We start from the raw sequence: 51440 nt of genomic DNA, 5'->3' as shown, positions 1-51440 counted from the left end.
CAAGGACAAAACATCACCAGATGAAAAAAAGGGACACAGAAGAGTGAGGTAAGTGACTACTCACAGACTCCAGTAGGTTTTCAACAGGGCTTAAAAATTAGGGAACATTATATGTGTATACCTAAAAGTTGTTTTTTCTTCCTTATCACTTTCTTTCCCTTTTTATTATAATATCTATTATACATTTTAGATCTTATTACTTTCAGTTTTTATTATTATTTATTTTTTACACTAGAGGGACAATGTGGTATTTGTAAATGTGAGTCCAATTTATTTCACTTAGGATAATCTCAAATTGCCTTCATTTACCTATAAAAGCATCAAGATCATCCTTTTTTGCAGCTGAGTAATATATCATTGTATGAAAATACCATGTCTTTTTCAATTCTGTGGTTGGTGGACATTTTGTTTGTTTGATATGAAGTTGTGAGTCCTGAACTTAATTTAATTTAAAAAATCAGCAAAGTCTGGGCATTGAGTTTGGGACAGGGGTGTATCTTTTTGGGAAAAATTGAGTGATGCATGTGGGCAATTGTGTGTCGCAGTTCTTGCCTACCATGCCTGGTAATGTAAAATGCTACTGCATCTCGTAGATGGCTTCTGGCCTGGGTGGTTGCTCCGCTAATAATATATGTTATAATATATATTAAAGCAAGGGTTGTTCTCCCATAAAAAATGACAATGATGTTTTCCACGTTATGTGCCACCACAATCCTTCTCCTTTTCCTTTTCACTGCATTCAGGCCACAAGCAAATGGGGCTGTACCACCCACACCCAGACTGGGTCTCTCCTCTTCAGTGAATCCCATCACCCACCCTCAGAACTATGCTAAGAAAATCCATGGCCAATCAAGTGTCACACAGCCAGGACCCAGCCACCTCCCCAAAGCCCCACCTTATGAGTGTATTAGGCGATGGGGAGGAGATCCAGATACAAACCACCACACATCCCTCACCTCCACAAAGATTAGCAAATGCAACTTTTTAAAGTTTTTTTTTCAATTTTTAAAGAATTCATCTGTGTTTTCTGAGTGCTATAATGGAAATTTTACTATGACAAGTCACCTCAACAACATGTGGGAAGCAGGAGAGGGTTCTCCATCATGGGAATGGTCATTTGTGTGCATCAGCATGTTGAAAAAACAGTGAGCTCTCATTCTACAAACTGCCAAAAAAAAAAAAAAAACAAACAAAAAAAAAAACTTCCCAAAGGAGTATTTTGCTCTCCAGTACTGTGGAGGAAAGAGCCTGAGAGGTTGCAGGTGGATGCCCAAAACTTACTGCTTCTGTAGTCTGACCATACCAGTGAAGATGGAGACCTCACTTGATTAAAAACCAAAACTTTCTAAAAACATTCAAGGACATTTCAGTAGACTAAAACCCATCATGTGAAGGAAAGTGGGAGAGAGTGAGGACGGGGCTGAGAGAAGGCTTGTCTCTGAGAACTTGGTTTGACAGTTTTGCAGGGAGCTCCTTTCTGTAGAGGGTCACAAACTCCAAGCTCTATTCACCTTAAGAACTTGTAGCCAGTATTTGTCAAAATGAAACCACACATGCCAAACACCCTACTGCCAAGAGGGCAGAAGCTCTGACCTTCTGCCAATGAAATCACCAGGAATTCCTTTGGAGTGAGGGTTACAGCCCTTGAGCTCCCAGATAGTTTGAAACCTTTAACACGCCTTCAGGATTTTCCCTGGTTTCCTCTCTGTACTTTTCGGATCACCAATCACAATATTCCAAAAGGTTTAGTGGTGTGGCCTTCCCCGTTCGGACAGCAGAATGTGCTTCCTTCATCCATCCAAGATCCCTCTGTAAACTGAAGACCTCCTTTTCTTTGATATCCAGCTCAGTATCAGGCTTTTTCACTTACAAAACCTTTTCCTCTTCTCTGTTCAAGGGAGTCTCACTCTGAAACATTTCTAATATTCATCCTTCTCAGGGACAATTCAAAATTAAGACATCTACATCAAATACACCTGTGTGGTCCTCATGGCTCTCAGATACTGAGGATGATGGTCAAGACACTCATCATCCCTAAGCCTCCCTTTTCTCCTTTGATAAATGGAAATTATTCTAACACAGAAAATTAATTTTTAATATTGGGAGAATAGCACATAGAATTATACCTGTGGCCTTGAATAGATTTGTTGTTGCATGTTTTTCTTTGTAATATGCTGTGATCTTATTTGACAACCCTGTGAGTTCCACTTGGTGGTGCTAAATAATTTCTTGTTGAATTAAGATACCTAGTGAGTAATTTCACAGCAAGAAGTCAGAAGAATTGCACCAAAAGATGAGAATGAATCAAAGTAACTATGCTAACACCTCCCACCCCCATTTGGATTGGTTCAAGCCCAGTTTTGTAGGCGGCAGAATTTCCTAGGGAATCACATGCAGCAGAAGCAGATACCACTTGGTCCTAGAATGAATGATCCCTTCCCTGGCACAAATAAGCAGAAATACAGTATGACAAATCCTAAATAGTCTCTTTCTCTATTCATGTTTTTTTCTTTTTTTTAACTGAGTAGAAAATAATAATTAGAATTATGATCTGGAGTAATAGCATCACTCTTTTAGTTTCAGGAAGTCTTTATCTCTTAGAAATAAATGAGAAACTTCTAAGAGCTAATTTCTATGGGTTTTATTGAGCTATGTTTCTCTATATCCAATATTGTAACAAAAAGTTTCAAAATATTTATTTTAGAAGTAGAAGTGGACCGTCATGGTCCTGCATACCTATAATCCTAGGACTCAGAAGGCTGAGACAGAAAGATCTCTGCAAGTTTGTGGCCAGCCTATACTGCAAAGTAAGACTCTATCTCCTAAAATAAACAAACTAAATGTAAAAAAAAGCAAAATATAAAATACAATAAAACAGTATAAAATAATATATAATACATAAATATATTAATATAAAATAATATACTGTGAAAAGCAATTACTTTATAAGCATGCTAAAAATTTAGTGAGAATAGTTGCTTTTGTTTGCTTTGAAAATCTGTTAATTAAAGTTTTTGGTTTTATAGAAGACAAGTGTATTTTCCTACTTGTATTCGTATTTAATTGTTTGCGATATGTTATTTTGATTAAAATATGTAAACAAAGGTTGCCTCCACAGTTAAATGAAAAACAGGAGACCCAAAGACTGTTGCATGCTGAGCATGGTAATGTATGATTTTTAAACAAGCACATTGAAGGCTCACACACAGGACTGTACCTTAGAGTCCAGCCTGGACACTGTAGTGCTTCAGTGAAAACCTGCTTAAAATAAAAATAAAAATATATTGCTATAGATACAGATATAGATATAGATATACATAGACCAAGTTGTATTTCAGTCAAAGGTATCATGGTTCATTGAATACCAGTACCAAAATTATTACTTACAAATTAAAATTTAAAACATAATAATGTAACTTTCCTATTCTCAGTTTAAAATTCTTTGGTAGGTCTTACTATCCGAACAGATCTTTTACCAAGATAATTAAAAGAATAATTCCTTGATCATTTGTAAAATATTTGTTCACCTGAATTTTGCAGAACTTCAAAATGGTTATGCCTTCAATTTACAATATGTAAAGCTCACATTTGTTTGTTTTCAATAACATCATCTGACATACCTAACTGCTGAGAAGCTGCATAACTAGTTGTGAAAGATAAGAATTTCCAATTTTTGCATTAAAGTTCAGAATTTTATCATTGGCCATGTGTTTTATCATTATTTCCCTGACACGGCAGGCTTGATGAATTCATTTGAGGATATACCCCAGCCTGAATCAACACAGTTTGTCTATCAGTTATTTTTCTAAGTAATGATGTATCATAAAACAAGAATTCAGCTCATTTTGTTAAAAACAAACACATGAGTGCTTTACACTGCAGTCTACAGAGGATTGTATCATGTGCAATTCAATGACAAACATAAAAATAAAAGACGTATAAGCAAGTGTTGAGATTTAATAAAATACTTCTTTCTGCTTCATAAGATTGTTTTTAAACTTAATGGGCATTCTGATTTAATTGTAAGTTTATAGCAAAGAAGAACATACTGATTGGTATATTGTTAATAGTGTAAAATTGACATGAGGCCAGAAGCTAAGGAAGGCAGTTTACTAAAAATTATATTAAAGATACACAGATATGGGGAATCTTTTCCTCCCAGAATGTACCCCTCTTGTTTGAATTTCTTCTTGAGTATAACAGTCATCTATTCAGGGAAATCTTGTTTTGAGAGTTACATACAAAAGCACAAAGCCTGTGCCTTCTGGTATTTCCCTTTAAACTGGATCTTTCTTAAAAAGGGCCAACAAGCTAAGAACCAGAATGAATTAATTAAACCAGAGATGAATTCATTAAAACTCTTAAACAAATTTCTGAAGACTGAATCTGTCAGCTCCGAATCTCTTTTTCAATCAAAATATTGAAACAACTCACAACATTTAGCTTACTGATTTAAGTAATAAAGTTTTTCTTGTCTCCTTACAATTTTTAAAATTTGTTAACAGGTGACAGAACTGATGATCTTATCAAAGAGCTAAATACAACACCAAAGATCACTTTGCTCAAGAACTAAGCACCCCAGATGAGGGTTCCCTTTGGAAAGTCTTTTAAACTCAGTCTTTGGGAACTAACTGTCAGTTTACATCGGAGTCTGGTTCAAGGGAAAAGTTCATTGAGCCAAATCATCTAAAAATGCAAAAAGCTAACTTGTTTTTACATGATAGAAATTGGGCAGATTCCAAAGCTGTACTTACCTTGAAAATTGGGAAGAATAGTTAAGAAGACATATTCAAATGAAATGGTGAGAGAGTAATCTAAATAAATTCCTTTTAACACATACTGGGTTGTACAACTCTGGAATCATTTGCTTTACTTCTCTTTGTCTTCATCTCTCTCCTAATACACACTCTCTCTATTGCAGAATTGCTCTAAGCATAAATAAAGCAATAATGCGCAATTCCATTTGCCAAAAGACACCCAGCTTTCTAAGGTAACCTTCTAAAAATGGATATAAATAGAAACACCATAACCTACTTTCTCTCAGTTTATTGAAAAGTAAGGTTTGGGTTAATAATGTTGGTACATTCATGCCTGTATCTTATTCTCTGAGTAATAACTCTGAAGATAATAGTATGCAGTGTATTAATTATTGTTACTCTCCTATTAGTCTGTTTTGCAACTGTTTTCTTTTTCTTGCTTATCACTTTCAAGTGAATAAAAGATGTAATATCTGAGGAAGTTCACTTTTGAGAATTCAGAATAAATTAAATATTTCTCCTATTAAATTCAGGCCAAAACTCTGGAACCTATATCTGAAACAAAGATGAAAAGGCTTTAAAATGTATGAAAGGCAAACCTCTTAGAAATCTGAAGAATCAAAAGAAAACACAGCAATGAGTTCCTAGTATTTTCTTTTTATTTACTTTTTGTGTTTTAGCTCCAGAGCTGAAGAAAATGGCAGCAGGAGAATATCAATAAACATGGACCATAATAAAATCTCGCTTCTTCTGAATGGAGCACTGGGAAAAGAGTAACCACAACTCTTCCACTTTACTGAAATGCCATGAGAGTTGTGGAGACATCTAGACACAAGCCATAGCAGTTGATAGTGGATTATTTACCTATTATTTTGACTGTTTCTCATATCTTTTTGGGGGGTGGTGGTATGGGTTTTACCAGGGATCGAACTCACAACCTCATGCTTGTGAGGCAGGTGTTTGTGCTTTTAAGCTAAATCCTGAGCCTCTCATAACTGTTTTTTTTTTTAAAGCAGTCACCTAGTGAACAACAATCTAGTGTTATTTAACACATTACTATTCTAAATGTGAATATGTTGTACAGAGATGCTAAATAATTGTTTTAAACATTGCAATGAAGAAATTTGGAGCAGTATACACACACCAATCTTTTGATTCTTTATCCCCCTTTTTCTGTGAGAAATTTAGAAATTGCTGGCTTCATCACCATTTTGCTCAGCAGGATTCTCAGGTAGACATTTCCAGTCAGTGTTTAGAGGTTAAAACTCTAGTGTACATGCCACAAGTTAAAAGGTAGTTTGAAGTTATCACAAGGATGACAATGCGGGGAATTACTATGTCTTTGAAAATTTTCAGATAAATAAACGTGGACATTTGGACATACACTCCATGGATAATTACTGTTAGAGGTGTGGGAATAAAGAGAGAAGAACACAAACAATAAAATTCCCTTAAGAGATCAAGGTATTAGTGAAATGGAGGATGCACAATCTCTAAAGAGAAGAGAAAACCCCAGTGAAGAACTGAGTCTCTAAGGAATTAAGACAGATCGCAATTTAAGGAGTAAACACAATCCCTTCTTTTCCTCCTTATGTCAAGGTCTGTCCTCCAAAAAGACTTTCTTCCTCCTACTTGAAATCTCCTTTCTCTATTTCCATTCTTGTTGCTATTAATCTTGGCTCATGTTTATGACATATAATGTTTGCATTCATTGAGACTTCAGGTTCCTACACCTGTAATATGCTTATTCTCTTTCTTTCTCCTTTACTTCTGCCTTGATCCTCTAGCCCTATTCCCATTGGCCTGAAATCTTCCCTTCTGTCTCCACTTATCTATTTTTATTGTGCTCTCTTCTCCAAAGAGCTAAAGACATTGTACTAGAGGTTCATGTATACAAATATATAGAGTGGCACAAGTCATCATAGCTAAATCCTGGAAGCAGCTGTGTATCCAAAACAGATAATTTGATAAAGAAATAAAGATGATTGGATAAAAGAAACTGTGAAGTAGTACTTGGTTGTAAAGAAGAACAAATTAAAGACATTTGTGAGAAAATGAATGTAGTTTGAAAATACAATTTTGAGTGAAATAAATCAGTCACCCAAGTTTACACACTATATAGTATCTCTCATTTGAGTAAGACAAAGCACAGAGTCCACACATTTCTAAAATGGTTCTTATTCTCCAACGAACACTTCCTTCATGAGAGTTGGCATCAATGAATAATTGATCCTAGTTTTTTTAAAAAAAAATGAATGTAATTTACATAATTATAAAAAGCATAATGTGTAAAGTAATAGAGTGTGTCAATAGACAGCTGGGGATAAAACGGCAGAATGCAATGTCATCTGCAACACCTCCAAACATTTGTTTTGTGGTTGGTACAGTTTTAACCTTTATTCACTATGTTTCTGTACACATAACCTCCTGGTTTTGCTCTCTCCTATTTCCTGCCAGTTCTCTGTGCTTGGAAGCACTTTCTGTTTGCCTAAGCGTGGGCAGGGGTTCTGTTGTCTGGTTTCCATTTTAGTGATTTTTTTCCTTGATGATTTCTCCTATTTGACATGTAATACACTGTATCGTATTTTTAAATGTTTTTCTCAATCTGAATAAATTACCAATATGAATTGATTCCATTTCCTCAAAAACAAGCATTCTTTTTTACATAGAGCACCTGAGAATACCTATTAAAATCAAACAATTAATATTTCAGTTCCACATCTTCTCTTCTGGGTAAAAAAGGCAAAAAAGAACTCAACAAGACTCCTAGAGAAGTGGAGAAGAATCAAGCAGACTGTGGAGAAGAGGGGGAAGGGGATAAATAATTACATAATGCATGTTATAAGCAAGCATGGATGTGCCATAAACATTTATTGCTTATAAGAGATACACACTAATAAAGTATAAAATAAAAGATAAAGTATAAAATAAGCCCACAATCTTTCATTATTCTAAATTGGGCAGATATATCTTCACTGAGAATGGTGGTGTGTTTTAACTGTACATACCCTGCTTATTATCAGTTCTTCTCCTGAACCACATGTCTTTTTGTCCTTAACAGTTTCCCTTCTATGTTCATGTTATCTTTCCCTGGGAAAGATAACAAGGGAAATGTGACACTTGTCTTGCTATGTCTGGCTGACTTTGTTTAACATGGTCATTTGAAGTTCTAACAGATTTCCTGTAAATGACTTGGTTTTGTTCTTCTTTATGATTTAGTAATACTACACCGTGTTTACGAACCATATTTGCTTTACTTTTCATCCAGTAATGGGCCCCTAAGCAGTTTCTATATCTTGGCCAAGGTGAACAGTGCTGAGATAAACGCGAGTATGCAGGTATCCCTACATAGCAATGCCGACTCGAAACCCTTTGGGTAGGGTTTACCCAGGAATGCTGCAGCTGCTTCTTCTGGTGGCTCTAATTGTAGTCTATTTTTACCTTCTGTACTTGTCTCATAGTTGGCAGTGGTAATTTCCATTCCCATAAATAGTCTACAAGGGTTCTTTTTTCTCTATGTTACTACCAGCATTCGATATGCTTTCTTTCTTGATAAGAACTGTTCTGACTGGGTAACACGAAATCTCCATATAGTTTTGAATTATATGTTCATACTGGTTAAAAATATTGATTAGTTTTTCACAAATTTATTGGCTATTGATACTTCTTTAAATGTATACTCAATTCATTTATTTTTGTATTATGTTTGGTTTTTGTTTGTTTGTTTGTTTTAGATTTTTTGGGTTCTTTATATATTTTGGACATTAGTCCTTTGTCCACAGGTTTTATATCTAAGAAATTGTTACCTTCCAGAAGACCACACATATTTTCCTTATGTTTCTTCTAGAAGTTTTGTTACTGTGTACTTTTTGAATTATGATTTATTTGGATGAATTTATCTTACACTATAAGATAAATATCCATACCATTTTTGAAGCTGCCCTTTAACATTTAGTTGTTCCTGTATTGTTTAAAAGATATTTTTTTCAGGGCTGGATGTTTAGCTCAGCGGCATAAGCGCCTGCCTTGCAAGCAGGCAGTTGTGAGTTCGATCCCTGGTACCGATAAAAAGGAAAAAGACAAAAAAAAAAAAAAAGAAAAGAATAAAAGATATTTTTTCAGGAATTATCCTATCATGTATGTATATACATATACATGTGTATGTATTTTATATATGTGACTTAGAGAGAACATGGTCAAATATGCATATATCAATATATATGAGAGTTATATATATCTGAAATGTATTTAAATGCAGTCAACATATCCCCATGAACATTTTTGTTTATTATATATTTCAGTAATATGAATTCTTTGTAATACTGTCTTAATATGATGGTATTGACATTTTATTTCTTTTGGCTAGATTTAAAAACAAAGTGTGATAGAATCTCAAGACAGTACTCTACAAAGGACTCAACAGAACAATTTGACTAGAATGGATCAATCCAACTAATGAGTGACATTTATTGATACAAAAATGTCCTCAATACTGGGCATAGAAATTCAGCAGGAAGCTACAGGAATTTTAAAAGGATTTTTAAATATAACATACTTTCCCTCAGACTTGCTTTTTTGTTCCTGTCCATTTAAAATTTAAAGAACATCTTATTCATTAACTCACTGGGAAGAGGGTGACACAGACTTCACAAATTCATATTTTGTTCATTTTTTATCAAAGTGTTTCGTATTAGTATGTTTGCAGCATATAATGGTTACATTTATCGTGGGAAATCTGTATCTGTACATAGCACATTTTAAGTATTTTTTGCCCCTGCTTCTCCCATTCATCAACCTTCTGTCCAGTTCTTAATTAACTTCTGATTTTTAGTTTTTGCTTTCTTGAGACAGTGTCTCATGCAGCTCAGGGTGTGCTTAACTCATTCTGGAGCATAGGTTAGCCTCAAACTTGCTGCGACCCTCCTGCCTCAGTTTCCAGAGGCTACAACTAGAGGAATGCACCACCAGGCCCTGTTTAATCTTCCCATTTGAAAAAGCCCTATTTCCAGCATTTAGTTTCTTTTTAGAATTTTTTTTTCATTCCTTTCCTCCTAGCCTTCATCTCTTGTTCCCTAACAATCATTTAAAGCAATCCTAGAGCCAGCTGACAGGCCTCACACCTGTCACCCCAACTCTGGGAACATAGACAGGAGCATTGCTAATTCAAGCTCAACCTGAGCAAGCTAGAGAGTTAGTGACCCTGTTGAAAACAAACAAAAGAACTCTAAAACTACTAGGGTTGTAACTCATTGCAAATGGCCTGAATTTACAGTACAACAATCAACAATAAACAGAGATAACTGAATGATCACAAATGGCATTAGAACTATGAATCCAGTTTTAAATGAGGCCATCTTTGGTCCTTCTTAGTAACTTCCCCTCAGATTGTCAGGAGAGGGAAACACCCTCCAATGTGCATATACATGTAGAGAATGAAATACATGGCTAAAGACAGAGAAGCAAAAATCTGAAACAAAATTTCTATCATTGTAATACAACTGGTCTAATTTTCATTCGATCCTTGAATCCCACCTTTCAATGAGTGAATTGGTTTTTATGCCATTTCTTTTGTCTGAAATCATATTGTCTCTGAGCAAATTAAAAATCCATAGATAATTGTTCAAAGTGTCTCCAGTAGCAAGAGTCTTTCTTCAGGTTCTTATATGTCTCAGGAATATCAAACTAATGGAACTGAACCTTATCACTCACTTTGAGGTGCCTCAAAAATAAATCAGAAACTTCTGGAATCAACCACAAGTTCACCTTCCAGTCTATGAAGCTATGTAATCATCATGAATAATATTTGACAAAAGCTCATATGTACTGTGGAGCCACAAGATCCCCATGAAGCTCACTGTGACCACACTATTGGTCATCCTGTAGCTGGGAGGGCCGTGCTAACCTTACTGATCTTGAGATGCTGGGACAGGACTTCACAGGAACCCTACTGGGTTGCAACAACTACTACTGATCAAACATGGTGAAGGAAACAGTGAATTTCCTGGATAGACTGATGCCATGACTGGTGAGAAAAGTCATAGGTTTTATTCCAAAAAAGGAAAATCACTGCTGACCATGGGTTACTCAGACAGTCATTTGATATTTAGAATTTCTATTGTATACATAATAAATGCATTTTCTTAGAAGTATCTAGAAACCATCACATAACCAAGGATCCGACAATTTATCCCGCCTTCAGGTATGTGGCTTTGAATTTGTAAGCCATTATTTTGTATGAGTCTGAAGAATGATATATGACCCAACTCCACCAATTTATAGAGCACTTTCTTTCTTAGAATATAAAGTATTTTTACAAACAATCAATTTATCTATAATCTTTTTTATTAAGAGGAAAAAAGAAAAACAAAAAAGTGTAGAAATAATACAGAATTTCAAAAAAGCAATCACTTTAGCAATACACTTCCTGAATTATTTTAAAATATATGCCCACAGTTCTTTATTCGATATTTTTCTGTATAGATGTCAGTGCTACATTATACTTGAATTTATAAAGGAATTATAGGATTAAAAATAACTATTTGGATATACACTGAAGACTAAATATATAAAAATTCACACACACACACACACACACACACACAAGAATCTTAATAAAAAAGAATCTTGGATGGTAACATATAACTTTAAGCTAATTAACTCTATTCATGTGTTGTCATGAATTCTCCCGACTGTATTGCCAACACAGTGATATCAGCAGCCATGATCCAGTCAGAACAGTCATAAGCTATGACAAATGTATCATGACTAACAATCAGGCCAACAATTGTGAGATGACATTAAATATTAGGTGAATACTCTGATGGATTAAGTAATGGTCAACTTGTAACACACCTGAACTGAGTCAGCATGGTTCTTGGTGTGAGGACTGTTGTCAAGAGCATAATTAGAAAACTGGTAAGGAAGATGGTATGCTGTTGATTTTCCTGGAGAAGCCAGTCATGCTGGTTTTCCTGACATGAACTCAGCTATTTCCATCTTTGAGGAGCATGTGTCCTGTCTGTAGCTGAAGATGACTGTGGTATTCTTTGGGGGTGCACTAGTCCTTTCTTAAGTGTCTCTCCCTGGCTCCAGTGGGGGTAGCTCAGCCTAGTGATGGAGCCTTCATCCCACCAGTGCAAACTTTCCAGCTTCCACCACTAACCTTTGCGCCTTTCCAGTGAAGGTCCTTGATGTGGGATTCTATGAGACACTGTCATGGATTCTATGTCTTCAGGTGGACTCCTGCAGGACATTGCCATGGGATCCAGAATGTCAGCTGCAGTTTTTGGGTCTCTAGTGCATGGACAGTTCTCTCTCATTCTTCTGTATTTGAGTCTTTGGGTGAATATCATAAAATATTCCTAAAAAGTATATGCCCTATATTAAATCTATTTCCCTGTAAAACCAGACAATGGTAAATATTGAGTTCAGGGAAGTTACAAGAAATATGTATCTTATAATTAATCTGTTACAATTTTTAGAGAAATTAATTAAATAAACATTTAAAAATCTGTATTATTTCACTTAAAGTACACCACAGAAATTTTGGTATTTGATATCTAAAGCCAATATGGAAAGAATATATACACAGAATTTTAGAGTCTAAAATCAAAATCAAACACATGGTCCCAGTTTCAGGAGTCATTCCACATTTATGAAGTCAAGATCAAGGGGACACTCACATTCTTATGTACCTGTGCAGTTGAGATTCTACAGTCTCGTCTTTTCTAGGCATACAAAATTAGGACCACAAACACAATCTTTCTTGCAAGATACGGTATTATGATTTCATCTGAGGCCTGCTGAAGCATAGGTTTCATTACAAATTGCTTGTGTAACCCTTAACCTATTTCAATGAGCAGACGAAATGAAAATAAACCTTCAAAATAAAGGAGAGAAAAGAACGCTCTGGCTTCCAGGGATAACATTTCAGTGTTGTTTGTTGTTTTAATGTCATTCATTCTTTTCCCCTCTAAAGCCCTGATACTTACACTTGTTTCCTAATTCTTTTCCTATTAACCAAACTAATCCAATTCTCATCCTTTTGCTACACCACAAATACTGACTTCTTCTGTGTCCTTTGTCATCACGATCATTACTTCCTCTTAAACTCTGTGCTAACTCTTTGCTCCGCCTCACTTCTCAGTGCAGCAGACTTCCTAACATTGGTTAGGTCTCAGCTCCCATCCCAACCATCTCAAGGAAGTCCATTATCATCTGTTATGAAATACAGTTACTCTCTGTATCATCGCCTTAAAGTAAGACTGCATACATTTTGGATGTGTGCATTTGTGCTTTATTGTTTGTTCGTTATTTCTTTCTTCCACCTATCCACCTAAACTCTATCCCTACCTAAGTGTAGAGAATTAAGACTTTGAGGTAGCAGACATGTATTTTGTCTTCACCACCATTACAATTTTACACAGAAAAGAGACCTTGAATATTTTAATGTCTAAAACAGAATTCTCAGCCTACATTTGATGACCAGGTAAATCACACCATTTGTGTTATGCAAAACTCTAGGACAAAATGAGAGTGAAAATGTAAAGAACTAGCTACTGAACTGAAGGTGTTGAATTAAGATTGTAGAGTGTGCTTAAAGAACCCATCAAATTCCAGTGTGCGTAGCTGTTTAACATTTATAGCAAGCTGCTTACAAAGAAGACATAGCCCAACCTTACACCCACATTCTTGGCTGAAGTCTAAAAGCTGCCTGTAGCGCAGCTTCCCTTTGTCCTGTCTGCTATAAATATTTTACTTTCCTTACCTTAGGAACTGTAATCAGAGAAAAATCCTCAGCCTCTTTTTACATTACACATTAGAGACTAAAGTATGAACAAAAGTTAGAGTATCCGTGTCGTTGAAAAGCAAAGTACTCTCTGAAAACTAATGTTATTTAAACATTCAACAGAAACTTACCAAGTAAAAATTAAATTACCAAACTAAAGTGCAAGAAAATACAATGGCACAGTAATTTCAGATATGAATTCTTTTAAGTTTCACAATAACCATTTCTAGATTTATTATCGTGTACCACATTTGCACTTAACCTTACTAACCAGGAGAATGACATACTAAACAATCACATTACTTCTATTTAAAACAATAAATATGATCTTACCTGTATTACTTGGCCTAATGAAATGATTTATGTAACTCTTCAATTTTCTATATTTTAAATAATTTTCATATTTTGTTTACTTGCCATTTTCACCATAGTTTTATATTACATCAGTGCTAATTAATACGATAAAGATTGCAAAAATGGTTTCTATTTATGTACTAGTCCTTTTCTTCAAAATCTTTTTCAGTGCAATATGGACATCCTTGTTCCTCAAACTATAGATGAAAGGATTCATCATTGGGCCCATAACGGTATAAAAAACAGAGGATATTTTATCTTGATCCAGAGCCTCAGCAGGAGAAGGCATAAGGTACATGAACGCTGATGCTCCAAAGAAAAGAGAAACAGCGATGATGTGAGAGCTGCAGGTGTGGAAGGCTTTGGACCTGCCTTTTCTAGAATGGATACAGATAATATTGGAGAGAATCAAAGTATAAGAAATAAAGATGGTAAGACTGGGGCCTATGACATTGACACCCACCACAATGAACACCACTGCCTCATTGGTGGAGGTACTCGAGCAGGACAGCCTCAGGAGAGGAGGGATGTCACACACGTAATGATTGATGACATTGCTGTCACAGAAAGTGAGTCTCAGCATACACACTAGGTGGGCCAAGGCACCCACAAAGCCCATTGCATACACACCCACTGTCATCATGAAGCAGACCCTATGAGATACAATGGCCTTGTAAAGCAGGGGCATACAGATGGCCACATACCTGTCATAGGCCATGGATGTCAAAATATAACACTCATCTATTGCAAAGAAAGCAAAGAAAAAGAGCTGAGCCATGCACTCAGCATAAGGGATGATGTTTTGATTCACAAAACTCATCAGCATTCTCGGAGTTATGACTGAGGAGTAGCAGAGATCGATGAAGGAGAGGTGGAAGAGAAAGTAGTACATGGGAGTGTGCAGGTGAGGATTCAGACCTATGAGAACCATCAAGCCCAGGTTCCCCAGCATGGAGACCACATAGATTCCCAAGAAGAGGAAGAAGAGAGGCAGCTGGAGCTCTGGCTGTTGTGTTAAACCCAGAAGAACAAACTCAGTCACTGAAGAGCCATTGTGTGAAGCCATTCTTCCCTGCACCATTTCTGTGAAAACAAGAGAAGAAGCACAGAGTGACACTAAAATTAGGAAACTCCCTAACCAAATGCATTGTTATGAGAGCTGATTCAGGGAATTGGAGGGTGAGCTCGAGCCCATCCTTCCCTATGCCCTCGTTTTCTGCACTGTAGAACTAGACAGAAGGAGTGAGTAAAGATGAATATTAGGTAGAATATAGGAGGCGAATTCTGGAAGGAGGGATTTCAAGAAGCAGGAACAATGTTGGCCCTAGACCACCTCTGCCTCCATGGTCCTTCTTACACCCCAGTCAGTGACGATCTCAGCAGACAAGATTGAGGCAGTTCACAGGTTCACTGAACACAGCAGATGAATTCTGCAAGAAGAATATGAGAAGACATAAAATTGAGCACTCACCCTTTGGTGCCACAGCTTCAGTGGAAGGCTTCATTCTCCTCCTCTCTTTTCAGAGAGCTAAGTGGCTTTAATGAGTGTTACATGGTGCATAATAAAGGTATTTCATTTGTCATGATTGCTGTTGCTCAGGACATATTTTGACTGGGAGAGCCAGAACACAGCCCTGAGTTCCCCAGGCTTGAGAAGCCATGAGTTATTGATCATGATTTCTGGGGATGGATTTGCTCAAAACATCCTCTCTAGTGAAAGGCGTGGTAAGTAGCATGTACCAATCACAAAAGAGCCACCTTCTAGCAAGACCAAAGGGGTTTTTATGAGTGAAGAAAACCTAGGAACCTCATTCTATATTGGAAGACTTACATTTCCAGGTATTTTCTCAAGAGATCGGCTAAAAGAAATTACCTGTGCTGTGTTCACCAGCTAATTAATGATTCAATATTGGAAGCCTTATGTTTCCTGTTTTTTTCTCAAGGGATCAGCTAAAAGAAATTACCTGTGCTGTATTCGCCAGCTAACTAATGATTAAATATTGGAAGACTTACATTTCTTGGAAATTTTTCAAGAGATTAGCTGAAAGAAATTAGCTGTGCTGTATTGGCCAGCTAACTAATGACAATGACATTGTTTAATCAAAGCTATACCACTTTACATATATTGTGATTAACTCCCAAATAAGAACATCTCCAAACGGAAAATAAACCTTGTCTTCCATTCATAATGGACCATTGCTATTAATTATCACTAGCTTATATATGAAACAATTGTTTGTTTGATCTGTGTCTTCTCTCTGGATATGTACACTTAATTTGAATGTAAGCTCCATGACACCAGGTGTTTGTATATTTTCTTCATTAATTTTCCTGTATCTGCAAGAGCAATAAATGACTGCAAAAAAGTAAAACTATACCCATACCTATCACCGTGTACTAAATTAAAATCTAAATGGATCAAAGATCTGAATATTAAAACAGAAACACTAAATCTATTGGAAGATTGGGTAAAAACCTTGAAGACATAATGATAATTAGAGAATTAATGAACAGGAATCAAACCTCATGGGAACTACTTCCCAGAATCAATAACTGGGATCAGGGGTTATTAAAAAATTTCTGCATGTCCCAGGGAAATCTCCAGCTTAGTGAAAAGAAAACACACAAGCTGGGAAAAATCTTAACTAACTGTCTCTCAAACAAAGGACTTCTGTCTAAAACACACAAAGAATTTTAAAAAAATTCAGACCCCCAAAATTCAAAGATCCAATCCAAAAATGGGCATCTGAGATGCATATACACTTCTCAGATGAAGAAATACAAATGGCAAATAAATATATGAAAAAACATTCATCATCATTACTCATTAGAGAAATGCAAATTAAAACCACACTGAAATTCCATCTCACTCCTCAAAGAATGGCCAGGATCAAGAAGACTACCAATAAAAAATGCTAGAGAGGCTGTGGGCAAAAAGAACTCTCCTGCACTACTGGTGGGAGTATAGACTGGTGCAACAATTGTGGAGGTCAGTCTGGAGATGTCTCAAAACCTGGGATTGGAATTCCCATTTGTCGCAGCTATAGCACTTCTAAGCCTATTCCCAGAAGAAGTGAAAACATCATACCACAGTGATATATGTGCACCCATGTTTATAGCAGCACAATTTATAATAGTCAAATCTTGGAAACTATCCAATTGTCCATGAACTGAGGAAAGGATAAAAAATTGTGGCGTTTTTATACAATGGAGTACTACTCAGCTATAAATAATGATCACATTGAGATATTTATAAATAAATGGACGCAGCTTGAGATCATACTCATAAGTGAAATAAATCAAATTCACATGTATAAATACCGAGTAATTCTCTAGTGTAAGAAATGGTAAAAATATATAAAAGTATGTGGTAACCATGATTCCCCATTATATTGTTTTGATGCCTTATAATGTTGTCATTCATTAGTTGGAATGTTTTTATTCTGGATTGTTTGATTTTATTGTCTTTGATGGTATGAACAGTTATTTTGAAGAAAACAAGACATTATAATCGCTATTGCTAATTTAACATCAGCTTTTTTGAAGTCCCTTCAAGCTTTTGTTCTTTTGTCTCCACTGGTTTTGTGTCGTGAGTGTCTTAGAGCACTCTGAACTCCGGGAAAGGTAAACACGCACACACGCCTGATCAGGACACGGGGGGTACAGTGCTCGGAAAGGAAGACAGGACACGGCACTTTTACTGTCTGCACCGCGTTACACTGCACTGCACGCACAATCTTTATTTTAGGATTCATATATAGTAAACCCGATCAGTTCACAGAGCCCAGATAATTAAGTAGTGAAAAGGCATTCTTTGTGGCAAGCTACAACGTGACAGACTACAATGTTTATTCTAAAACTATCTAAGTGAAGTAAATAATCACAACCAGTTCTCATAACTTCTCTAGCCCAGGAAGAAATTCATTAGCTCAAGAATGTTGTTAATTTGTCTGCTGTTAGTGTCACAAAGGGTGGCCAGCCACTTCCTCAAGACTTCTGCAAAACAAAGCCAGCTCACAGTATGGATTCCAGAGGGTGAGGGGTCTCACTGAGAACAGGCATTCCTATTCTACCTCCTTCTCGCATACCAGGGCGGCTATTGTAAATTGCAGGTTAGAGGGGGTTGGGCCTACAAAGTGACACCTCATCCCCCACACTTCCTTCCTTTTTATTTTTTAACAACAATTTCCATAAGATCAGGTTATTAATAGTATTTTGTCTTATGTAGTAAAAATACACAAGAACTATGGCAATGAGAACTATAATTAAACTAAGTCCCATGCCACTTAAAGTGTGGGTTATGCTCTGCCAGATTCCTTTGGAATCTAATCCTTTCAAAGATTGAGCAAGCAATTGCGCGAATTGTGCCAGGGATTCATCATCATTTTGCTTTGCAAAATCCTTGTCAATTTGATTATGTAAAGATTCTATTTTCTCCTGGGCAGAGATGTTTCCATTTAGATACATTCTAATCACTTCCCATTCATGTTCTGTTTGATTATAAGGTCGTTGGGTTATACAGAAAGTAGTTGAATTCCAATCACATTTTAAAAACACTTGATGCTGAAGAGCCAATATTTTTCTACCCATCCATTTAACTGTTTGTTTAAGGAGGTCTATTTGTTGTCGTAGTTTGGCATTTATTTGCCACTGAGTTAACCAAAGTTCATGAGAATTTTTATGCCATAATTCTACAACATGTTTTTTTTGCAAAGAGGTTTGTAAAGCTATTTTTGAGACTGCTGCTAGGGAGGCTACAGTTATCAGACTTAACAGTACAGCAACCACTATTCCAATAAATCTTTTTGTATGTTTTAACAGATGTTTAAAAAATTTAGTAGTAACAGAAATTACTGGGTCTTGAGACCATGGTCGAGTTAAATTTACAGGCAACCAAATATGAGTTTTTTGTTGTAACAGCATAACTGTATAAGGCTTGGTGAAATTTAGTGTGCTATTTAAGCATGTAAACAATTGACAATTTAAACAAGTACAAGAAAAATGTGTAAAATTAAAAGTTCCCACTAAAAAGACATAAGGCAGAGGTGCACAAACAGTAATATTATACATTTTAAACCTAGTAAAATTATAAGTAGTAGATACAGATCGACTAGTCCCTGAATAGGAAACATTGTACAAGGTTACAGGTTGCATAGCGGCTGGAATCTTCCAAATATGATTTTGAAGGTGATGAGGGTATTCTTCGGCTGCAACAGCAGGGTTAGCGATTCCACCATCTCCCCACCACAAAAGAGACGTCTTCTGAGGAAATATAGGAGCTCCGTTAGTTATTTTCTTTGGATCTGGAAGACTATACACAACAGAGAGATTACATCTTGTCTCATTCCATTTAGCACATCCATTAACGAATTTTCCAAATGGTCCCCAAATAATATACCCATCAATATTTTTAGCAAATTTTCCCATACATAGTTGCCAAATTATGGGATTATAAGAAATATTTTTATAAGTGAATTCAGGGCATACAGGAAATGTATTTGTGTCAGGTGCTGTTAAATTTCTCCAGGTAACATTAAAGGTTTGAGCAGCCAAGGCTTGAAGCCTTGTCCTTTTGTTGCCTGCTTTTATTCCATGTTGAATCCAATACTGCCATCCCAGAGGGATGCAAGGCGGTTCCCCAATGCAAATAGGCCTTTGATTACCATAATAAGTAAAATTGAATAATGTCCCATCATCTTGATTGTGGGGGGTTAAATCAGCCCACGGTGCTGACAAAATTTCTCTAGGTGTGGTATAAAGTAAAATATCACTAGTTCCCCATTTTACAGGTTCTAATAAAGGGGGATTTGGAATATATGCCCAGTACGAATGTGGAGGTATCTCAGTCCCCGATGCAACGGTGAGCAAGGCACATAAAGCTAAAAACAAGTTTTCAGGGTTTAAAGGCTTTCCTGCTTGAAGGACAAGCCGTTGCCCTTCTATGGTCAATTTCTTTAATTGTCCCCATGTAGGGAGGGGATTTAAATTTGGTAGCTGTGAGCGACGGGATTTTCTTAGCTGTAATCTGGCCATGGCTGCGATAGGAACAAGCTCAGCATCTTCAGCCTCTAGCTGGTTTCGTGCTCGCTTCTGAAGGCACGGTTCCGGTTCCTTGGGGAGTTGTCTCCGGGGCTGGCGAACAGGGTCTGGAGGCGCGGATCCTGATCCATCGTCCAGGGACCCACTGCTGAATTCCATTTTCTGTGGAGATATAACCAAAACCTTTCCCCTTATAGAGCAGTGTGCCCTTCTCCCATTCAGCCTCTGGAGCTGTTTTAGTCCAAATAGGTTCATTAATCACATAAGGCTGTTGTTGCTGTTCGAAATGTCTTTCAGCTCTTGTTAATATTTCACCTTGTGGTAAATTGAGAAAATTTAAAATAAACAATGCTTGATGCAGTAATGTTTTTGGACTGTTTTGCAATTTAAACAGTATTGGTATCTGAATATCCTCCTGACTCCTCCTTTTTAATTTTTTAATTTGCAACTTAAGAGTGCCATGTGCTCTTTCAACAATAGCTTGACCCTGGGGGTTATATTTAATCCCTGTAATATGAATAATATTATGGAGATCACAAAATTGTTTAAATGTTCTGCTAGTATAAGCAGGTCCATTATCTGTTTTGATTTTAGAAGGAATTCCCATAACTGTAAAAGTCTCTAATAAATGTACAATAACATTTTTAGTGGATTCTCCCTGTTGAGCAGTAGCCCATAGAAATGAAGAATAGATATCAATAACTACATGTACATAAGAAAGCCGACCAAAAGAAGGTATATGTGTAATATCTATTTGCCATAACTCATTAGGTTGAGTTCCTCGAGGGTTGACACCTGCGGGAATAATTCTTAAATGTAATGGTCTACAAATAGGGCAGGCTTTTATAATCTGTTTAGCTTTTGTAAAAGGTATCTTATATTTAAGATGCAAATGTCCTGCATTCGCATGATTAAATTGATGTTCTTCAATGGGTGTGGTGAACATAACTAAGGAATCCACTGTATTGTTACCTGATACTAATGGTCCGGGTAACTGAGAATGAGAACGTAAATGAGTAATAAAATAAGAATGATTTCTTTTTTGAACATGTATTTGTAAATTTTGAAATAAAGACAATAAGGCAGGCTTATTAGAATATAACACAGCTGAATAGATATTTGTCACTACTCCAACAGAATAGGCTGAATCGGCTATTATATTAATAGGTTGGTTATGAAAATCTAAAAACACTTGCAATATAGCAAAAAGTTTATTTTGTTGTACAGAGTTAAAATTTGTCTGACGTACCCAGTAAGATTTTTGAGTCCAATATGTAGCTTTATTTTTAGATCCATCTGTAAATATAGTCAAAGCTTGTGGAATTGGCTGTACAGCTAATAAGGTATTAACCACAAATTGTTGACGTCTAAAAAAATCCCATAATTTACTTTTAGGAAAATGATATGAAAAAGTTCCCATGAAATCTGCTAAAGCAATTTGTAAGGTTTCAGTAATTGACAACAAATATTCCCATTGTTCCTTAGTTAAAGGGATAACTATATTGTTTGTATCTTCTCCTATCAAAGTTATAGAACGAGCTCTACCATTCATAATTAAAGCTGCAACCATGTCAATCTAAGGCATAACATTTTTAGATTGCTTAGTTTTAGTGAATACCCATTCTACTGGCATAGCATTTTGACCTAAAGCTGCAGAGGGATATTGAAAAGTATTAATAATATATAAAGTTAGAGGCAATTTAGGATCAATCCTAATTAAAAATGCATCTTTAATTTGTTGTTCTACAAACTGTAATTCTTGCTCTGCTTTTGTTGTTAAAGAACGAGGGCTGGATGGATCTGAAGAGCCCTGTAGAGTAGCAAACAAATGTTGTAATGCATGGGTAGGAATACCTAGTGTGGGACGAAGCCAATTAATATCCCCTAATATTTTTTGAAAATCATTTAAAGTGGATAACTTATCTCTCCTAATAGACATTTTTTGTGGAATCACCTTTTGTCTAGTAAGAATATATCCCAAATAATGACTAACTTCTTTCTTTTGAATTTTATCTTGTGCTATTACCAATTAAAACATTTTAAAGACTGTTCCTTTTTAGATTGTCAATTAGTCCACGTGTTTGCCATGATTTTAGCAAACAGTTGCATTCTCCTAGATTCTGAATTTAAATCTTTACATTGTTTTATAAAACTGTCAATCGTTCCAGTATCTTTTATTGGAATTAAAGCCCTTTTGCATTCATCATTAGCATTTTCAAAAGCTAACATTTTTAAGAGATGCTCTTGTAAGTCTTGTCCCACTACTGTTTTTTCTATAACATTTTGAAGTCTTGCAACGAACTCAACATACGGTTCATTGGCTCCTTGCAGAACTTTAGCCCAAGATCCATATTTTGATCCTTTAGGCCGTATTTTATCCCAAGCTTCTAAAGCAATACTTTTTAATTGAGCATGAATCTCTCTTGGAGCTCCTGCCTGATGCTCAACAGTATCAAAGAAACCTGTACCAGAGAGCATGGGATAAGAAATGAGTCTAATATTAGGATCTCGATCGTCAGCATTTTGCCTTGTCTTTTCTGCACAACCTTCCATAAACCACATGTGCCACTGTAAATATTCTGGCTCTTTTAAAAGAATTTTGGCCAAGGCTTTCCAATCATAAGGAGCAAGATTACCATACTGATCTGCTACCGATGTTATTAATTCTCTAGTGTAATGAGCCTGAGGGCCATAAAGGGTTACAGCCTTTTTTAATTTTGCTAAATCATCCATATTAAATGCTTCCCATCTAGGGGGAACTGCCTCTCCATCTATTGGCTGCGGCCTGATTACAGGGAAAGCAAAGGCAGGCTTTTCCTCATCAGAATCCCCTAATTTTGGTAGATCAGCCAAAGCTAGCTTGGCTTTACTCCAATTAGGGTTAGATGGAGGAGGTGCAGAGGGAGCTATAGGCGGCTTCTGCTTAACAGAGAGTTGTTTCACCTCTTGTGTTAAATGCTGTATAGCCTGTAAAATTGGGCGATTGTCATAATTTGATATTGCTGCGGCAGCTAAAGCTGAGTCGGCTGTAGCGGATTTTACTTTCAGTTTGGACGCCTTTTCACTACTTAAAGCGATAGCGTCATTTTGAACTACATTCTGCTCCTCCTCTGTGAGGGGCAATTCCTGAATAACTGGCTTAATTTCTAGTTGAAGATTTTCTACAATATGTTCATCTTCCATAGCTTTTAATAAAGAGTACACAACCGACCAAATAGCCCAAAAACGTAAAGGAATCTTTTCCTCCTGTTGCATAGCCCTTTCTATACTAACCCTTGCCTTCCTCCATACTTCTACATCCAAAGTTCCTTCATCTGGAAACCAAGGATTATATTCTTTAATTGTATCAATACACATATCCAAGTCAGCTGACCTGAGCGATATGCCATATATAGATAATAAATGTTTAAGAATTTTTAAGAAAGGAGAGGAAGCAGATTGTCCCATTTCCCCGTAATAAAATTATACTTACCTTCCTAAGCGACCTTCGGAGTCCCTGAATTCGGGCGCCACTTGTCGTGAGTGTCTTAGAGCACTCTGAACTCCGGGAAAGGTAAACACGCACACACGCCTGATCGGGACACGGGGGGTACAGTGCTCGGAAAGGAAGACAGGACACGGCACTTTTACTGTCTGCACCGCGTTACACTGCACTGCACGCACAATCTTTATTTTAGGATTCATATATAGTAAACCCGATCAGTTCACAGAGCCCAGATAATTAAGTAGTGAAAAGGCATTCTTTGTGGCAAGCTACAACGTGACAGACTACAATGTTTATTCTAAAACTATCTAAGTGAAGTAAATAATCACAACCAGTTCTCATAACTTCTCTAGCCCAGGAAGAAATTCATTAGCTCAAGAATGTTGTTAATTTGTCTGCTGTTAGTGTCACAAAGGGTGGCCAGCCACTTCCTCAAGACTTCTGCAAAACAAAGCCAGCTCACAGTATGGATTCCAGAGGGTGAGGGGTCTCACTGAGAACAGGCATTCCTATTCTACCTCCTTCTCGCATACCAGGGCGGCTATTGTAAATTGCAGGTTAGAGGGGGTTGGGCCTACAAAGTGACACCTCATCCCCCACAGTTTTGTCATGTTTTATCTTACTGGATTTTATTATATGTGAAAGTATAAACAAACTTTTTATAGACAAGGAGATAATATAGAAACCATTGTTTGTTTTCTGTTAGTGGGTTCTAAATACTCTGTGTTACTTCCATTCTCTTGATTGGTTTTACATTGTCTTTTTATGTTTGATGCTAGAGTATATCAACATATACTGAAATATTTCAAGGAAAGAGTCACTATGGTAACTACTGTTATGTCGGGTTGTCTTGTGGTGAAACACTATGTTGCTTAAAATTTCCCTGTTCTGATCTGTGTTGTTTTATGTCCTCTTTTATCTTTATCTCCTTTTTTAAATAAAATAAGCAACAAATAACATGTGGAGCAGGTGCTCAATGATGTTATAAAGGAGAATGAATGAAGAGCATTTTCTCATTTTTTTTCTATGACATATACTAGAAAGTACAAACTCCCTGTATTCCACTGGTGAAAGCTTACTGTGACAATACTTCTATTTTTAGGTAAAAAAATATGGAACAAAAGAACTTAGTAAAACAGGCAGGGGCCACTGCTATACTCTCAGATGCAGTCTGAGGGCAAGCTGTGTGAGAATTACTGACCTCCTTTGAAAAAATAACTATACAGTGTAAGTTTCTCCATCGTTAAAATCACTGGGAACTTGCGCATCCTCTAGGATATGTCTAGTGTCTCTCATCAAAGGACAGCAGCATAGACACGGCCCAGAGACAGGCTTGCATTAGTGCAATGTAAGAAGTACACAAATGTCCAGGTCTGCCCCTGTGGGAGAATATTGGAAGCCACACAAGGTTTTTTATTCTTTATTTTGGAAAGAATAGAAACTTCTGTGAATTAATATTGGTGTGGTGAGTGGTTCTGAGAAAGTCATATGCAGAAATTCTATCCAGGGGAGATTCAGGAAAATGTATCAGAAAGCAGATAGAATTAGGTCATAAAATGTCTCAGATTACTGCCTTGTGTGCTTCAGAGAAAACTCAGGAAAACTAAAAATATTAGTTTAATTTATATATTCCGTTTCAAATAAGCATCTAAGCCAATAGGAAGATGTGTACATAATGCTAAGCGGAGCTCAGGAGAAAGGACAGAGGATGGAAAATCATTCAAAGATCATTTCCATGGATATTTAACCAATAGGGCTGGAAAACTTCAAGAGAGAAGATACAGGAAAAATAAAAAGCCAAGGAAAATGGTTTTAAAAACCTTAAATTATAGATTTGATACTTGAGCTAATAAAAATTCCTGCAACCACTAAAATTAGTTCCAATTTCCACTTTCAAATTTCCCCAAATTACTAAGGAACCAAAAGTGCCTGAAGATAAATGTGAAACGTGTCCCCCAAGACCAAATTCCTCAGTCATGGTAATGGTGAAGACTGTGGTGATCAATACTTGTGTTCTCTATGAAATATGGAGTATTTTGCTTAGGGGATGCAAGAGCATGAAGTGCTCTCCCGAAGGTCCCATTATATTGAATCACACTGAAAGAGCAATTTATGTCAAGTCCCAAGCCAACGCTCAGGATGAAGGTCATTTTCACATTCCATCCTTCCAGTATTCACAGGAAAAATATAGAATAGACATACAAGGACTCCAAGCTGTCCTCACCTTGCAAATCTTCTCCTATTCTTCCTTGTTTTCTTCTCATGATGATCCCATTGCCGCAATTCATTTATAACCAAGCAAGTGAAATGAGCATGATTCTCATCAACTGTACAACAGCATCTTTTCTCATTCTGAATATTTAGGTCCAGTGAGTTTGACTTTGTCGATGACAGAGAAAATTTAACTCAAAAAGCTGTATTAGCAATATTAGCAAGGATGCAGAAAATAAAAACAGACACATAACTAAATGAAATTTCAACCTGAAAGGTTATGTCACACTGAACTAATCTGCGACAAATACCCAGAAACTCTAGCTCATGTGTTTTTAAATTTGAATGTATGTGATTGAGATAAAATGAGAAAATTCAAACTCCAAGTGCCAGAAAATGAAAAGAAACAGAAAATGCAATTCCATATACCTGGCCTGGTGACTGGGATCCCAACTACCACTTGTGATCAGCTGCTGAGTAAATCTAAGGCGGCTCCCAGGTGACTGCACCTTGAGAAGGGTCGGACCAGCGTCTGCAGGTTACTGAGTTACTTAACAGGTGTGCAGTTGTAGTAAGGTAGAGAGATCAATATGGTCTGGTCTTAATAAAGATGCCTGGGCTTCAGAAAATCTAAAAGAGCCAAGAAACCCCTATCAAATGAACTAGAAGTGGGAGACGAAGCACGTGGAAAAGGAAGGGAATTGAAACTCAGCTAAGTGTCAGATGACCTCAGCAGCAGCTACCTATGCAGGCCTTGGCTTCTAGGTCTTAAAATTAATGGAGACCTGCTGGTTTTAGTATGAATGAATATTTATAAAAACATGCTTTTTAGTGAAGAAAGAAGATGTAAAAGCACAGGCCCGGCATGCACACATTATATAAACATGTTATGTAACATTTTTAGCATACAGAACTGGACAGATTATTATTATGGACAGGCATGGAGAGCAGAAGTTTAAAAGTGCACTCAGCACTGCACACCAAATAACAGCATTTGTCTCCAGCTCTGAGGTGGGATAAGGGAAGGAGCCAGGTGAGGGAGAAAGAGAAAAGGAAAGGGAGGAAAGAAGAAAATACAAAAGATCTTATTCTGAGCTTTGTTATTTTTGATACAGAGCCTCTCTGTGCTGTCCAGTTTGGTACCAAACTCTTTGACCCAGTGATCCTCCTGCTTCAGCCTCCTCTATAGCTGAAACTACAAGTGTATGCCATTGAATTTCTTAATCTAATTTTAATATTTAATTTATTTTCATTTCTATCCAGTAAGTACTATGCTCCTAAGGATTAAAGATGGTTAACTACAAGAAATTGGGAGCACTCAAGATTTCAGAATAAAGCTGGACAGAAATGCATACCTTAAATGTAAGGCAAAGAAATTAGACACCCCCTTCACTTTTTTTCCCCTAATCTGGGTAGATTTCAAACACTCCCAGTGAAGACCAACTTGAGATGGTACATAATAGGCAATAATTAATATTAACAAACTGACCCAAAATAAATTGAGAGTCTGTCCTAGGCCGACCTCACTTCTGGTGAGATCCACGGGTGGTCTAAGGACAGATGAATCTTCAGGCCTCCACCAGAGCTGACACTAGCATTGTGTGGAGTTCTGGTGCAGCAAAGCAGGACAACATGGTGGCTGATGAGTGGACTTGTGCAAACTCCGTCTAGCTAGGTAGTCCAATTAGTAGATAAGCACCAGTTAACCGTGATCTGTTCCTCTGTGCTTTCCCAAAAATGCAGTGTCCCTCAATTTCTGAACCTTGACGGAAACAGCAGGTCACCTCCACTGCTCTCTGCAGCGACCAGCACACCCCCAATCAAGCAGTGCACCTAATAAGACGCAAAGGCATTGTGCCTCCAGGTCTCAGCTTGTCTTTTAGGTGTGACCACTATGGTTCCCTTGTAACTTAAATACACCTCTTGTCTGTGTTTTACTCTGTCATTATTCCCTTAACTGCAGACCAGTGGTCCTGGGCCAGTACATGGATAACTGGTGCCCATCATGGGGCATCATAGTCTGGTAGGGGAGGCCACTGTGAGTGACCACTGCTTGAGAGCAGAGACAAGGACAAAACATCACAATATGAACAACAGGGACAGCAGAAGAGTGACATAAGTGACTACTCACAGACTCTAGTAGGTTTTCAACAGGGCTTAAAAATTAGGCAACATTATATGTGTATACCTACAAGTTGTTCTTTTGTTTCAAACACTTTCTTTTCCTTTTATAATTACAATATATATTATAATTTTTGATCTTATTACTCTTTCAGTTTTTTATTATTATTTATTTTTTACCCTAGAGGGACCATATGGTATTTACAAATGTGTGTCTGATTTATTTCACTTGTGAAGGTAATCTCAATTTGCCTCCATTTACCTATAAAAGCCTCAAGATTATTCCTTTTTATAGCTGAATAATATTCTGTTGTATAAAAATACCACATTTTTTCATCCTTTCTGTGGTTGATCGGCATTTTGGTTTTTGATGTTACTTTGTGAGTCTTGAAGTTAATTTAATTAAAAAAATTATTGAAATCTGGGCATTGAGTTTGGGACAGTGGTTTATCTTTCTGGAAGAGGGTGGGTGATGGATGTGAGCAATTGTGTGTGGCAATTCTATCCTCTCATGGCTGGTAATGTAAAATGCTACCTTTGGTCCTGCGTCTCGTAGGTGGATTCTGGCCTGGGCAGTTGCCCTTCCAATAACGTGTGTTAAAGCAAGGGTTGTTCTCCCATCCGAAATGAAGCTGATGTTTTCCCTGTTATGACTCACCATGATCTTTCTTCTTTCCCTTTTCACTGCATTCAGGCCACAAGCATACTGGGCGGTGCCCCCACTGGGTCTCCCCTCTTCAGTGAATCCATCATCCACCCTCAGAACTATGCTAAGCAAATCACTGGGCCAATCCAGTGTCACACAGCCAGGACCAAGGCAAGTCCAAAAAGCCCCACCCATGAGTGCCTGAGACTTTGGGGAGGTGATCCAGATACAAACCAGGACACTTCCACAAAGATTAGCAGATGAAACTTCTTATCTAGCTTTTTAGTTTTTAAATAATTCATTTGGGTTTTTTAAGAGTGCTATAATAGAAACTTTACTATGACAAGTTAGCTCAACAACATGTGGGAAACAGGACAGGTTTCCATCATGGGAAAGTCATTTGTGCACACCGGCATGTTGGAAAAACAGTTACCTCTCACTGCACAATCTGCCAGAACTTCCCAAAGAGTATGCACTCTCCAGGACTGTAGAGAAGACAGCCTGAGAGGATGCAGTTGAATGATCAGCACTTACTGCTTCTCAATTCTGTCAGTATCAGTGAAGCTGGAGACCTCACTTGGTTAAAAACCAAATTTTCTGCAAACGTTCAAGGACATTTCAGTAGACTAAAGCCCATCATGTGAAGGAAGGTGGGAGAGAGTGAGGACGGGGCTGAGAGAAGACTTGTCTCTGAGAACTTGATTTGACAGTTAGCAGGGAGCTCCTTTCTATAGAGGATCACAGTCTCCAGATTCTGCTTCATATTAAGAAGTCATGTCCAGTATTTGTCAAAATAGAACCCCAAACAAAAAAAAAAAACACCCTACTGCCAATTTGGCAGAAAATCTGACTTTCTGCCAATGAAATCACCAGGAATTCCTTTGGAGTTAGAGTTACAGACCTTGAGCTCCCAATTAGCCCAAACCATCAACATGCCTTCAGGGTTTTCCCTGGATTCCTCTCTGCACCTTTCTGATCTCAAATCACAATATTCCAAAAGGCTTACAGGTGTGGCCTTTCCCCATGCAGACAGCACAATGTGCTTCCTGCACGCATCTAAGATCCCTCTGTAAACTGAAGATCTCATTTTACTTAATGTCCAGCTCAATGTCAGGAGTTCTCTCTTATAAAATCTTTTCCTCCCCTCTGTTCAAGGGAGTCTCACTCTGTGAAACATTTTTTAATATTCATCCTTCTCAGGTACAATTCAGAATCAAGACATCTACATTAAATACACCTGTGTGCTCCTCCCAGCTCTACAGTTACTGAGGATGATGCTCAAGACACACATCTTCTCTAAGCCTCCCTGTTATCCTTTGATAAATGGAAAGTATTCTAACACAGAATATTAATTTTTTTAATATCAGGAGAACAGCACTTAGAATCATACCTGTGACTAGAATAGATTTGTTGTTGCACGTTTTTCTTTGCAATATACTGTGATCCTATTTGAAACCCTGTCAGATCCACTTGATGGTGCTAAATAACTTCTTGTTGAATTAAGATTCTTAGTGAGTAATTTCACAGCACGAAGCCAGAAAAATCATACCAGAAAATGAAAATGAGTCAAAGTATCTATGGTAACACCCTCCCCGTATTTGGTTTGGTTCAAGCCCAGTTTTGTAGGCCTCCAGGCAGAATTTTCAAGGGACTCACATCCAGCAGAAGCAGATACCACTTGGCCCTAGAATGAATGATCCCTTCCCTGGCACAAGTAATTAGAAATATGGCATTGACAAATCCAAAATAGCTTCTTGTTCTATTTATGATTTTTTTTATTGAGTAGAAAAAAAGAATGAGAATGATGGTCTGAAGTAGTAGCATCACTCTTTTAGATTCAGGATCACTTTATGTCTTAGAAATAAATGAGAAACTTCTAAGAGCTAGTTTCTATGGGTCTAATTGAGCTACATTTCTGTCTCTCCAAAATTGTAACAAAAAGTTTTAAAATATTTATTTTAGAAGTAGCAGTGGACAGTCATGGTCCTGCATACCTGTAATCCTAGGACTCAGAAGGCTGAGACAGAAAGATCTCTGCAAGTTTGGGGCCAGCCTGTACTGCAAAATAAGACACTATTTCCAAAAATCAACAAACTATAAGGAAAAAAGCAAAGAATAAAATATAATAAAAGAGTGTTAAATAATATATAATATATAAATATATTATTATAAAATAATATATTGTGAAAAATTATTTTTATAAGGCATGCTAAAAATTTAGTGAGAAGAGTTGCTTTTGTTTGCTTTGTAAATGCGTCAATTAAATTTTCTGCTTTTATAGAAGCCAAGTGTATTTTCTACCTGGATTTGTATTTCATTGTTTGTGATATGTTATTTTGATTAAAATATGTGCACAAAAGTTGCCTCCATATTTAAATGGAAAACAAGAGACCCAAAGACTGTTGCAAGCTGGGTGTGGTAATGCATGAGTTTTAAACAGGCACCCTGAAGGCTCTGGCACAACACTGTATTTTGGAGTCCAGCCTGGACACTGTGGTAATTCACTGAGAACCTGTTAAAAATAACAATAATATATATATATATATATATATAGATGTAAGCATACCTAGTCCAGGATGTAGTTCAGTGCAAAGGCATCATGGTTTATTCAATCCCCAATGCCAAAAAACAAAATTACCTACAAATTAGATCTGAAATATAGCCATGAAACTTTCCTACTCTCACTTTAAAAATCCATTGGTATGTCTTACTATCTGAGCAGATCTTTCACCAAGATGATCAAAAAATAATTCATTGATTATTTGTAAAATATTGGTTCACTTGAATTTTGCAGAACTTCAAAATGGTTGTGCCTTTAATTTACAATGTATAAAGCTCCCATTTGTTAATGTTGCCAATAAGATCATGTGAAAAATTTAACCACTGAGAGGCTGCATAGCTAGTGGTGAAAGAAAAGAATTTCCAATTTTTGCATGAAAGTTCAAAATTTTATCATTGTCCATGTTTTCTGTCAATTATTTCCCTGACATGACAGGCTTCATGAATTCATTTGAGAAAATAACCCAGCCTGAATCACCACAGTTTTTCTATCATTTATTTTTCCAAGTAGTGAGGTAGCATAACAAAGAGGCTTGTTAAGGTCACTCTGCAAAAAAACAACCACATGAGTGCTTTACACTGCAGTCTGCACAGGATTTTATCATGCGCAATTCCACAGCAACACATAATAATATAAGATGTAAAAGCAAGTGTTGAGATTTAATAAAATACCTGATTCTGCTTCATAAGATCATTCTTAAAACTACTGGGCATTCTGATTTAATTATGAGTTCATAGCAAAGAAGAATACACTGATTGGTATATTGTTAACAGTGTTGAGTTGATGTGAGGCCTGAGGCTAAGGAAGGCAGTTTATTGAAAAATTATATTAAAGACACAGATATGGGGAATCTTTTCCTCCCAGAATGGACCCAGTGCAGATCTTTTCCCCTCCTGCTTGAATTTCTTATTAAGAGTACAACAGCAGTTTCTTTAGGGAAAGCTTATTCTTCCTGTTGTATAAAAAGCATGGTTATTGAGCCTGCACTTTCTGATATTTCCCTTTAAATTTGGTCATTTTTAGAAAGGGTCAGCAAGCTAGGAAACAGAATTCCCACTCATCCTTGAGACCAATTCATTAAAACACTTAAACAAATTTCAGAAGACTGGATCTTTCAGCTCTGAAGCTCTTTTTCAATCATAATATTGAAAACAACTTACAACTTTTAACCTACTGACTAAAGAAATAAAATTTTTCTTCTTTCCTCACAATTTTTTAAATTTTTTAACAGGTGCTTTATCATATAACATTAACGGAACTGATGATCTTATCAAAGAACTAAACACAACACCAAAGATCACTCTGTTCAAGAAGCACTAAGACTCCCAGCTGACAGTTCCCTTTGGCGTGTCTTATAGCCCTCAGTCTTTGGGAACTCATTGTCAGTATACATGGGAATCAGGGTGAAGAGAAAAGTGCATTAATGAGATCATTTAAAGGAATGTTAAAAGCTAACTATCTTTTACAAGACAGGATTGGGCAGATTCCAAAGCTGTTCTTACCTTGAAAATTGGTAAGACTGGTGAAGAAGACACTGTCAAATGAAGTGGTGAGGGAGTAATCTAAATAAATTCATTCTAACACATGTTGGGTTGTACAACTCTGGAATCATTTGCTTAAATTCTCTTTGTCTTCATCTCCCTCCTGAAAGACACTCTCCTCATTGCAGAGTTGCTGTAAGCATAAATAAAGCAATACACATGCAATTCCATTTGCCAAAAGATATCCTGCCTTCTAAAGTAACCCACTAAAAATAGATATAAATAGAAACAATATCACCTACTCTCTCTCAGTTCATTGATAAGAAAGCTTTGCAGTAATATTGTTTGGACATTTCATGCCTGTATCTTGTACTCTGAGTAACTGTGAAGATAATAATATGCAATGTATTGGTTATTATTACTCTCCTATTAGTCTGATTGTAAAGTGTTGTTTATTATTTCTATTTTTTTCTTTCAAATGAAAGAAGAAGCAATATGCAAGGAAATTCACCTCTGAAAATACAGAGTAAATTAAATATTTCTCCTATTACGTACAACAAAAACCCCTGGAACCTATATATAAAACAAAGAAGAATAGGCACTAAAATGTATAAAATGCAAATCTCTTAGGAATCTGAAGAAACAAAAGAAGATATGGCAGTGAGAGCCTCATATTTTCTTTTTACCTTTTGTGTTCCTGATCTAGAGTTGAAGAAAATGGCAACAGGAGAATATCAGTAAACAGTGACAATAAGAAAACTCGGTTCTTCTGGACAGAGAACCGGGAAAAGAGCAATCAAACTCTTCCTCTCTACTGAAGTTCCCTGAGACTTTGTGGCAGCATCTAGACACAAGCCATAGCAGTTGATAGTGGACTATTTACGTATTATTTTGACTCTTTCTCACATGTTTTTTTGGGGGTGTGGAAGTTGTCCCAAGGATTGAACTCAGGACCTTGCGCTTTCCAGGCAGGCACTTGTGCTGCTGAGATAAATCCCCCAGCCCCTCATAAAATGAAATCATCCAGTGAACAACAATCCAGTGTTATTTAAGCCATCACTGTTCTATGAATGTGAATATATAGTACAGAGATACTAAGCAATTTTTCCAAATGCTGCAATGAGGAAATTTGGAGCAGAATTCACACACAAATCTTTTTTTTTTTTTCCTGTGAGAAATTTGCAAATCACTGACTTTATCACCATTTTCCTCAGCAGGATTCTCAGGTAAACATTGCCAGTAAGTGTTTAGAGGTTAAAACTCTAGTGTACATGCCACACGTTAAAAGGTACTTTGGAGTTATCACAGGGATGACAATGCAGTGAATTAATATGGCCCTGGAAATTTTTCAGATAAACAAACATGGGCATTAGGACATACACTCCAGGGATAATTACTGTTAGAGATGGGGGAATAAAGGGAGAAGAACACAAATAATAAAATTCCCTTAAGAGATCAAGGTTTTTGGGAAATGGAGGATGCACAATCCCTAAAGAGAAGAGAAAACCCGAGTGAAGAACTGAGTCTCTAAAGACTTAAGACAGACCATGGTTAAGGAGTAAACACAATCCCTTTATTTTCTTCCTATGTCGAGGTCTCCCGAGCTCAGAAGCATCTTCCTTGCTTGTAGCCAATTGTATTATGTCATCAAACTCATGTTAAACCTTCTGGCTTTGTGTGCAGTAGAAAATATGATAAGAAAAGCTTTTTGTTTTTCTCCAAGACTGATGTTTTATTGGAGAAATACTTCTCATTATTAATTATTGCCATCCTTTCAGGAATATTTCCAGGAAATATGAAAAATTAGTCTGTCCCTCATCCTCCTGAAATTGAAGCAAACAAAGCCTGAGAACCTGATTTGTCCTTTGCATGCCACAGGGATTAAAATCACGAAAGAAAGATTAAACTTTCCTCTCTTAAGGAGGGTAAGTTTTGAAATCTATTGATATTAATGCCTTCCATTTTAACACCTCCCTCAGAAATTACTAGCACTTATACTTAGATGTATATAAATTACAGTGCTGACATAAAGATTATAAAACGATCTGGACAAAGAGTATGATTAACACATCCACTGTTTCTACTTTCACGCTGTGTATGTCTGCTCTGTATGCATATGCACATAGTAACAGGAGATCTAAGACTTTCTCATCTAACTGTAATTATCCTTTGTAATACTGTTAACTATTGTAAACATGTTGCAAAATAGATCTTCAAAGCTTTATTATCTTGAATAATTAAGTAAGTTTAGTCTTTGGTCAACCTCTCCAGATTTTTTCCTCCACTAGCCAATGGCACAAACATCCTACTCTTTGTTTATTTAAATGTAGCTATATTATATTTTTACATGTAGGTAAGAGTCAGAATATTTCTGCCGGTGTCTTGTTTTGTATGCTTAGCATAATAAGGTCATACTTTGAGATAAAGTCCCAGGCTTTAAAATATGTTATTTTTTGATTATCCACAACCTAAGACTCAAGCTAAACTAGTAGAAGAATGTCTTTGAGGGTAACAAAGAGTCTTCAGAGGATTAGTGGACCTAGGGGTGCAGTAATTTTATGAATAACTTCTTTGTTCATAACCATATCTCTCATTTTTCAAGAAGTTTCCCTGTGACTGGGGACAGTAAATAAATGATTTCTAGAGTCTGATTCTTTTGTTTTAGAGTAGAAACTGTTCATGATTCCAACCTCATCAGAACCTAACTGGCTTTAAAGATCAACATGAAGAGGAAAGGCCTCTGCCTCCAATTCTTTTTGTAAAGGAAGGTTTCAGGCAAGGAAAGAAATGATAATATGAGAGGAAGGCAGTTATATACTTATATGACCTAGCACTTTTCTCCCTCCTTGCTTGATTTCTCTGCAATCATGTTTCCTTGTAGCAGTGCTGGCCTCAGCTCCCTGGCTAAGTTGATAATGCCCTTCACTATGATTACATGTTTAGGCTCTAAGAAGAAGACAGTGTTGCTCCTCTCATGGTGACATTAAAGGTGAGTCATTTATATGTAGGTTTGTTATTTCCAGACATTCTTCACACATCCTTGGACAAGTTAGATGATGTCTGATGGAACCTGCTTTTGCTCTGCTTGCAGGCTGTCTCAGTGAAGAATGGCTCCAGCAAATGGCTCTTTGGTGAGAGAATTTGTTCTGATGGGATTGACAGAGGAGTCTGATCTCCAACTTCCCCTCTTCTTCCTATTCCTAGTGATGTACATGGTAACTGTGTTGGGGAACTTGGGCTTGATAACTCTAATTGGGCTGAACTCTCATCTGCACATGCCCATGTACTTTTTCCTCTTCAACTTGGCCTTTATTGATCTCTGTTATTCTTCTGTGTTTACACCTAAAATGTTAATGAACTTCTTATCAGAAAAGAATGTTATCTCTTACAGAGGGTGCATGGCTCAGTTGTACTTTTTCAGTTTCTTTGCCATTTCTGAATGTTACATGCTGACCTCAATGGCCTATGACCGCTATACGGCCATCTGTAACCCACTTCTGTATAACACGGCCATGTCCCCCAGAGTGTGTCTCAGCCTTATGCTTGGCTCCTACCTGATGGCATTTTCTGGTGCCATGGCCCACACGGGATGCATGGTGAGGCTGACCTTCTGTGACGCAAATGCCATCAATCACTATCTCTGTGATATTTTCCCTCTGCTTGAGCTCTCCTGCACCAGCACCTACATCAATGAATTAGAGGTTTTCATTGTGGTGGGGATCAATATCATTGTGCCCAGTGTCACCATCTTCATTTCTTATGGTTTCATCCTCTGTAACATCTTTCAGCTAAGCTCCACCGGGGGCAGGTCCAAAGCCTTCAGCACCTGCAGCTCCCACATAGTTGCTGTTTCTCTGTTCTTTGGTTCAGGTGCATTCATGTATCTCAAACCATCCTCTGCTGGGTCTATGGATGAGGGAAAAATCTCTTCTGTTTTCTACACTATTGTGGTTCCTATGATGAACCCTTTAATCTATAGTTTAAGGAATAAAGATGTTAAAATTGCCCTGATAAAAACCTTGAGGAAGGGAAAGTTTTGATCAAATTCCATATGTCTGTGAATTTGTGAATGTATTATTCTTACTTAAAATAATTTACTGGCAGCTTTCTTATATTTCATTTTTATCTTAAGGAGGAAATTTGAACCTTGCTTTATTTTCTAAATTTTTACAGTAGGTTTTATTTTTTCTCTTGCCAGTTCCACAATTTCTCCTCTACAATTATTCCTGTTTACAAATCATGTTAGGACAATAATTTTCTTCCTTTCCTTTTTTCATTGTCACTATGATATTTACCTCAAAAATAATGGATGTTTCTTCATATGAATTAATAAAGGAAACCTGGGTGGACATTGCATCATTGGTGCAGGACTGTTCCTATGCAACTTACAACAAAGCAGGAACCAGGTGATTTGTCTCCACTCTGTGCTTCCCATCCTCCTAATGGGATGTTTTCCTAATGGGATGTTTCACAGACATAAATATCACTGCAAAATCTATCCAATGCATACTGCATAATCTATCCAATGCTATCCATATTACAGCTATTAACACAATAAAGTTTTTACTCATTAACTTTGTGTGTATTCCATACAGTTGAAATCACAAACACTAGATTGTCAGCACGTGGATTTTTTATAGGTGGGATACCTACATTGGAAGAGGTCAATAAAGTACTCAGCAGTGCTACAGCTATTTAAACAAAAAGCATGAATTAGACCACTAGTCCTCCAATTTCAAGCCTGCCAGTTTTTCTGGAATACTTTCTATTTCATGTTCTCAGACTATTTAATTAAATATGAAATATAAGGAAGTGACTATGCTTTGAAAGTTGATGCTGTTCTAGGAGAATGCACAACATTGTCTAAGGGTTATTGTTACATTATTATCATTGTTGTTGTTGATAAAAAAATTAATGTGATAGATCTTTTTGTTGTGAAAGAGAATACCTTCCAGCTTAGGGTAGCTGAGAGGTGAGTGCCTCAAATTTGGAACAGAGTAGTCTGGGAAAAAGTTAGAACTGACTTTCAAAGTCTTTTACTTGAGAGATTACTGACTTGAAAGAGAACAGAATGCAGACTGGATTGTTAAAGAACGGACAGTTAGAAAGATATTTCTGTGTGGATAATGTCAATGATAATTTCAACAGCATTTTATTCTGAGTGTGCTTTGTAGAGTGCTGTAATTTATAAAGTCATTTATGGAATTTTGATAAATCTTTTGAATACAAGAGTAAATGAGTAGGAACATGGAGGCTATTATTCTGTCTTCTATGGAAGAAGCTAGCAATAAAAAGTCATAATTTTTCTGGTTCTGATACAAGTTTGCGTTATTTTATTTTAAAGAAAGTTCATTTTAGAGGGCAGGAGGATCCGGGAATAATTAAATCACATCTGGCTTTCATATGTTATTTCCGTATGGAGTTTAAGACTTTAAGCAGAGTGGTAGATGATTTTCCTCATGAGAAAACAACAAAAAGTGACTACTCTAAAATTCTTAGTCTGATGTCACAAGTGATAATTTAAATATTTTCCAATGAACTGTAAAAATACATGCTATTTTCACATTTTTCTGTTTTCTATTCCATATTTGGGTATTTTTATATTCAGAATATATGCTTTATTGACTTGTTTATATTTAAATGCACAGGACTGCTAAATTCTTATTTTAAGAAAGTTACCATTTCTTCCCTGAGGACTCAAAAATCAACACTGTGATTATTCTCAGCAAATTATTCTTATATATAACAGCTGAACTTCATTTTTCTATAAGAGGTTTGTCATCACTTATGATTAGCACGAGTGTCAGTTGGTGCCTTTGCAGGCATCGCAGAGCTGGGTTACTCCTCGTGCATGTCATTACTACTCATGTGGTCAGGTCAGCACCAAACAGGAATCCTGATCTTTCATCTGAAGAATCTCAAAATACAAAGGACGCCTATTTTATTTTCATAAAAGGTAGATTTCTTTTAAAATTAAGTCATTTTAAATGCACTTTTTAAAAAGTTGAAGGCAGTAGAGCTTTAAAAATAAATAGCTGACTTAGCCACTAAGCTAAGCTCTAGTTATCTGTTTGGATATCTTCAAAAGGAAGCTAAGTGTGGCTGTTTACATACACTGCATAGAATTATCCACATGTTTTCATTGTTATTGTTTATTAGGTGAAAGGCACTAAAGAAATAATGTAGGACATATAAAAGATTTGGGGTTGTCATAGCTGACAGGTAAATTGGGAGTCATGGGATTTGCCTGAGTGTACTCTTAAAGAATATTTCTGTTTTAATGTGACAGCTTGGAATTCTGAGGGGAAAAAGTTCTTCTTAGTAAAGATCTGAAAAAAAAGGTTCTGGGATATTCTAGTTGTAGTTCCATGTGGAAAATTCAAGTGAAAATCATTGGTGAAACATCACCACACACCTGCTGGCATGGTCATTATCAAAAAGACAGAGACATTTTAGCAAAGGTATACAGGAAAGGAAGCTTTGTATGCTCTTGGTTGAAAATATAGATCACTGCAACCATTATTAAAAAACTAGATGAAGTTAATTAAATTTAATTCAGAATTAACACGTGACCAAGAATCTTAACTTCTTCCACAGAAACTGATGTTAATTCCTCTTAGGTGCCTGCCCTCTCATATTCATTAGTCACAGTCAGATACGTAGTCAGTTGAGTGTCCTTTGGCAAGTGAATGGATAAAGCAGTGTGTTGGTATACAGGCACACACTGGAATATTTCTCAGCCTTTCAAAGAAACTCCTATGCTTGTGACAACATACGAGCTAAATCTGGAGGAATATACATGAGGGATAATAAGTACAGCACAGGAAGAGAAATAATTCATAATCTCATTTATATATGAAATCTTTGAATTGTTAAGCACACAGACACAGTGTATAATGATATCTTTGGTGGTGATGAAGATCGTTGTAGGGAACTGCAGATCTAAAAGTAGATACAGGGTTCAAACTTGTGGTTATGTTTAGGATGACTAATTCTATGGCTGTCATGTATATTTTCTATGGTTTAAATCTAGAATGTCCCCAAAATGCTCATGTGTTCAGCGAGTTTGTTTCTTTAAGGTGATTGGGTGATGCAGGTGCTATGCTTGCTAATGAATTAATCCATTCATGAAACTAAGCCAGGTGTGGTGTCAGGAAGGAGGTGACCCTAGATGGAAGATGTGGAAGAGACAGGTCACTGGAGGGTGACTTGGAAGGGTATCTTGTATATTCTCTAGCACTCCTCCCTCACTGTCTGCTCTCTGGCTGCTGTGCTTTAAAAGTTTTCCCCATCAGACCTTTCTGAATCACCGAAAAAGCAAAAACTAAACTATTCTATTTTTAAATTGTGAGTGTTGGATATTTTGGTACCGTGATGAGGAAGTGGCTAACACGTTAATATTAGCTTTATGCTTAATAATTTTTCAAAAATACCACTACAAAAGAAAATTAGATGCTTTCACATATGCAGAAAAAGTAAATGTGTGAAGAGAAGAATACATTAATTTGCTTTACTGTGATAATCAGTTCACTGTCTATGTTTATCAAAAGTTTATAAAATATATGTGTATTCATATATATAGTATGAAGAGAGAATCCTCCCTTTAAAATATGAATTATTATAATCACATGGACAGATATTCATAAATACTATTGAAATTAGGTAACAGTAAGTTGAAAATCAGAGGTCTTAGTATAGATTTATTTAAACAAATCCCAAATTAGCAGTGTCTACTTTTTACCAACAAATGTTTCTCATGGTCATTTTTAAATTTCAGCTTATTGAGCTACTCAGCTTTGACTTAGAAGTGTAGGCAATATTTTAATGTGTGCTATTAAGGCCAATCAGTATCCACATTTAAAATCTTCTAATAAAGATAGGCTTTCCTGAGATACACAATTGTGTCACAATGAAGAGCATCCTGAGCAGAAAACCTGAAAGAAAAATCAACTCTGCCAGTCTTTTCTTCCTTCTCTTGAGGTGAAGTCTCCCATTATGAGGACACAGGGGATCTATGTGATGAATTGTGAATGAATCAGTGCATGTGTGTGTTCATGAATTTATGATTCTCATCACTGCATTTTCTCATATTAAAACAAGAATACGATATTGAAACATCACTTCACAAGACAAATCCTCAAATAAAATGTTTCATAGTCAACCACACTGAATTTGTATTTTGAGGACCAGCCTTAGAGCAGTTCCAGTCCAGCCCCGCTGTCTCTGGGAAGCAAACGAAAGGAGAGAATGATGTTTGTGCCAGGATTAGTTACATATCAGAAATACGAAGATAAAACACACATGGTCCCTAATTCATCAGAAGGTGATATTTAGAGCAGACATCTGGAGAGGTGTCTTTGGGGACAGATATTATGGGTAACTTGCATGTCTGAAAAGAGTAAAGGCTGCTATGGTGAATGGGAGCATACAGGGAAGAGGTCAGCTGCGGTGGGGACAGGGACAGAGCACTGCCACGATGCGAAATGTCTACAGAATTCTGTGACCCGAGCTTCTGCTCTGGGTTAAATGGAGTGCAGGAGACTGAAAACAAACTTTGAGACTTTAAAAGATGATCCCTGGATCTCCCTTGCCGTGGCCATAAACTGTACGTGGCTACAGGTGAAGTCAAAATTTATTCCTGAACGCTTTGTAGTTATGCAAAGCTATGTTAGAGAAGAGGTATACACGTTACTGTGATATTTTCACTGCAAAAGGTTTTACATTTTTTCCTAAACAAAAGAAACATTACACATTTCATTGTATTGAGAATAAAAGAAAAATGTAGTTTAAATATTAATGATAAATGACAACCACAGAAATAGTGTCCATTATATCCTCTCATGGAACAAAAAAAAGGGAGAGAGAACAATGCTATAGAAATGAGGAAAAGTCTAACCTTGTACTCTGTTTTACATCATGTGCTATGTCTATCCTTGGTTTTGACTGACAGCTTTGTTTTGCCGTATTCGACTTTATTCTCTCCCCCCCAAAAAAGTAATAAGAACTAAGGAGTAATAAAACCCAAAATGTGTAAATTTTGTTTCAAAAAAGAGAGGGAAAAAAAAGAGCTCTAAAGGATACAACAGTAAGTGTGTTTAGGGGTGTTAAATAGCTGACCATATTAATGTTTTTGGTTGGATCATTGAACACAACTGTTTGCAGTCTCACTGTTTGAATGTCCACTTTGTATTTTTTGATACTGTGATTTGAGCAACTATTTCTAAGATGATAATATGTAATCTATTAACTGGTGATTTCTTACTGTCTTTTTTTTTTTTTTTGTAGTTCTGTATTACGTGTACCCTTACACCACTTTGTTTTGTTCTGTGTTTTTCTCTTTTTCCTTTTAAATAAAATTAAAAAAAAAAGAAATGAGGAAAAGTCATGGATTAGCCAGTTATAGAAAAACAATTAAAAAGATTTACAAATTTATGACAGGATTCCTCAGCTGTGTAGTAGACAGGAAAATGCTTTGAAGGAAGAGCAATGCGTAGCACTACCAGGCTGTCACACTTAAAAAGCACTACCGTGATTACTGGTGGGTGTTCTGGGAGATAGAAAGGTGATTTCACACCCTGCCTGTGGTGATGTGGTTACAGTTTTTGTAGAAACTACGTGGTAGTAAATGAAAGATGACATGGAAATAAATTATCATATCAAGATGTATATTTAGCAATGATAATTTTAGTATTGCTTTTGCTGATTAAAAACCTGGAAAATAGTTATTCCATTGATGTGGAGTACTTGCATGTGTTATGATATATCCATAAACCAGGATACGGGAGATACCTCAATAAAGTATTTTTAAATAACAACATAAAGAGATAAAAAAATGGGTACTTTGTGTATCAAGTGTGAAGCCTCAGAAATGTACTTGATTATATGAGTAACTAGGAAACTATGGGCATGTGCATGCTAGAATACACACATGAATACTGGTTAGAGATGGGTTTATACAGTTGATTAAGAAAAGGAAATACTACTGAAAAAGTTAAAAGGAAGAAATTTGTATCAACTGTGTAAAGCACTATGTATCATGTACTGATATATGTTAAAACATAAAATTGCATATGTGTGAGGATATCTATAAATCTGTAACATTTTAAAATATATCTTATACTACATTACCTATGTTAGCAATTGCCTGTACAAATCAAAGAAGCACATGGAGAAAGAAGAACATAGAGTAAGTTTTCTGTTTCATGCACCCTGGAGGATGTGCAGTTTCTGAGCTGAAATCTGAATGTAGTATCATCTCTACAAATACCAGTGTAAAATCATCTTCATTGCTGTATAAACATTTGTTTAAAATCCATTTTGCCTAGAAGATTTTAATTGTGGATAGATTTCTGAGAGCTTCACAATTAATTCCCAGAGTACTCGATGCTTACGATACAATGGTCTACAAATGCCACTTGCTATTAATTGAGAGAAAAGAATGTTCCTTGGGCTTTGTTTTTGTAGTTTAATCATCACAACAGGGAAACTCCTGATTAAAAATCATGGTCCTTAACGCTCAGAGTAACTCAAAGGCTGATTTACGAGTGTAGTGAGCTGTTCCTCACACAAAGAGGAGGAGGCTTCAGTTCAGAATTATTATGTCCCGAAGCCGCAGAGCTATTTCTCTTTGGGGAAAAGTAGCACAGATACCACAAGAACAGTTCAGAAGCCCCTGGCATAAGAAGGGTGAGCACTGAGTCTTCATGTGTTTATGTCCTGTGACCATTTCTGATTTTCTCAACCCCGCAAGTTGCACTACAAGGTTTGTGTGGGAAGAAAGCAGAGGTAAGAAGTACCGCTGAGAGGACAGAATTTTCAGGGCCTTCAATCTTTCTGCCCTGTAGCAAGTTTTCTATGAAGGACACACAGGTTCCCAGGGTGGCTTACTGACTGTCTTGCTATGCATCTTTGGGAGTTAAAGAATATTGCGTCTGTGTCCTGAAGTCTGCAGTGGACATAGTGCTCATGGCATGCGGCCTGCATAGCACCCAATTTCCAGCTCATGGAATCCAGAGTGTAGTGAGTGAAGATTAACAAGAACAAACTGGAGGAGCGGTTAGCCACAGCTGAGGCCAAGTATCTGCACCGTCTCCCCTCTTTACACATGGCCTCCTCGTGGTTACGCTGTGCTTCTCTCTCCCATGCACCTGCTTTCCTCGTACAGGCAGAGCCAGATGGAGCTTTCTAGAAAATAAACTAAAACTTTGTGGAGTCTCTGGGCTTCTGGGATGCAGAAGGAAATGGGAAGAGCACTGCATGCAAATTTGGATTCTACCTCGAATATAACTCCACTCTCTGTGCTGCAGATCATGCTCAAAGAAAATGGCCATTGGAAACATGACACTTGTCACTGAGTTTATCCTGCTGGGTTTAACAGAATTCTCAGGGACAAAGCTCCTTTTCTTCTTTCTCTTTCTAGGAATCTGTATGGTCATTGTGGCATGAAACCTGGCCTTACTGTGATCAAATGGAATTCACACTTTCACATTCCCATGTATCACTTCCTTTTCAATTTATCCTATATTGATCTCTGGTACTCTTCTTTTATTACTCCAAAACTACTGGAGTAAATTTTGTTTCAAAGATAAACACCATTTCCTATGCAGGACGCATGACTCAGCTCTTGTTCTACTGCTTCTTTGTCAGTGTACAATTCTATTTGTTGACAGTCATGGCCTATGACTGCTATGCTCATATTAGCTATGTGTTTTACATCATTGTGGTACCCATGCTTAACCTGCTCATTTACAGCTTCAGGAATAAGGAGGTGAAGGTGGCCTTGACAAAAGCCTTTAGGAGGAAAATATCTTCCACCTGAAAGCAGTATTATTTATTATGCAGGAATACAGGTTTCCCTTTTAACAGTCCTTCCTCTCACATACAGCATGGAATTTTGTCATATAGAAAGAAAAGAGGAGTAACTGAAAGAGCACTGGGGTCAGAAAGCCTGTACTGAAACCCTTGCAAAACAAAGACATCTCATTATTTCTTAGTGTTTAATAAAGAACTAATTCAGTACAAATTACAGTATGTAGCTCAAAGGACTTATAATTGCAAAATTCATTACCTCATTTTTTTCTTTCTTACTTTCCTCCTGAACTCTTCCAATTTTTTCTACTTACATTTTAGAGATAATTTCCATAGATTTCAAAATAGATGTACTAATTTTTGTAGACGAATATATACTGATTATGTAAAGAATTCCTTCTCAGATAGTTCCAGAGTTCACATTTGGAATTTGGACCTGTGTATTTCATTGCTTATATCTACAGTTTAATTCTCCATAGACACCTGAATTTAATGTGTGAAATTAACCTTTATCATTGCAGGAAATTCCATCTTTTTCCAAGATCTCCACCACAGTGAAAGCAGGAAAACTTACCTAATTGTTAAATCCTCAGATGGGGTCTCCCTTCATTACTGTTATTATTCATTACCACTCACACCTTTCCCCAGCACTCAGTGCCTGATTACAGGGAACCCCTAGAACTTTCTCTCTCCGTGTTCCTTCTAGTATGACCCAATGCAGTGATTATGCCTCCTGTGAACCTGCCTTGTATGAGCAGACTCCGATTCAGCTGCGACTTTCAACGTTGTGTACACAGCAACTCTTTAGCTGACCACGCCATCATCTCTGCTTTTTTGGCCTGCTTGACCTGTCCATCCTGCAGGTATGAGGTTATCACAATCTCTAGGAAGCCTTTCAACACTGAAAGGCAGGTTCAGAAGGCTCCAGGGTACGTTCCTATGGCATTTCGCGCTTACACATAGGACACAGCTCCCAGTGCATTAGCATTCCTTCCTCAAATGTGTCCCCCACTAGACTCTGGGTGGAACGTGCTTCTCCGCTATGGTATTTCTCTTACCCATAACATGATATCAAGTCTCTGGTAAAGCAAATCTTAATAAATGTTACAATTATACTGCAATCTGATCCTGTGTGCTTCATTACAAGAAAATACTCTGAAATCCATTTCAAGAAATGTATTACACAAGGAAGACCTATCTCGCTTGGCTTTTGAAACTAATGAAAGACGTGCCAATTATGTGAATTAATAAAATTTGTCAAACTTATTCGGACACCAGTTTCCTCATCCCAAGGATGAAAAACATAACACTACCTATGGCAAAGGGAGTTGGGAAATTTTCTCTGACTTGCTTGGAATTCAAGCTGCTCTGAGTATTGACCTGAGTTTGCATTCCATCTGTGTCCTATCCCTTACTGATCCACGGGCTGAGGTCTTATAAAATAGGTTGAGCTGGTGTCTTCCTGGTGTTTATCTATTTTTGAAACTTGTATTTTTTTTTCAATTGTAAAGAGGTAGACGTTTTCTGGATCAATGATTTGCAGCCTGCATGCATATCAGAATGACTCTTGAAATATTTAAGACAAAACCTTCTCCCAATTTCCATCAAAGATCTACTCAGTAGAATGACCTGTGACCAGGAATAACTTTTCTATACTTTTAAAAAATTTAAAAAATTATTGTATGACTATTGTTAAATTCCTATCATCTTGCTTTGAAATCCTATTTTGCCATTTTTTATTGTCGTTCTTCTTGTCATTTTGCTTTTGTTGTTATTTTTGTTTAAGTCTTCAATTTTCTGTTTTTCTCTTAAAAAATAAAAAATAAAACGTTATTATAAGATTGCTAGTTGAGTAACTAGTGATTTAGGGCTTTGTATTCGTAACATTACATAGATTTTAAAACTATTATTTTTACATTCACCATGTAGTGGGTGAATTGAAAATTCTTTTATCAACTATTTTCACATCCAGAGATATAATTAAAAATGTAAAGACTTAACTAGCACAGGTAACAAACTTTATTACTGAATATTTATAGTATTCTGGCTTTTATTGAAAAAACAAAATTATACTCAAGAATACACCATCTAATGTCCATGGACTGTACCCAAATCATTTCACAAATATTTCAGGGTCAATACCGTAGAATGCATTTTCTACTAGAAATTGAATTATATTAGAAGATACTGATTTAAATACCATGATTTATATTTAGAACTTAAAATTTTAGGAATATTTATAAATAAATTATGAACTCAAGGTGGAACAATAGTTGATATTTTTCATATAAAAATCTAAGATTTACCAGAGGAGATTAGAAAGTAATAAGAATCTTAATGGCTTACATTACAAAAGTAGAAACTTGTAAAAGTGGTGAATTAGGAAAATAGCCCAAACTAGAAAAATAGATGAATATAAATAGTATAGAAATGGAAATTATTAATTTAGGTAAATATATAACTACAAGTACTCTAGAAATTCACAGTGAAGAAATTTTATGATTGACTTCAAGCATAAATCCAAAAATCAAACATATAATAGACATATTTATGGGAAAATAAAATTTACAATAGAAAGAGAGCTTAAGGCTTCTTTTAAATGCCACCCATTCCACAAATCAAATACATGGTTAAAAAAATATTTTTCCACGTAGACCAGTTTGGCTCAGACATTTTTATAGAGTGAGTCTCACAGCTGTCAAAGGATGGAAATTATGCCTCTAATCAGTTTCCCAGAGGCTAAACACAAAAAGGAATCTGTGCATCTTACTTTTTGAGAGCAAAATATTTATTTTGCTTATGCAAAGAATTTTCTTTAAATTTTTTTTTTATTCTTGCATTTTATTTTTTGGTTTCCTTATTCTACTTGTACTTATTTATAAGGCACAATGTGCAATTTTGGTTTATGTATTTTTGGATAGAGATCAACTCAGTGTAATTAGTGTCTCTATTACCTTAAGCTTTTATGGTTTCTTTAAATTTCTTTCTTCTATTTTGAGATATGTAAGATACTATTTCTAATTATACTTATCCTACCATTTCATAGAATGGTAGGATATGGTAGGAATGTCCATCAAACAATGACATTACATGAAGATTGATGTGAAAATAAACCCAGACAAGTAAAATTTGAGGAAATTCTTTTTTTTTTTTTTTTTGTCTTTTTTAAAAATTTTTTTCTATCGGTACCGGGGATCAAACTCATGACTGCCTGCTTGCAAGGCAAGTACTTATGCCGCTGAGATAAATCCCCAGCCCCGGAAATTCTTGTTATAATGGTAAATATGAACTTTGCTTAATATATTAGCAAATTAAATATGACAAGAATAAAAATCATATCAATTTGTTTTACTTCTAGAGTGAAATGGTTTAGTAATGGAATATATAGGAGTCATTAAAATTATTTGAAAAATGATTTTGATTCTCTTGTTCAATATAATATTTAAAAATCTGAAACTTTAATAAGACATACTTTTTTGTTTAAATTTTACTTGTACTGGAATTGATTCAGGGCCTTTACACTGAGCACGTCCCATACCTATGACTTGTTATTTTTTAAATTTTGAAATAGGGTTTCATTAAGTCACTAAATTGCTCTGGCCTTACTTAGACTCAAATGTGTGATCCTCTGCCTCATGCTGTCAAAGTGCTTGTGTTAGAGGCCCTCTGCATAGGCCAATCTAAAAAGGCTCTAAATGGATTTATGGTAGCTACCAAAACCCTAAATGGATCATCTGTTTTACTATGTGTGAGATGCGCCGTTCACTATCAGGACCAAGGTAAGCATGTCCTCTGTCAGTGCTCCTACTCAGAGATGCTCTGGAGGGATCAGCCTGATGGTGACAGGAGGAGGAGGATGGTGTGATCATGACAGCAGTTTGTAGAACGTTTGCTGTGTGTCACACATCACATTATGTAACACACCTCTCAGAGTGTGCAGGTGGTAACTATTGTTACCAAAGAGAAAGAGGTGTCACAGAAAACTTCAGCCAGTCTGGCCCTCTGCCATGGACTGGAGATTTGCACCCAGGTCCATTTGTACATTGAAATCCAGGCCCAGTGAAATGGTACTGGAAGGTAAGGTCTAGGAAAGTACATAAATTATGAGGGTGGGGCCCTCTTGTGTAGGATTAGTGCCCTTAGGAAAGAACAGGGGTGGGTTTATTTTCTGTCTCTGCTCTTCTTCATGTGAAGATACAACCTGAAGAAGGCTTTCTAGACCTCAGGAGGCAACTAGTCACCAGATAGTCTCAGTTCTGCTGAGGCTGTGAACAAGGACTTCACAGTCGCCAGAACCATGACAAATACATTTCTAGTAAATTTAAAAGTTGTTCAGTCTTCATTATTTTTAATATAAATAAGTAATATAACTTATAATAACTTTAGGTATTTATTTTTTGTTCTTAGGCTCAATGGTAGTTTCAAATTTGTATTGATTATTATTACTCCTTATAATTTTCATGTCTATATATAAGCATTTAACATATCTGTTATTTAAAAAAAATTAAAATCTGAGCCAGGGATTTAGCTCAGTGGTGTAAGCACCTGCCTGACAAGCTCCAGGTTGTGAGTTCCATCCCTGGTACAGAAAAAAAAAAAATTAAAAGTTGACTATGAGTCAAAATAAATATTTATCAAATTTTAGAAACCAATACAAAATCAGTGTTTGTATCTATCTACATGGAAGCCATAAAAATTTGGTCAGATAAATTTACTGTAAAAATAAAAATTGCTATTAAATATATGAAAAATAACCAAACTCATCAGTAATATGCATATAAAATGATGCAATATTTTTCTCTCAAGCTGGCAGTTGAAAAAATCACCATAAATAGTTGACCAAACAAGAAAGGTCAGGAAAACATGTGATTGGGGACCTTAGCACAGTAGAGGCTCATCTAGCTATGACCCTGGGGTGGGGAAGGTGAACATCTCAACCTGAATCTCTGTTTGCCTTTCCGTGCTCACCAGAAGATGCGTTGCTTTGTTCTCATTCTTCATAGTAACAGTGGTGAATTCATCAGCGTCCCCTCAACTAACTTCGGTTATCATCTTCTCATTCTTTGCTAATGGCAGCCTCATTATCCTGGTTTGAAAGATCCACGGCTCTGATCATTTTGCACTTTTTCCTTGCTCACTGTTTTGCGTGTCGGGTCAGGTCCTCCTGTGTCTCACAGGTCCTAGCTCTTTATTCTTTCATTATTACACAAACCATCTGCTGACCGCTGAATCAAGACTCCTCTCAGACTCTGCTTCCGTACGTCTTCTCAAAGCCTGTTAGGTCAACAGTAGTTTTCTTCTAGAAATCTCATAATGAAATCTCTGTCTTCATGATTTCTCCCTTCAAACTTTACGGTTCACTCGGGAATTGTGGCTCAAGGTAAGATATGCTTCCCTGTGTTCTTCTCAGTGCACAGTAGAGCCATGCTTTGCATTTGATCAATATATGGAAAATAAAATGGAAATTCCTCAAAAAATAAAACTACCTTACGACCAAACAATCCCATTTCTGAAAATATGTGAAAAATAATTGAAATCAGAATTTCAAAGTCTTGTGTTTACTACTAAGTTCATTGCAGCCTAGCAGTGGAAGCAACCCTAATGCCCAACCATGGAGGACTAGCTGTGTAAAATATGGAATATACTTATGGTGGAATAAAACTCACCCTTTAAAAAGAAGATTCTCTTTGTGGCATGGATGAGCCTGGAAGATATTATGTTTAGTGAAGTAAGTCAAACATAGAAAAATAAATACTATAAGATTCCTCTTGCACAATTCATTTAATAGTAACATACATAAAAGGAGAAGATAGAATTGTGGCCTCCAAGGTCAGGAAAAGTTTAATATGGAGATTTTTTAATAGTATATAATTGTAATTATGTAATATCAGAAACTTCCAGAGAGCAGCTGTACAATACAGTGCTGAGAATTAACCATACAATATCGAGCATTTCAAATGTATTGAAAAGGTAAACCTAATGTTAAATTTTCTTATTAAATGAAATCAACAACAGAAACAAAACCAAAGTCATACAAAAAGTTTGGAGGTGATGAGCTTGATTACTACTTTGACTGTCCTGATGTTAAAATGAGGTTGTATGTGTGTCCAAACTCACAACAGTGTGTTCAATAATGAGATGCAGCTATTTGTACCAATTACATTTCAATAAACCTGGAAAAATGAACATAAAACTCAGAGTTCCATGTAATATTTTCAAATAACCATAACATATCCTATCATTACTTATTTAAATATAGAAATGTCATAATTCCTAACATTTAATCAAAACAGTTCCAGAACTGTGGTATGCAGGACACCAGCCCTGTGCTCTATGGAACCATTACAGTGTTGACAATGTAAACAGACATGCTCAGTGATTATAAAATAAACATAAAAATTTTTCAGACTTACAAAATATGTCCATTTCTTTTTACACACTCTGAAACAAACGTATTTTGATATGGATACAACATACTGACTAAGTTAGATACGACATATTGAAATTAATTTTAGCCATTTGTTTTACTTGTTTTATATGTTTACGAAAAATATCTCTGTGGCTTACTCTCTGGTTTGTGTTATTCTTATATTAGACAGTGCTATTTAAGAGCATTGGTTGGGAATAAATGACTATTCTATGTGCCTCTTCAATCACATCTATTAAGGACAAACATCTATGACCTTTTTATTTTTGTAATTTTCTGAGAATTTATCTTTTAAAATTTTAACTAACCCATAAAATATTTATATTGGCAGGGTACTCTGATGTTTGACACATTCTGTGCACTTTTTCTAACAAGAATGCTCTAAAAATTTAAAGGACATTTAGGATGGTTAGTGGAGTTAATTGAGAATAAATTTAATCAAACTTTTGTTTCTCAAATAGGACAACACTGGGAATGCTGCAGTAACTTCTAAGAAGACGGGAGACAGACATTTCCCTTCTAGTGCAGTGAGCAGAGGCAGCGCTATGAAACACTGTTATCCAGGCTGGGCGTTACCTGTGTGTGTCCATGGACAGGCAACTATAGTTCTTATATGCTGGTTCCACAAACTTCACCTTATTGTAAAATGCTAGTGTTGATTTTTCATAAATGTCAAGCACTGGAGCAGAGGTGTATCCTTAATGTTTATCATCTAAGGATTCAGAACATGGGATAATTCCTTCACGGAACTGGAGACCAGGGAG

At 36.4% G+C, this 51440-nt stretch overlaps 3 protein-coding genes across 8 annotated transcripts; 1 reads left to right on the top strand and 2 right to left on the bottom strand.

Annotated features, from left to right (window-relative positions):
- Positions 1-14032: 14032 nt before the first annotated feature.
- LOC100728717 (olfactory receptor 8B3-like) lies at positions 14033-14980 on the bottom strand. The gene has a single exon (XM_003472582.2). It carries the CDS (start codon positions 14978-14980, stop codon positions 14033-14035), a length of 948 nt encoding a protein of 315 aa, XP_003472630.2.
- A 2614-nt stretch (positions 14981-17594) lies between these two features.
- LOC134477632 (endogenous retrovirus group K member 13-1 Env polyprotein-like) lies at positions 17595-32664 on the bottom strand. Of its 6 annotated transcripts, none has more exons than XM_063255982.1 (4): positions 32463-32664; positions 25647-25836; positions 23411-23591; positions 17595-20100 (listed from the first exon to the last, which is right to left on the bottom strand). In XM_063255982.1, the coding sequence occupies exon 4, from the start codon at positions 20095-20097 to the stop codon at positions 18013-18015; it is 2085 nt and encodes a 694-aa protein (XP_063112052.1). In that variant the 5' UTR covers positions 20098-20100; positions 23411-23591; positions 25647-25836; positions 32463-32664; the 3' UTR covers positions 17595-18012. The 6 variants fall into 6 exon arrangements, with proteins under 6 accessions (XP_063112052.1, XP_063112049.1, XP_063112051.1 ...); XM_063255979.1 differs by having other exon boundaries at positions 17595-20121; positions 23411-23535; XM_063255981.1 differs by having other exon boundaries at positions 23411-23535.
- A 2875-nt stretch (positions 32665-35539) lies between these two features.
- LOC100727132 (olfactory receptor 8B8-like) lies at positions 35540-36481 on the top strand. The gene has a single exon (XM_023566247.2). The coding sequence runs from the start codon at positions 35549-35551 to the stop codon at positions 36479-36481; it is 933 nt and encodes a 310-aa protein (XP_023422015.2). The 5' UTR covers positions 35540-35548.
- Positions 36482-51440: the final 14959 nt, after the last annotated feature.

The sequence above is a fragment of the Cavia porcellus genome, unplaced genomic scaffold, assembly GCF_034190915.1.
Source record: "Cavia porcellus strain 051 isolate PalLab524CR breed Dunkin Hartley unplaced genomic scaffold, mCavPor4.1 scaffold_9, whole genome shotgun sequence".
NCBI classification, from domain to species: domain Eukaryota; kingdom Metazoa; phylum Chordata; class Mammalia; order Rodentia; family Caviidae; genus Cavia; species Cavia porcellus.
Note: the sequence above shows the minus strand (reverse complement) of the source record. Positions and strands in the feature narration are given on the sequence as shown.

What these genes read in the sequence shown, in the direction of transcription:
- LOC100728717 (XM_003472582.2), bottom strand. Translation starts at nt 14,980, where the DNA reads ATGGTGCAGGGAAGAATGGCTTCACACAATGGCTCTTCAGTGACTGAG.
- LOC134477632 (XM_063255979.1), bottom strand. Translation starts at nt 25,710, where the DNA reads ATGAATTGCGGCAATGGGATCATCATGAGAAGAAAACAAGGAAGAATA. An exon ending in AATAGGAGAAGATTTGCAAG is followed by an intron (nt 23,536 to 25,646) that starts GTGAGGACAGCT and finishes TTCCTTTCCGAG; the next exon opens with CACTGTACCCCCCGTGTCCC. An exon ending in TCCGAAGGTCGCTTAGGAAG is followed by an intron (nt 20,122 to 23,410) that starts GTAAGTATAATT and finishes ATAAGGGGAAAG; the next exon opens with GTTTTGGTTATATCTCCACA.
- LOC100727132 (XM_023566247.2), top strand. Translation starts at nt 35,549, where the DNA reads ATGGCTCCAGCAAATGGCTCTTTGGTGAGAGAATTTGTTCTGATGGGA.